This window comes from Lathyrus oleraceus, chromosome 7, assembly GCF_024323335.1.
Source record: "Lathyrus oleraceus cultivar Zhongwan6 chromosome 7, CAAS_Psat_ZW6_1.0, whole genome shotgun sequence".
NCBI lineage: Eukaryota > Viridiplantae > Streptophyta > Magnoliopsida > Fabales > Fabaceae > Lathyrus > Lathyrus oleraceus.
This window is the reverse complement of record NC_066585.1, coordinates 486255771-486327859: the sequence shown is the minus strand read 5'-3', so window position 1 is coordinate 486327859 and position 72089 is coordinate 486255771. Positions and strand designations below refer to the sequence as shown.

The 72089-nt window shown below is 38.4% G+C and overlaps 2 protein-coding genes across 2 annotated transcripts; one reads left to right on the top strand and one right to left on the bottom strand.

Moving 5' to 3' along the window:
- Positions 1 to 35090: 35090 nt before the first annotated feature.
- Positions 35091 to 36058, top strand: LOC127106551 (uncharacterized). Its single transcript, XM_051043834.1, has 3 exons — positions 35091 to 35419; positions 35548 to 35710; positions 35802 to 36058. Exons 1-3 carry the CDS (start codon positions 35292 to 35294, stop codon positions 35937 to 35939), a joined length of 429 nt encoding a protein of 142 aa, XP_050899791.1. The 5' UTR covers positions 35091 to 35291; the 3' UTR covers positions 35940 to 36058.
- A 1026-nt stretch (positions 36059 to 37084) lies between these two features.
- Positions 37085 to 39936, bottom strand: LOC127105259 (ubiquitin-conjugating enzyme E2 7). The gene is made up of 6 exons (XM_051042428.1): positions 39728 to 39936; positions 39534 to 39636; positions 38980 to 39077; positions 38800 to 38900; positions 37903 to 37980; positions 37085 to 37385 (listed from the first exon to the last, which is right to left on the bottom strand). The coding sequence occupies exons 1-6, from the start codon at positions 39768 to 39770 to the stop codon at positions 37308 to 37310; spliced, it is 501 nt and encodes a 166-aa protein (XP_050898385.1). The 5' UTR covers positions 39771 to 39936; the 3' UTR covers positions 37085 to 37307.
- Between the last annotated feature and the right edge of the window lie 32153 nt (positions 39937 to 72089).

Here is a 72089-nt window from a genome sequence, read left to right as displayed (position 1 = left end):
GATTCTCTTCTTGTGGAATATGTTTGAATGTAATCTCTTCAAAGTATGGGATTAATGTCAACACCTGCTCTCGATAAGGGATGAGATTCAGATGTTTAGTGTCCCATTCTCCTTTGATCTGACTGATTATTAAGTCTGAGTCTCCGTACACACTCAAAAACTTGATTCTCAGGTCTATAGCAGCCCTGAGTCCCAAAATACATGCTTCATACTCAGCCATATTATTGGTACAATCAAAACATAGTCTAGCAGTGAAAGGCGTATGGCAACCCTTGGGAGAAATAATTACAACACCAACACCATTGCCCAATGTGTCGCATCCGCAAAAAACAACCGGCGGGCTGAAACAAAAACAACACAGAGCCGCCACCGCGCGTTATTTATCCCAAAAGAGGGAAAGGAAACGCTCAGAGTAAACCTGGGAAAAGCAAGGTCTCGCGACCAAAGAGAAAGGGTACGGGAGTCGGTTACGCAAGGGGAAGGTATTAGCACCCCTCACGTCCGTCGTACTCGACGGGATCCACGCTCTAAAAGAAAGAAAAGGTTGCTAAACAAACATCACACACACACACCGAAGACAACACAGGTGGGGGAAAAGAGGAGAGGGCTCGCTAGGACATCGCGTCCTATGCCTACGTATCTCGTCTGGAACGAGAATCAGAGCTGCCGTAGTTCGGCTCACGCACGCCAAACAAGACACACACAAACACGGGCAAACTTGGAACCCGAACGCCAATCGCTAGACTTACATCGGCTTCCGAACCAAACAAACACAATCAGGATACGGACAGCCAATCGCTGGGCTTACATCCATATCCTGACACACAAAAGGGCTAACAAGCAAACACACACAAAAAGAAAAAAGGGTGCCCGGAGAGACCTCGCACGGTCTCCTGCCTACGTACCTCATCTGGTATGAGGATCAGGGCGACGTAGTTCCCTTGAACGGGAAAGAAATTCTAACCAGATACAAAGGGAGACACACTACTAGGGAGCTGGACTCGAGCCTAGGTGTTATCATGCATCATTGCCCTATGTTATGGTTTCTATCTACTTGCACAACAGCAAGCTAATCCTAACCAGGAAAAAGCACAGCATGCAAGCATAAACCAAACAAAGCAAGCATTCACAGTTAGCACACGCTATATCCAGACAAGGTGGCTCAATCAAGGGTTAAGTTGCAAAAGCAACACAACTGTACAGGGTAGTGTTCGCTCTTAACCCTGACATTGAGAGTCAGGGTGAAGCAGATGAAAGGTGAGTGAAGATGAGACTTCACAGCTCTTATCCCTGGCCAGGGAGAGCTTCAGACAAAGGAGTGTGGGTTCAGAATGGGGGAACCCTTCTACACTCAAGACTCTGACTCGACTGTACAAATGTACAAGATCTTGGGTTAATGTCCCAATGCATCAACACAGTGGTGTGAGCAGAGGGACGACTCAACAGAATAGCGGGGGATGGATTGCACATCCCTTGGGTTCCGCCAATTGCCTTAATCAAGGTCTTTACCTGCTTGGGGACAAAAGTAAACAATCACAAACATCGCCTCTTAAGGAGGACTTCAGACAGTTGCCTGGCTAAATAACAAGCCAGGTCTTCCAGACTACATGGAGACAAGAGAGTCTACCTCAATTGGTTTATACAACCAAGCAGCAGCACAGCAAGTTCTTAAAGAACTAAAGCGACTATGGTACCTGAAATCAATCTAATACAGTCAGTATTCAAGTCACACAGTCAAAATAGACAAGTTAAGAATCAACAGTCAATGTAATCAAACAATGCAATGTGCAAAGCACAATCAACTCAAGTGAGCCAAGCATCCTACAAAACACACAAGTTAGTTTACAACAAGCAACCAAACTCAATTTAATCAAATTGCATTTTTCTCCTTAAAGCATTTGCATCTCAACCTGAAACACAACTCAAAAGTGAGACACAAGACCACTAGGACAAGCCTAGGGTCAAAAGGAGATGAAAAATCCAAAACAGCAAGTGAAAATTAATCAAAATCACAATCAAACAAATTAGAAACAAATCCCATTGGTCCCATGCTCATATCATTCATCATCATCATTTCATGAAAGAAAAGGCACAAAACATACAATTTGCAACCTTAAAGGACCAAACAGAATGATCACCATCAAATCATTATCAAAACATTTCAATAAATTCCACAAAAATTCAAGTCTAAATAGAACACATAACATGTCAAGCATATCAAATTTCATCTCATTTGGACAAGAGGAAGTAGGGAAATTAAATTCATAAAGTCCAGACAAGTTCAAGCAAGCCAACACAAGGCATCAAAACAATCATCAACTTCCATCAATCATAAAACAGTGACAAAACATGATAAATGAATGGGATCAAAACCACAATGACCTATAATGTGTCTAGAATTCACATGTCAAATTTCACACTCATCCAATTAATGACCAGAATTTCACAGAGCAAATACCAACATGTATCACAAAAAATCAACAAATGACCAAACAGAGGGAAAAATTCCAATCAAATAGGAATTGCCATCAATAAATCCAGAAAAATTCACATGTATTCTCAACATCCATATGCTCAATCATGCAAAAATTTAGCTCAATCCAATGTTCACAAGCACATCAAATAAAATCATGAAATTCACAAAGCATGGTGTGACACAAATTGTCACACCTCTAATAAAAAATTCATATCTCATCAACCAGGGATCCAAAAATTGCAAACCATACATCAAAATCACCAGCAAAGAGTCCAGAATGGGCATGCAAAATTTCATCAATTTCTATGGAAGCATCATCATTTTATGAATGATATGGCAAGCATGGTACACAAATGATACATTCAAGCAATCCCTAGGCCATTTATTTTTCCACACGTGCACAAAAATAATAAAAATCACCATAAAAACTACACATCACAAGGAGAATAATGCAAAAAGTCTCATCAAATTTGGACAAGAAATGAATGAGTTATGAATTTTCTAAGATCATGAATCAAAATGAAATAAAAGATGAAAAAGAAAATGAAATGTGAAATGAAATTAAAATGAATAATGGCACGATTGTAAATATCCTTCAGCGAAGCAAAACGACGCCGTTCCTCATTTAAACGTTGGCGCACTCTCATTGGCCTAGGCTGCGTGGTAAACAAGTTTCAAAAACAAGCCAGGCGAGAAACGGATCAAACGCATGTTCAAGCATGTTCTTCATCAAGAACTTCCACAGAATTTCCAGAAAATTGCAGATGAGCATTTCTCAACCAAACGCAACAAATCATACATCAAAATGACCGGTGCTCAACGTACATCATGGAACTAACAAGCATACGACCTAATTCTAACTATACCAACGGGATCGAGCAAAAGAAACTTCCTAGGTCAAAGTTCAAATCACGATATCTCATCCAATTCTCAACTAAAATCAAAACCACAAGCAGCATGCTGTTCTACGATCAAAGACCTATCAAATCCATATCACGATTCAAGCAATGGTTGAGATCGAGATTTTACCTTATGGATGAAGCAGATGAGAATTCGTGAGATTCAAGATCCAAAACACTAAAACAGATGCAGTACAAGGTTATGGAAGTCGATTGAAGCAAGTTTTGTAGCTCAGCAATGCTCCAGGTGGATGATTCTTCAAACTGCCATGGATGAAGGAGTTTTCAACAGCTGCTAATCTTCAATCTTCTTGCCAAGATTTCGTGAAACAGATGCACAATAACAGCTATGGAGAACGATCAAAGCAAAAACCAGTACAATAGGTGATGATTTCAATGGAAATTGTGAAGAAAAGTGTGTGAAAGTGTGAAGAAAATTGGAGAGAATTCTTGTGATTTTCTGTTTGGATCTGAGAATATGAGATGTAATTATGAGAAACAGTTATGATTAAGACTTTATACCTCACACTAATCCAAAATTTAATCAAGATTAAGCAAATGGAAGTGATTAGCATAAAATGCATTTTTAAGCAAAGTGGCCAAAATGCCCTTTTTCTAAACCAGTCAATGTATCAGTCCAAACTTGGTTCAAGCAAGTCTAAAATGCCATTTTGGATGTGTTGCAATTGGTGCCATGTGCAAATTCCATGTAATGCTCAAAATCACTTTTTCATGCCAAAAAATGCAAATGAGTTCACTTAAAAAATGCCATTTTGCTATGATCATTTTTGATGAAATTGGACCATGCATCATGAAAGTACATGTGAAATGGGGTTTGATCAAAGAAAGATCATCCAATTTGGCCATTCCATGTGAAAGTTATGCCACTTTGAATTTAGGCATTTTTGGAAAATGATTGGATCATATCTTGTCAACCATTCATGAGAAATTCAAGTTCTTGGACTTTTTGGAAAGGTGAGAGCAAGATCTACAACTTTCATGTTGAACAAAATTTCATTTGAAGCATATTTGGACATGTAATTTTGAGATGAAAAACTTTCCATTTTTGGAAACTTTCATTACAAGTCACTTTCTTTTTTTGGAAACTTTTCTCCTGACTTTATTATCTTCATTCTTGATGTTTGAAATGCCAAATGAAACTTGTTTCAACATGAATGAAGTATATCCAACCCTCTCCCACCTCCAAATCCATCAGTTCAAGCACAGTTGACCACAGTTGACTTTTCTAACTGATAGATGAATTTGGCTATGCACTGATCAAGTTGAGCCTCAAACTCCTGATGAAATGGCTCAATGATGAACCCCTAGCTTCCATAAGCTCAATATAATCACATGATGATCCCCATATCCATTGTAGACCCCATCTCCTTCACAAACCCTGATTGGCCCAATGCAACTCATTAGGGTTGACCAATGGTCAAAACCCTAATCTCAAGGTATCTGATCAAGCATAAGGAATCTCTTGGTGATGACAAGACCATGATGATGATGATGTACCATTGCTACCAAGATCAAGTTCAATCTCCTTGAGAATCAAGAAACCCTAATTTGAATCACCACCCTCAGATAGTTAGTGATCAGTCCATGAACCCTCAGCTTGCATATTTCAACCTCTTTATCTCCTGATCAAGACTTAGGAGGATGAATTGCACAAAGTTTCCACATGATATGCAATTATGCAATGCCTAATGACCTAAAAAATGCAATGCAATATGTTAGCTAGTCCCAAGAGAGGAGGGCAAATTTTGAGGTGTTACAGCTGCCCCTATTCAATCCACTGTGAACCTGTCGATATGAATAGCCTCGGCTTTCAGATGATCAGGATGAAGAGTGATTGAATACCAAGAACAGACGAACAATTTGCACTCCGATGGGAAAATAATTAACAATGCCTGTCAGGATCGGCAAAGAACAATCTTGAAAGAAAAACCCGTCTGGTGCGGAGAAAGCCGGCCTGAATATCGAAACAGAACCGTCGACCTGTATACCAAAATAAATGGTAACACAGGGATAGACATGGCCTGAACACCACACATCCGCTGGGGATTATTATTACTTCTCTTTATGCTTTTCTTGAACCCCGAAATTTTCTAATCTTTTTCTCTCTTTTCATTTTCTTGGACCCCGCAATTTTTCTCTTTGCGTAAATGATCCCAGATCACTGCATTTGAACCCCGACATCTTGTTTGCCAAATAATGAACCCCATTCTCCATTTGAACCCCAGTCGCCTGACGATAACTTGCGATCGCCATTGTGAACCCCGTTCTCCAGAAAACACCTTGTGTCTCCCTTTCTCCATTTGAACCCCGTTCTTCAGAAAATACCTCATCATTTCCCTTTCTCCATTTGAACCCCGTTCTCCGCTTTCTTGTGATAATTCCGCTGGCAACGTCGGAAATAACACCAAACACCACTCTGAGGGCGACATATCAGAGGGTACACCTTCACAAAAGGAAGGTAACATGTGCATCTCTTCTTCAGAAGACACCTATAACGACCTCCATTGACCTCAGCCAAAGTCTAAGGTGACACATGAACAGAAGATAATCCTGAGGACCTCATCCCGGATATTAATCTTCAACTCCAATCTCCATTTGAACCCCGATCTCCAGAAAATGCCTCAACATTTCCCTTTCTCCATTTGAACCCCGATCTCCGCTTTCTTGTGATAATTCCGCTGGCAAAGTCGGAAATAACACCAAACACCACTCTGAGGGCGACATATCAGAGGGTACACCTTCAACCAGACACTTACTGATGACTAGGAGGAAACTTGACGTTTACTGGACATCGAACAATGATGTTTACCTGACACCAAAGAAAGCTCGACCAGACACTTACTGATGACTGGGAGGAAACCTGACGTTTACTGGACATCAAACAATGATGTTTACTGACACCAAAGAAAACTCGACCAGACACTTACTGATGACTAGGAGGAAACTCGACGTTTACTGGACATCGAACAATGATGTTTACCTGACACCAAAGAAAGCTCGACCAGACACTTACTGATGACTGGGAGGAAACCTGACGTTTACTGGACATCAAACAATGATGTTTACTGACACCAAAGAAAACTCGACCAGACACTTACTGATGACTGGGAGAAAACTCGACGTTTACTGGACATCGAACAATGATGTTTACTGACACCAAAGAAAATTCGACCAGACAGGGATCAACACGACACTTACTGGTGTCACAGGGATGATATCTCCACATGTCCAAAACCAAGCAGACGCTTACCGGGGAATAACTGGGAAATACTGTTGCCCCAACATCACGATGTTGAACTCCTCAGAGAAACATCTTCCAACTTCCATCTCGCACGACATAAATTCTTCCTCCAATATCGCACTACTGGGGAATATTGTTGCTACAAAACCAAACTCCTCGGAGTAACATCTTCTAATTTCCGGGGAAACCAAACCTCAAGTGGTAACCACGGCTTGAATCGCGCTGATCGCTTGACATTTCCATCTCCGTCCGACGGAAAAGAATTCCTCCAGTATCGCACTACTGGAGAACCTTGTTGACCCAACACCACGATGCTGAACTCCTCAGAGTATCATCTTCACTGACTGGCAAAACCCACTCTTGGATGGTAACCACGGCTTGGGTAGCATCTTCATCCACTGGCAAAACCACGTCTCAAACGGTAACCACGGCTTGAGACTAGCCTATGCTTGCAATGATGCATGATTGATTTTTCTGCGTAATGCTCCATAATTATGGAAATGCTACGCGATTTATTATGCAATATGCTATGCTTATTCTACATGATGAATGCATAAAAAGTATCCCCCTCAAGGGACTCTTCCGGGGAGCTCGAGGCACTCTGCTGAGGAACTCGCCAATACTCCGATCTCCACCCGACTGGGGAATAGCACTGCTGCTGGGAAAAAGCAACCCTTGCTGGGGGAAAATCTCCTTTGCACCCAATCCGCTTGGGGAATTGCTGGGGAAAGTAACCACCAATACACTCTGTGGGGATACAACAGTCTTTGACTTGATGGGGATATCAATCCCGACTCCGCTTGAGACACCACCACACACAGATACTTCCGCTGGGAAAACTGCAACCTTCAGGCCTGACGACTGGGGAAGCATCAATCTGAAACCTGCTGGGGATAACCATCCTGACCCTGCTAGGGAATCTACAGACCTTGGATCTGCTGGGGAGTTAGTCCTCACGACTCTGCTTGGAGGGATAAGGAAAATCTGATACCAAACACCCGTCGACTCGTCGACCCATTGGTATTCATATCCAACTCCCATGTCAGCTTTCCAATTTTGAGAACTCCCAGACTCGTCTGGACTTTTCTGCTCCATCATCTTGTATTCAAAATCGCTCCGCGCTCGACGGAGAGCGAACTCCTGGGATTTATACAGACTTTCCAATCTTCCGACTTTGAAGAGTCTTCTTGATTAATTCCAAGGATCGTCGTACGTTCCACCGTCGTCTTTTCACCGTCCTTTCATTCGTTCGTCCCTGATCGGACTCCACGGGGATTGTTTTGTCAAAAAGCCTCCACATCACAACCTGCAAGTGAGTGAAAAAATCTAACAGTACCTGCAAAACAGATCGTTAGATAAAACCATGCCCCAGGCGTGTCAAGATTTCAACACTTGGGTCATTCAACCTTCCGAATAAGATTTCAAGTTTCCAATCTTATAAACATGCATTGGAAGGGACCTGTATGCCTTAAAAATGCAAGATTCTTTATCAAAATAATTGGACGTTTTTGCAATCAAAGCGGTAATGAAAAACAAAAACAAAAATTATTTGACTGAATATGCATTTTATTGATTGAAAAGTGTGGCTCAAATTGAGCAATACAAAGGAAGCAATTCCTGAAAAGAGGTAATTGCGTACAAAAGGAAAAATCTATCCTAATGGCAATGTGAAACCCGTGATCTCATCGAGTTCCAACTCGGTTACACCCCATATGTCCTCAGACTCTCCGTGCTTTCTGCCTTCTGAACAAGACGATTCCGACTGATCCCTACCGGGTATTATCCATGATGCTTTAACTAAAGCAAACGATCATGCTAGACGCAGTTGTTCGTTTCAATCCCTCTTTTGCCTAGACCACCCTTTCGGGTTTTCAGTCCACCGGGATACCCCTTTTTGCCTAAGTCGCCTTTTCAGGTCTTCGACTTGCCGGGTGTACAGTTTTTTTCTTTTATCCCTAATTTTTGCCCGAACCTTTCTTTTCTGTTTTTTGGTTCGTCGGGATGCCCATTTTTGCCTGGACTATTTTATTCTTTTCGTCCAGCGGGTCTCTTTATACGAAGTATTTTTTTAACTGCGTCCGCATTCACAGGGGATGGAAAATCTTCGTCATCCATGGTCGTCAGCAACAAGGCTCCGCCAGAGAAAACCTTCATGACCATGCTGGGGATTCATGATTGGGTGTCCATTTGCCCCTACGATCATTTTGAGGAGGAAGGATCCTTTTCAGCACCATATCACCTACGTGATATACCCGAGGCCGTACCTTTCTGTCAAAAGCACGCTTCATCCGTTGCTGGTATAACTGCCCATGACAGATGGCTGCCAGCCTCTTTTCCTCAATCAGGCTTAACTCTCCATACCGGGTCCTTACCCATTCTGTCTCTTGCAATTCCACGTCCATCAGGACTCTCAAAGAGGGAATCTGAACCTCAACCGGTAGCACCGCTTCCATTCCATATACCAACGAGAAAGACTTTGCCCCAGTAGGCGCACCGAGGTACAATACCCAGGATACAAGCTTCACACTTGCCCATACTGTCGGTGCATTCGAATACTAACCTGGAAACGAAGGGAACATGGGATCCCTTTGGCGTAACCAAAGCACTAACTCGTCCACATTAACCCCATCAGACATCAGAATTCATTCGGATTCAGGGTCAGGCCCCTCCTCCGGGATCGGTTACTCTCAATCTTTAGATTGGAGCACCTCGAGATGTCCTCATCAGGGAATTCAAACTTCCTTGGTTGATAATCCTCCGCGGGTTGTTGGGCGAGGTAATCAGACAATACACTCCCCTTGATTGCTTTCTGAGCGGTGTACTGAATATCGCATTCAATCAAAATCATTTGCCCTCTTACAACCCGTCCGGTCAATGCTGGCTTTTCAGATATGTACTCGATCAGATCCATCTTGAAATCCACAAAGTGGTATGAACCAGCATATACTGTCTCAGTCGGTGAGCAGCCTATGCCAAAGTACAACAAGTTTTCTCGAGCAGTGAATGTATTGTTTCACAGTCGATAAACTTTTTGCTAAAGTAAATTGCATGCTCTTTTCGACCAGACTCGTCATGCTGACACAATACTCACCCCATAGACCCCTCGAGGACTGTCAAGTACCAGATTAACCGTTGTTCCTTCCATGGGAGGCGTCAGAATCAGAGGTTCTTGCAACTTATTCTTTTATTTTTCAATGCCCCTTGGCAATCATTATTTCACCTGACCGTTTGATCTCTTTTTTTTTCAACAGCTTGAGTATAGGTTCATACGTGGCTGTTAGAGGAGACGTGAACCATGACATGTAGTTCAATCTACCTAATAGACCACGAACCTCTTTCTTTGTTCTCGGTTCAGGCATTTCTTTTTGTCTTTTCTTTTTTTTTTTTTTTTTTTTTTTTTTTTTTTTTTTTTTAGCAGGATCAACCTCGATTCCTCTCTTACAATGAACCCCATCAGCTTACCGGCCCGCACTCTGATAGTGCACTTGTCTGAATTCAACCTCCGTTTGAATTGTCTCAACCAGTTCACTCAGCTTGGTCAGATCCACCAGATGCCCCTCTTCTGCTTGGGACTTTGCTATCATGTCATCAACATAGCATTCAATTTCATGAGAAATCACATCACGAAACAAAGTCACTCTGATACGTGGCACCGGCATTCTGCTTCTCTAGAGGACAATCTTCTCTCCATGGTAGCTTGTGCACAACGACATTGGTACTTGACCCTGGCATATCCTGACACGACCAGGCGAAGGTATCCACATGCTCTTTCAACAGTGCTACCATTCGGCTCTCGACTCGCCTCCAAAGCGGCCCCAATTTTTATTTCCTTTCTGACCTCGGCGGTGCCTGGAATAACAATCTCAACTCGCTTCACGTGCGGCTGAATCACCTTCTCCTCTTGTTTCAACAACCTGGTTAATCTTCCAGCAGATCACAATCTTCTTCGCCTTCTTCTTCGGCATGATAGATCGGATTGTCGAAGTCATACAGAGGTGTAACCGAATTGTTATCAATGAGATCCGGAGAATTATTTTTTGAAGTCGGAACGAGACAAATCAAAAAAAGAAAAAAATGAAAACAAACATTGCCATTTTTATTTTTAAAACTGCAAAAATAAAAGAAAAACAGGGAACACCGCTTTTAATTGAAAAACATCCATTTATTAATGATGCAAAATGTTGCAAAATGAAACATGAGGTGGCCCTTACAATGGACCATTATGTTTCGGGCAAAACGTATGGCTTTCATGCAAATAAAACTGAAAAACAGAAATTATTACTCTTCCGGATGAGTGACAGTGATGATCTTTTTAAGTCTTCCAGTTCTGGATTCCCATCCCTGATGCGCACAGCTTTATCCAACCATCAAACTCGCAGTCACTGTCAGTCCTTTCACCTACCGCACAGGCGTGATCCGAATCTTCAGCAATTGCACTCACCATCGCCTGACCATGTGCCGGCATGGGATTAGCATTAACATTCGGTGATGGTGCAAAATTGATGGCCTTGGAGTCTACCAGATCCTGGACGACATGCTTAAAAGCTCTACAACCCTCAATGTTATACCCTGGTGTACCAGAATGGAATTCACACTGGGTGTTCTCATCATAATTGGGAGGCCTTTGATCTGATCTCATCGGAACCATCGTCCTTGGCTGAACCAACCCAAGATCCATCAGCTTCTTGAACAGAACAGCATACGTCACGGGTGGCCTGTCAAAATGGCGATCAATCCCTTTTCCTCTCACTTGATACCCGGCTCTCTGTTGAGGTGGCTGACGTTGCTGTCGTACTGACTGATTACCAGCAGGGGTGGTTACCGCAGCAGTGTGTTGGTAGTAACGATCCCTACCGTGTCCTCTCTGGGCATACACAACACTTGATTCAACCTCATTCTTCCTTTGGCCATTACCGAAGGGCTTCTTCGATCTTAACGACGAGGCATTACCACCTTGGATCTTCCCCATTCTCAGCCAACTTTCAATTCTCTCCCCAGCCACCACAATGTCAGCAAAGCTGGTGACGGGACAACCCACCATTCTTTAAGCAAAAACCCCCTGCAGGGTACCCATGAATAGATCAGACATCTCCCGATCCACCAGCGGAGGTTGCACTCTGGCAGCCAACTCCCTCCACCTTTACGCATACTCTTTAAACCCTTCACTTGACTTCTGAGACATACCCTGCAGCTGGGTACGACTAGGAGCCATGTCAGCATTGAATTGGTACTGTTTAAAGAAGGCATCGCCAAGATCCTGCCAGCTTTTGATATCAGAAGATTTCAGCTTGGTATACCATTCCAAGGATCCTCCAGACAGACTGTCTTGGAAGAAGTACATCCAAAGCTTTTGATCCATAGTGTATGCAGAGATCTTGCGGACAAAGGCTTGAAGGTGAGTCTCTGGGTAGGAACTTCCATTATACCGATCAAATGTGGGCGCTTTGAATTTCTGCGGGATCGCAATCCCCTCTACCAACCCCATGTTTGACATATTGACCACCCCAGGAGTGGCATAGCTCTCCAAAGCTCGGATCTTCTCAGCCAGCAGCTGAATCTCTTTGTTCAGTGGTAGGGCACTGTATTGACCGAAAGGTTCGTTGTGCATGGAGAACTGATCCGCTTCTCTGTCTTCCTCTCTATCATCTTCCACCCCGAAGAAAGGCGGGAACATACTGTCCTTCATATTCTGACCAGGTTGACCACCTGTGGCAGCGCCAAACCCACCAGCATTATTATTTACCATACCCACAGTTGCCCTTTTGCCACCATCTCTAGAACCACCCAGCCCCTGGTCGGAGACACCATCCAGGTTGACACCGCTGTTAGCAGCTGAGGCCCGCTCGAGCTTCTCAACTTTGTCGGCCAAAGCTTTCTGACCAACTGCAAACCCTTGCATGATGTTGATCAGTTCGCTCATCTTATCCTTCAGCTCGAGAATATCGGTATTTGGGAGATCCATCAGTCTGGGAGTATTGCGTCGCGTGAAGTATCTGTGAGGGCGTGTTGAGTGCAAAGGTACAACTCTACGAGCACGAGCAATGATTCCTGCAGCAATCAAGCACGTTAGAACCCGACATCTGCAAAACAGCAAACAGGTTAATATGCATGAATGCAACGTCTATCCATACGAGGCAGATTCTGTCTTTTGATTCTGATTTCATCGAGACAGATAATATTTTGCCAATAACATTTTGACATCCGAATGTCTCTCAACCAGATTCTCAATCAATAATACTCCCCATATGGCTAGACGTAGGTTAGGTGCAGATGAATGCAAACTGAGAATGATGCAGATGTATGAATGCAATGCATTGAGCCATCCTCCATGTCATCTGAACATTTACTGCGCTGAGTTACGGCCTCTGAACTGATCACAACCATCTGAAGGAACACGTAACCACAAATCCGACTTGAGGGTTCCGAAATAAACGGAAGACAGATACATCATCATCATCACCAAACAATCTCTGAGCAGATACCCATAACCATTTCTGAATCGGCCCGGGGAATCCTGAAATAAACGGATCCCCACTGATAAATAACACGGACAGCACTCCGGCGTCTCGGAAATAAACGACCATAAATCCGACTTATAAATAGGACTCTGATCCACGGAACCATTAGTCACCATCAAAGTCACCCTCTGAACATGCATCTGAAAGAATCACCCTCCCCTCACAGGTAAATTCTAATCAGGTTATCCTAAGGCGGATAATAGTCTCGACAATCAGGCAGAGATACTCAATGGGTTTGCCCTTTCGGGTGTGCCATTGTAGCTCTCCTGAGATCATCTAAACCAAAGATCCGGGAAATGATCGGTCACCAGAGTCAATAGTTCAGATGAAGTGACTCAACCAGAGTGGAGTACCCCACAAAGGAAGAGCACTATCAAATGAACCTCGTCCGGCTTGTGGTACAACACATTGCCAAGCACATGTTAACCTAACACGAAGGAGGCAACATGAGACCACACTAATCCTAGGTGTATACTCGGGCCTGGGCTTTAGCCCCACTCAGAACACCCACCCCAAAACAAGAAACCACCTGCACAGAGGACGACAACATGATAGTATGATGCATGCAAATATTTATGCAAATATATACACAGTCAGAATAATAAATGCAATAAAATAAAGCGGCACAAGCAACCTAGACTATCCTAAAACGCTAGGAGAGACTCGCTTAGGGAAGATGGACCAGCAATAGGTCAACTTCTAAATCCCCAGCAGAGTCGCCAGCTGTCGCATCCGCGAAAAACAACCGGCGGGCTGAAACAAAAACAACACAGAGCCGCCACCGCGCGTTATTTATCCCAAAAGAGGGAAAGGAAACGCTCAGAGTAAACCTGGGAAAAGCAAGGTCTCGCGACCAAAGAGAAAGGGTACGGGAGTCGGTTACGCAAGGGGAAGGTATTAGCACCCCTCACGTCCGTCGTACTCGACGGGATCCACGCTCTAAAAGAAAGAAAAGGTTGCTAAACAAACATCACACACACACACACCGAAGACAACACAGGTGGGGGAAAAGAGGAGAGGGCTCGCTAGGACATCGCGTCCTATGCCTACGTATCTCGTCTAGAACGAGAATCAGAGCTGCCGTAGTTCGGCTCACGCACGCCAAACAAGACACACACAAACACGGGCAAACTTGGAACCCGAACGCCAATCGCTGGACTTACATCGGCTTCCGAACCAAACAAACACAATCAGGATACGGACAGCCAATCGCTGGGCTTACATCCATATCCTGACACACAAAAGGGCTAACAAGCAAACACACACAAAAAGAAAAAAGGGTGCCCGGAGAGACCTCGCACGGTCTCCTGCCTACGTACCTCATCTGGTATGAGGATCAGGGCGACGTAGTTCCCTTGAACGGGAAAGAAATTCTAACCAGATACAAAGGGAGACACACTACTAGGGAGCTGGACTCGAGCCTAGGTGTTATCATGCATCATTGCCCTATGTTATGGTTTCTATCTACTTGCACAACAGCAAGCTAATCCTAACCAGGAAAAAGCACAGCATGCAAGCATAAACCAAACAAAGCAAGCATTCACAGTTAGCACACGCTATATCCAGACAAGGTGGCTCAATCAAGGGTTAAGTTGCAAAAGCAACACAACTGTACAGGGTAGTGTTCGCTCTTAACCCTGACATTGAGAGTCAGGGTGAAGCAGATGAAAGGTGAGTGAAGATGAGACTTCACAGCTCTTATCCCTGGCCAGGGAGAGCTTCAGACAAAGGAGTGTGGGTTCAGAATGGGGGAACCCTTCTACACTCAAGACTCTGACTCGACTGTACAAATGTACAAGATCTTGGGTTAATGTCCCAATGCATCAACACAGTGGTGTGAGCAGAGGGACGACTCAACAGAATAGCGGGGGATGGATTGCACATCCCTTGGGTTCCTCCAATTGCCTTAATCAAGGTCTTTACCTGCTTGGGGACAAAAGTAAACAATCACAAACATCGCCTCTTAAGGAGGACTTCAGACAGTTGCCTGGCTAAATAACAAGCCAGGTCTTCCAGACTACATGGAGACAAGAGAGTCTACCTCAATTGGTTTATACAACCAAGCAGCAGCACAGCAAGTTCTTAAAGAACTAAAGCGACTATGGTACCTGAAATCAATCTAATACAGTCAGTATTCAAGTCACACAGTCAAAATAGACAAGTTAAGAATCAACAGTCAATGTAATCAAACAATGCAATGTGCAAAGCACAATCAACTCAAGTGAGCCAAGCATCCTACAAAACACACAAGTTAGTTTACAACAATCAACCAAACTCAATTTAATCAAATTGCATTTTTCTCCTTAAAGCATTTGCATCTCAACCTGAAACACAACTCAAAAGTGAGACACAAGACCACTAGGACAAGCCTAGGGTCAAAAGGAGATGAAAAATCCAAAACAGCAAGTGAAAATTAATCAAAACCACAATAAAACAAATTAGAAACAAATCCCATTGGTCCCATGCTCATATCATTCATCATCATCATTTCATGAAAGAAAAGGCACAAAACATACAATTTGCAACCTCAAAGGACCAAACAGAATGATCACCATCAAATCATTATCAAAACATTTCAATAAATTCCACAAAAATTCAAGTCTAAACAGAACACACAACATGTCAAGCATATCAAATTTCAGCTCATTTGGACAAGAGGAAGTAGGGAAATTAAATTCATAAAGTCCAGACAAGTTCAAGCAAGCCAACACAAGGCATTAAAACAATCATCAACTTCCATCAATCATAAAACAGTGACAAAACATGATAAATGAATGGGATCAAAACCATAATGACCTATAATGTGTCTAGAATTCACATGTCAAATTTCACACTCATCCAATTAATGACCAGAATTTCACAGAGCAAATACCAACATGTATCACAAAAAATCAACAAATGACCAAACAGAGGGAAAAATTCCAATCAAATAGGAATTGCCATCAATAAATCCATAAAAATTCACATGTATTCTCAACATCCATATGCTCAATCATGCAAAAATTTAGCTCAATCCAATGTTCGCAAGCACATCAAATAAAATCATGAAATTCACAAAGCATGGTGTGACACAAATTGTCACACCTCTAATAAAAAATTCATATCTCATCAACCAGGGATCCAAAAATTGCAAACCATACATCAAAATCACCAGCAAAGAGTCCAGAATGGGCATGCAAAATTTCATCAATTTCTATGGAAGCATCATCATTTTATGAATGATATGGCAAGCATGGTACACAAATGATACATTCAAGCAATCCCTAGGCCATTTATTTTTCCACACGTGCACAAAAATAATAAAAATCACCATAAAAAACTACACATAACAAGGAGAATAATGCAAAAAGTCTCATCAAATTTGGACAAGAAATGAATGAGTTATGAATTTTCTAAGATCATGAATCAAAATGAAATAAAAGATGAAAAAGAAAATGAAATGTGAAATGAAATTAAAATGAATAATGGCACGATTGTAAATATCCTTCAGCGAAGCAAAACGACGTTGTTCCTCATTTAAATGTTGGCGCACTCTCATTGGCCTAGGCTGCGCGGTAAACAAGTTTCAAAAACAAGCCAGGCGAGAAACGGATCAAACGCATGTTCAAGCATGTTCTTCATCAAGAACTTCCACAGAATTTCCAGAAAATTGCAGATGAGCATTTCTCAACCAAACGCAACAAATCATACATCAAAATGACCGGTGCTCAACGTACATCATGGAACTAACAAGCATACGACCTAATTCTAACTATATCAACGGGATCGAGCAAAAGAAACTTCCTAGGTCAAAGTTCAAATCACGATATCTCATCCAATTCTCAACTAAAATCAAAACCACAAGCAGCATGCTGTTCTACGATCAAAGACCTATCAAATCCATATCACGATTAAAGCAATGGTTGAGATCGAGATTTTACCTTATGGATGAAGCAGATGAGAATTCGTGAGATTCAAGATCCAAAACACTAAAACAGATGCAGTACAAGGTTATGGAAGTCGATTGAAGCAAGTTTTGTAGCTCAGCAATGCTCCAGGTGGATGATTCTTCAAACTGCCATGGATGAAGGAGTTTTCAACAGCTGCTAATCTTCAATCTTCTTGCCAAGATTTCGTGAAACAGATGCACAATAACAGCTATGGAGAACGATCAAAGCAAAAACCAGTACAATAGGTGATGATTTCAATGGAAATTGTGAAGAAAAGTGTGTGAAAGTGTGAAGAAAATTGGAGAGAATTCTTGTGATTTTCTGTTTGGATCTGAGAATATGAGATGTAATTATGAGAAACAGTTATGATTAAGACTTTATACCTCACACTAATCCAAAATTTAATCAAGATTAAGCAAATGGAAGTGATTAGCATAAAATGCATTTTTAAGCAAAGTGGCCAAAATGCCCTTTTTCTAAACCAGTCAATGTATCAGTCCAAACTTGGTTCAAGCAAGTCTAAAATGCCATTTTGGATGTGTTGCAATTGGTGCCATGTGCAAATTCCATGTAATGCTCAAAATCACTTTTTCATGCCAAAAAATGCAACTGAGTTCACTTAAAAAATGCCATTTTGCTATGATCATTTTTGATGAAATTGGACCATGCATCATGAAAGTACATGTGAAATGGGGTTTGCTCAAAGAAAGATCATTCAATTTGGCCATTCCATGTGAAAGTTATGCCACTTTGAATTTAGGCATTTTTGGAAAATGATTGGATCATATCTTGTCAACCATTCATGAGAAATTCAAGTTCTTAGACTTTTTGGAAAGGTGAGAGGAAGATCTACAACTTTCATGTTGAACAAAATTTCATTTGAAGCATTTTTGGACATGTAATTTTGAGATGAAAAACTTTCCATTTTTGGAAACTTTCATTACAAGTCACTTTCTTTTTTTGGAAACTTTTCTCCTGACTTTATTTTCTTCATTCATGATGTTTGAAATGCCAAATGAAACTTGTTTCAACATGAATGAAGTATATCCAACCCTCTCCCACCTCCAAATCCATCAGTTCAATGATGAACCCCTAGCTTCCATAAGCTCAATATAATCACATGATGATCCCCATATCCATTGTAGACCCCATCTCCTTCACAAACCCTGATTGGCCCAATGCAACTCATTAGGGTTGACCAATGGTCAAAACCCTAATCTCAAGGTATCTGATCAAGCATAAGGAATCTCTTGGTGATGACAAGACCATGATGATGATGATGTACCATTGCTACCAAGATCAAGTTCAATCTCCTTGAGAATCAAGAAACCCTAATTTGAATCACCACCCTTAGATAGTTAGTGATCAGTCCATGAACCCTCAGCTTGCATATTTCAACCTCTTTATCTCCTGATCAAGACTTAGGAGGATGAATTGCACAAAGTTTCCACATGATATGCAATTATGCAATGCCTAATGACCTAAAAAATGCAATGCAATATGTTAGCTAGTCCCAAGAGAGGAGGGCAAATTTTGAGGTGTTACACAATGCATTAGAAGATCCATCAAAAACCATAGTCCATCGGGATCCCAGTTCGGGTCCTTCATCCGGTCCAGGTTCTTCATAATCAGTAACAAGCATAACATCCTTATCGGGGAACTCAAAATTCATAGATTGGTAATCATCAACTGCTTGATGAGCCAAATGATCAGCTAACACGCTTCCTTTGATTGCTTTCTGGGTAATATACTGGATATCATACTCTGTAAAAATCATCTGCCATCTTGCTATTCTTCCAGAGAGAGCAGGTTTCTCAAATATATATTTGATAGGATCCATCTTAGAAATCAATAAAGTGGTATGATTCAACATATACTGTCTTAGTCGGCGAGCAGCCCAAGCCAAAACACAACAAGTTTTCTCAAGCAGTGAGTATCTTGTTTCACAGTCGGTAAACTTTTTGCTAAGGTAGTATATTGCATGCTCTTTTCTACCAGACTCGTCATGTTGCCCCAGCACACACCCCATTGAATTTTCTAACACGGTCAAATACATGATTAGAGGTCTTCTTCCTTCAACTGGTGGCATCAGAATTGGAGGTTCTTGGAGATACTTCTTGATTTTGTCAAAAGCTTCTTGACATTCATCATTCCATATTATCTCTTGATTTTTCCTCAGTAATTTGAAGATGGGTTTGCAAGTAGCAGTCAAATGGGAGATAAATCGGGCAATGTAATTCAAGCGTCCCAAGAAACCTCTTACTTCTTTATCTGTACGGGGAACCGGCATTTCTTGAATAGCTCTCACCTTAGCCGGGTCAACCTCAATTCCTTTACCACTGATAATAAAGCCCAAGAGTTTACCGGATCTTACTCCAAAGGTGCATTTGTTCGGGTTCAATCTCAACTTGTATTTCTTCAACCTCTCAAACAGTTTGTATAAATGATCGAGATGTTCTTCTTCAGTATGAGATCTGGCTATCATGTCATCCACATATATCTCTATTTCATGATGGATCATATCATGGAACAAAACCACCATAGCACGCTGGTATGTTGCCCCTGCATTCTTTAAACCGAATGACATTACTTTGTAACAGAAAGTTCCCCATTGCGTCACAAACGTAGTTTTCTCCATGTCTTCAGGTGCCATCTTAATCTGGTTATAACCTGAGAATCCATCCATGAATGAGAATACCTTGTGTTGAGCGGTGTTATCTACCAGAACATCAATGTGCGGAAGTGGAAAGTCATCTTTGGGACTTGCTTTATTCAAATCTCTGTAATCTACACACATTCGCACCATACCATCCTTCTTTGGAACTGGTACCACATTAGCAACCCATTGAGGATAAGAAGTAACAGCTAGAAAACCTGCATTAAATTGTTTCATAACCTCGGCTTTGATTTTCTCAGACATTTCAGGACGCGTGCGACGAACCTTTTGCTTAACAGGATGACAATCTTCCTTCATCGGCAAGCGATGTACTACTATATCAGTATCCAGTCCTGGCATGTCTTCGTAAGACCAAGCAAAAATCTCTACATAGTCATGTAACATCTGAGTCAATCTTTCTTTGACACTGTTTTCCAAGCCCGCTCCTATTTTGACTTCTTTCTTGTCTACTTCAGTACCCAGATTTACAATTTCAGTTGATTCCTCATGCGGCTGTATAGTCTTTTCTTCTTGCAGTAACAGTCTGGCAAGCTCTCCAGGTACTTCGCAATCTTCCTCACTTCCATCCTCGACTTGGTAGATCGGATTTTCAAAGCCATAATTAACAGTAGCAGAATTATTATCAACAGGATCCAGAGTGGATATGGCTCTGCAATTTGTTACGTGAGTGTGTGTAAGAAAACATAGCTTATTTGAAAGATGACAGGAAAGATAAAGAGCGCAATATTTGAATGCAAAAAGGTCCATTGATTTATTGAATGTGAATATGCTTATGAAAATGACAAAACCCTTAACAAATTAGCTATTGTGCCCCGGGCATAGACACAATGCTTTAAGAAGTTCAATTGTTCATAATAAAAATTACAAAATTTGAAACACTAAAATAAGCAATAACAATTACTCCTGACTAAAGGAAATCGGGATAGTGTCTTCAGCCTTCCAATTATTGAGTCTGTCACCAATTGTTGGGAAAATCCAGCTATCCAAGTTGCAATCGCTATCAGCATCTTCTACAGCATTAATCTGATCTTTGACTATCTTTTCAGAGCTAAACCCCAGGCCAAATTTATCAGACTTGTACGGTACATCGATCAGTTGACCCCAACCAGTACGACCACCATCTTCAACCACGGCTTGAGCATCTTTCAAAGAAATCATAGCAGGAGGAGCACAAATAACTTTGGGCACACGGGAAGTTGGCTTAAGGACAGGACTGGTCGGAGGAACTACTTCAAATGACTGAGAAGGAGTCTCAAAGAATTCACCATCCATCTCGACGTATCTGAAGGCATGCACACTACTGACAATATACTCTTCTTCTCTACACACAGTGACAATCTTGCCCTCTATTGGATACCTCAGCTTTTGATGGAGAGACGAAGCTACAACACTTGCCCCATGGATCCAAAGGCGTCCCAACAAGCAGGAGTAGGCATGACGGATGTTCATTACGTAACAGGTAGTGTTGAAGACTTGAGGTCCTATCTTGATAGGGAGAACCACTTCACCATGGACAACACTCTTCGCACCATCGTAAGCACGCACCACAACGTCACTAGGTTTCAGTTCAATGCTTTTACAGTCAAGCTTATTGAGCACAGCTTTCGGTAGCACATTCAAAGAAGAGCCATTGTCGATCAACACATGAGACAAGGTGATCCTCTTACACTCAATGGAGATATGCAGAGCTTTATTGTGATTCTTTCCTACTGGTGTCAGGTCAGCATCAGAAAAGCCTATGCCATTATCAACAGCCAAGTTAGCAACATAATTTTCTAACTGATCGACAGATGTCTCCTGAGGTACATGAGCGGTCTTCAAGAATTTTATCAACGCATTGGCATGAGATTCAGAAGATAACAACAAGGATAACATCGAAATTTTAGACGGAGTATGCCCCAACTGTTCTACCACATCAAAATCACTCTTACGGATGATTTTCAGCATTTCTTCCATTTCCTGCTTGGCAACATCTTCGGTAGTAACTTCGACTGGTGTTTTTGACTGAGAAGGTTTGATTACTGGTCCCTTTCCTCGAGTTTCAGGGGCGGGAGGTGAGATTTCTGGAGAGAAGATCCTTCCACTTCGAGTAATTTTACTAGTCCCAACAATGTCAACGTCATTAGGATTAGCAGAATTATCATCTTGCTTTATGCCGTGGATGTAAACATCACCTCCATAATTCCACGGAATGGCTTTGCTTGAGAAATACGGTACTGGGCCAGGTGCAGTAATAATTAGGGGAGCTACCTTGGGCTCAACAGTAATCTTCACAGGCACTCTAGTAGTGGTAATCTTCACTGGAACTTTGGACCTAGCAATCACAGATATTTCTTCAATAGGGTTTTCCACCTTAGGAATCTTTTCAAAGAGAATTGTACGATCATCCATCAGCCGTTGAATACCATTCCTCAACTTCAAGCAATCATTGGGTCGGAGTATACAAAGATCGCAATTTTCAGCACAACCTGGAAATAAACCAGCTTGCAATAAATTCTTCTTGATGATCAGGAGAGGAGATGCTAAGTCAGCTACATTAGTAATGTGAGAATTGTCATCCACAACATTAACAGTCTTGTCATGATTAGGCATAGGAGCAGTGATGACATTAGGAGTCTCCGGAGGATCAAATTCAATTTCTCCAACGTCGATCATATCCTGAATCTTATTCTTCAACAACCAACAATCGTTTGTATCATGCCCGGGGCTATCAGAGTGATATGCACACCTGGCATTGGGATTATAACGAGGAGAAGTAGTGTTGGGATTTGCAGGAGGATCTCTGAGGGTAATTAAATTTGCTTTTAGCATACCCTGCAGTGCTTGTGCTAACGTCATATTGATCTTGGTAAACTGTCTTCTTGGCCTGTCTTGTCTGTGTTGGAAGTTTTGAGATGGTGGTGCTGCAATCGTAACTACTCCAACAGTATGGTCACGATTTTTCTTGTTATGACCCCTTTGACCGTACACAACATATGATTCATTCTTCCCCTGATAGGACTTTTTGGTGCTTGCAGAGGTAGCCGCCTGTATCTTTCCACTTCGAATGCCGCTTTTAACATGTTCACCCGTCAATATAAGTTCAGTGAAACCCGATGAGGAACTTCCCAATAGATGGTTGTAGAATGGGCCAGTCAGTGTACCCATGAACATGTCCACTAATTCTCGATCAGTCATAGGGGGTTTGACTCTGCCAGCCAAGTCTCTCCATTTTTGAGCATATTCTTTGAAGCTTTCTTTAGAGCCCATAGTCATATTCTGCAGTTGTAGCCGAGTAGGTGCTAATTCAGAATTATACTGGTAGTGCTTGTAGAAAGTTGTCGCTAAATCAGTCCAGGTGCGGATGTTAGAGCTCTCGAGTTGATAGTACCACTCTAATTGTGTGTCAGACAGACTCTCTTGGAAGAAATGGATCCATAGCTTCCTATCAGTGGTATACGGCTGGATCTTTCTCACATAAGCTCTCAGATGAATCTGAGGACAAGACGCACCATCATACTTAGTGAAAGCAGGGACCTTGAATTTGCGAGGAATGACCACATCAGAGACCAGACCTAAGCTGTCGAAATCCAGACCGGGCGCCTTCTGACCCTCCATAGCTAGCATACGTTCTTCCAGCAACTTATACTTATCATCTTTCGGCGAGTACTGTTCATTCTCATAATTTTCATAGTCGTCCTCGGGGTTGAAGGGATCGGCATTCTCGTCTTCCGAATCACTTTCTGTCTCATCTTCTTTGTCCTTCGAAATTCCAATCTTGACTCTTGGAGCCTGTCCTTTAAACCTTCTTCCCGGGTTAATGCAACTCACAGGCTTCTTGTCCTTCTTCTTCTCGAGCAATAGAGTCTTCAGCTCCTCCTACCCCTTGGATAAGTTCAAGATCATCTCCTGGAATTGAGCATTCTAAGCCTGGAGATCCTTGACAGTTTGTTCGAGGGCCATTTTCCTGATTAGGAGAGGAAGATCGTGAGAACATTGATCTTTTTAGAGCACCTGTTATGCAATGTTATGTTATGCTATGCAATGTATGAAATATTTTCAAGGACTTTTGGAATTTAACTTTGCGTAAACCACCAAAAAGAGGAACTTTTATTAATAATTTCTTTAATCAATGTTCATTACAAGAAAAACAAACAAATGAAAGCTCAAGTCTCCCAGGGGCGGCTTCTTTTTGGGCGGAGGTATGCATTGAGACTTCGTTCCTCCTTAAGCTGGCTGGTGAGCTCTAATACTTTCTTCCTTTCAGCACAGAACTAAGCTTCAAAAGTATCCCTTTCCTCTCTCAACTGGATCCAAGATTTCTTCAATTCTTCAACATTGGTAGGCATATCTGGATAAGGAATGATCTGAGGGGTACCTCCTTCAACTTTTGGTTCAACAATCAGAGGTCCGATTGCAAGATATGGCATGATAAGCTCACGAGCTCTGGTGCGTACCCATCTGAGATAAGGTTCCATAGGAATAGAGTTTTTCTGTCCTAAAGTACTTCTTTTCACCATGCCCCAAGCTCGTACAAACCTTTGACGGAGACCTTGAGAATCGTTGTCATAGTCAAACACAGTGCCTTGGATAATTATTTCATGTGGACCATCTCTTCGAGCATAACCAAACTGACATAGGGTTAAAGCAGGATTATAAGTAATACCTCCTCTTATCCCCAGGAGTGGTACGTTAGAGAATTATCCACAACGGTCAATGATGATAACATTTTCTTTGGGTTGGGGACACCAATGGATGTCTGAATGGGAGAGCGACATTATCCTTTGAGACCATTTCAAATTTTGCTCATTATTCAAGACTGATTGAGGAAGGTGCTAAATAAACCACCTAGATAATAAAGGTACGCAACACATGAGAGTCCCTTGCCTTTTCATAGTACGAGTGTGAAGGGAATGCAAAATGTCTCCAAGCAAGGGGGGCACAGGGTTATGAGTGAGAAATATCTTAACAGCATTCATGTCTACGAATTGATCTGGATTAGGAAATAGCACCAAACCGTAGACTAATAATGCTAGAACATCTTCGAAAGCGTGGACATTCATAGCTTTTAGGAATTCTCGGGCCTTATTTATCAGAAATTTGGCAAGTAAACCCTTAACTCCACTTCTTGTTACCCAATTAGTTTCAATATCGGACTTTGTCATGTGTAAAGCCGCAACAACCTCTTCAGACCTCGGAATCTTTTCTAAACCACTGAAAGGTGTTTGATCAAGGATAGGTATCCCGAGCAACCTGGAAAATTCTTCTAATGTGGGTACCAACTGATAATCTGGGAAGGTGAAGCAATGATGTTTAGGATCGAAGAACTGGAATAGAACTCTCATCATATCTTCCTTGAAACCGGTGGTAACTAAATTAAGGAGATAACCATGTTTCTTGATGAACTGAGCATGATCGGGAAGTTGTGACACTAAATCCTTGAGTTGAGGAGAGGTCGCTACAAAATTGATCCGGATGGTCTTCCTGGAAGCCATAGCCTTACAAAACAGAGCAAAGTTAAATCCCTAAGTCCTCGAAGTGGTTAGTACAATGCCATGATGTCATGATGTCATGATGTCATGATGTTATGATGTCATGATGTTATGATGTCATGATGTTATGATGTTATGATGTTAAGTAAGTAACAAACACAAACAAGTCACACCGCAATTATTCCTAGGTTTTAAGGCTTGCATGAGTTCCATAGGTAAGTACCCTCCCCACTGAAGTTTGGTTGGTTCAACCTGTCCTAGAATAGTAACCGGGTTCTAGAAGGATCTCAAATCATTGACCTTTCCTTAAGTCCACTTCAGTGCAACACCAAGCGGTTGACCAAAATTTCCCTAAGGTCATATCTCAAAGAGTGTAGTATCGAGTATCAACCAACCCCAGTCGGAACCGAAGTCAGTTATCTCACAACTTTCTAATGGCTAGGATGAGTCAATTAGGGTTCTAAAGGTCTGGTTAATGCTTTGATGACACCACGCAGACGCCAAATTTTTCCTCAAGTAAACATGAGGAACATCAGGACATCCAAAGTGTCACATTAACCGTAGCCATCATTTTAACCATTCCAGTATACGCCGGACAGTCGTGATGATATCTTGCTACTTACCTAAGGTACACTAGATCCGGGTGTAGGATCTTTCACTCAAGCATAGAATGCCCAAACAATCCCTTAAAAGTAAATCAGACAAAGAAATAATTCGAAAACATAAGTGATCTTATCTTTAAGGTAACCTTTCTTTTTAAGAGTCCCCAGCAGAGTCGCCAGTTCTATGATACGGTGAGCTGACTTTGTGTTTTTGCCTTGAAAAGTAATGTTGCGGATAGCAAGAGTCGCCACCGGCTTTTCTTTTATCCAATAAGGAAAGGCAGAAAAGAACAGGAAAGACCTTGATTAGATTTTGAGTTCGGGAGGTACATTATACAAAGGGAAGGTGTTAGCACCCTTTGTATCCATGGTTATCCATGGGCTCTTAATTGCTTAACTCACTTATGTTTTCCTTGTTTGAGAAAGTGTTTGAGAAATATGGTGTGTTTAGAAAATATTTTGAAAGGAGAGTTTAACTTTGTAATGATTCTTGTACGAATGTATACAAAGTGTTTATCTCGTTTGATTTTGAAAGATGTTTAGAAAAATATAACTCAGCGATGATTCTGGTGCGAATGTATACCAAGTGGTGATTTTCTAAAAGATGTTTTGAAAAGTGTGAGGTGTGTAAAGTATTTTAAGCTGTGAGCAAGAATTTAAGAGTTATACCTAACCAAGGTCTTTATAGGTATTTCCTATCCTTAGGAGGGTAAAATTGTCCCTACTATTGAGAAGTAAGTAGTCTTATCCTTTGGATGTAAAGGGACATCGTGGGGTCGTCGATTGGTCATTGAAGGCAACATTTGTAAGGATACCTTAGCATTCGAAGGGACGATCATCATTTAATTGTAGGCTACAACGAAGGGTCATCGAGGGACAAAGTCATATATTCGAAGGCAACATTTGAGGGACAAGGTTTATCTCGTAGGGACATTGACCTTTTGATCGAAGGGACTATGACTTATCTGTTTAGGGATGATGATGATTTAATCGAAAGGGTCTTTGCTAAGGGGATCCCCATATTCGCGGGATATGACCGTACTATCGTAAGGCAACAAAGAGAGGGATAAGATCACATATTCGAAGGCAATGTAATTAGCCAAGTAATCAGAATAAATCTCCACAATGGTATCCCACAAATAAAGTGGAATACCGAGCTATCTCTTCAAGAATCATGGGAGCCCTTACAAAAACTCAGCAAGCATGTTAGAATAACGGGATGGGGTGCAATCAAGAGTTGCACCAAACAAAAGAATCATAGCAATAATAATGTCAGGCAAACAGCGTGCAAATGAAATAGAAAGCATGTCAACCAAATACAGAACATATCAGAATGCAAACAGAAAAAATTAACTACTGTCATGTTCGCTACTGCCTCGCCTAGCGAAGGCCTGACGAACCCTCGCTACATGTTCGCTTAGCGAGGTGTTAGCGAACGACTGCGGGTTCTGGGTTCTTCTTTGATACTGGTGCGATTTCGGAAACCCCAAACCCTATGGCATCCATTACAGAAATTACGTGATCGAATATTCAAAGTATTGTTTTACACATTTATGCACATATAAACCCACATGCAAAACCTAACGATATTCGCCTTTCCAAATTCAACCATAATGCCTCATACATTTAGAAATTCCAAATTGGGAGCATAGAGTAGTGGGAATAGGGCAAACCTGATTGGAGGGATCGGATGAAATTGAATTTGCACCGTCGGGTTTGCAGGGCAATCTTAGGGTTTATGCCTGATAGGGTTGGTGGAGGTAACCTTTGTGCCGATGAGTTCTCTGAATTAGCTTCTAGGGTTTTCCCCGTTGTTTTTCTGATCTCCAGGGTTTTCTCCTCCGTCCCCTTTTTCGAATGAAGTTCTGGAATTTATAGCTGATTTTTTGTGTCTTGGTGGGCTCAGACTGAAGGCAATTCAGGCCCAAAATTTTTGTATATCCGCAAGCTTCGCTAGGAGAATGAGCTAGCGAAGGGTTCGCTAGGCGAACACTCAGCGAGTGTTCCAGCAAATACTCCCAGACTTGGATAAAAGCCCAACTAGTACTTACTCGCTAGGCGAGCATCTAGCGAGTAGGTAGCGAGCATTCCAGTAGCTAAACCAACAAGGTTCGCTGGAGCGAAGGATGAAGCGTGGGCTTCGCCTAGCGAAGTGTTTGCTCGCCTAGCGAGCATGCCAGTTCAGGTCATCTCCTGGATTTGGTAACCTGTGCGCTGGATCTTTGTTCCTTTGAGATTAATGCTTTGAAAAATGAATAGACCTCATTGGAACCTGTTGAAAGTATCATAAAATTAACGGGCAAATTTTGGGGTATGACAATAGTTAAGTTTATTCATAAGTTTGATTTAAGAAAATAAGTTTGAAAATGCAATGGCATAAGGCCAAAGTTTCTATCTTTTGCAAAAGTGGTCAAAGTTTAGAACAAAAATAGTTCACACAAAGAAGGTTTTGAAAATGGAGGGAGAGATTTTGAAATAAAAGAAATGGGGAGAAGATGAAGAGACTACCCTATGCACAAAATTTAAAAGTTTAGAGTTGAAAAGATCTGACCAAATGGGTAGCAATCCAATAGAAAAAAATGTCAATAGAAACCCAGAATTCCCTTGGACTTTTTGAATCAAGCAACACACAAATGCACAATTATATTATCTTGAAGAGCAAATGCATCAAATAAAGATGGCCTCATCCAAGCTTCTCCATTCCATGATCTTCTTCAGAAATAGTCCATGTAACAGATGAATTCCCCAAGTCACAGGTTCAAAATAACAACTTCATAATGATCATGTTGCAGATGAACTTAGAGAGATCTTCAAAGATGTGTCAGATGAATTTCAAATTGCCAGCACTTGGTTCTCCACAAATTCGCATTGGACAAGTCCTTTAGCTTAGGGACGTTGCCTAGATTCTAAGTCCATTTGTCCAAGATCAAGCCAACAGTCCACTCAAAGTCTTTTTTTTATGTTTTTTTGTGTGATTATTATGTGCATTAATGGTCAAAGACCACACAAACAAACAAAGTATATACAAACAAAATATATCACACAATATGGTCCAAATGGACAAAGTGAAAATTGCATTAACATAAACAATTATAATGATATGAACAATGGCAAATGAAATAAAGTGCAAAAGATAAATTGCATTAAGATAAAAACTTGAAATTAAAAGTCAATAGTTAGTAGGTTAGAGGTTAGTTTTGTTTTGCTTTTCATTTCAAGATATTCTTTGGAGAACACTCAACTCAGTTATCACAAGCATGGATCCTTGAACCAAAACATCTTCCAAAGGAAGGAAAGAAGGCCAAGTTTCCATACAATACCATGAAAGAGGGGAGACTTACAATCTCACTAACTAGAATGCTTATGCCTTTTGTGTCACAAATTTAGCGCTACGTTAAGCAATCGTAATTGGACTTATGTAGAAGTCACAACTATTTGAGGCCGGGCAATAGACTTTTGGTGTTAATGCATGTTGGAGACATAGTATTATGAACTACGCTCATGAAACATACCACACACACAATATATACAAAAGGTGTGGCCTAATCTCATCCATACTCATGTCAATTTTTCAATCAACTAGTATTAGGACTTTGAGATGTCATAGGCCAAATGGAAATGAATGAATGAAGAAGGGGAATTAGATGAAGAGGGAAGGGGATGAATGAGATCACAAATTGGTCAAAGGAGGACTTTTACCAAATTAATATCATTCATTCATTTTGGGAGATGGAATGTACATTCCATCAATCCCCTAAATCCAATGATTATAACTTGACAAAGTCAAATCAACCTTGACCAAGGCCCAACAACAAACAAGCAAACTCAAATAAGTCAATACAAATGGTCAACAAAATTTAATTGGCATTTATTCAATTAAAAATGATAAAATAGTGCATTTAATTCAAATATGTTTTGTCCAAATTCTAAAATATCATCAAAACACCAAAGAAATGGCCATGAGATTTATCATAGGTCAAACAAGGTCAAAGGACCTTGGAGAAAAAATTTCATAATTTAGGGACATTTAAAAATATTTTTAAGTAATTAAAAACAAATGCAAAATCAATTAATTCATGAAAAATAGTAATAATGATCCAAAAAATGATTTTAATTCATAATATGGAAGAGAAAAATATTCGAAATTGTTTGGTGAAAGTCCCATATTTTTTGGATCAATATTGAATTTAATATGAATTATTGAAGAAAATGCAAATAAAATAAAAATTCAGAAATTCTAAATTACGTGGACCATCAGATCTCCCTCATTAATTGAGGTGGCAGATCTGATGATCCAAAACGCGCGCTCCACATGTACATGAGTCAACCGCGTGGCATAAATGGTAATTAAAAGCAACGCTCAACATTAGAACGTGATACATGGATCTTATGGTTCACAACCTTGCCAAGTCACCACCGGAGCCAGAGCTCCGGTCATCTTCTCTGGTGAACCTCACCAGACTGGTCAAGATGAACCATCACCAAAAAGAAAAACAAGGATATGATCTTGAAGAAAAAATGACACTGAGCTCGAATCTGACCTCCATTCATTCCAATTCCAAATATATTGAGAGATATGTGGAATTGAAAATTGAGGTACATGAACTGAGTTGCTTCGATTTGACCTCAAAACAACTCAATCTTCTTGCCTACATTGGTAGGACTTCAGACAACCAAAGAATCAATAGAATTGAGCAAGAATTTAAGAGAATCGAAGAGTTTAAAATTTCTGCAAATTACCTTCAATGGAGGTCTGAACTTGATGGATCTTGATCTGGCTTGTGCTTGGACTCACTCTACTTGCTTGCAGGAAGAGAATGGAAAGGTTTAGAAGCAATGGATTCCTAGAGAATTGAATTCCAAAACAGTGGAGATTCAAGCTCAAATTCAAACGAATTTATCAGGTTTATCCTTTGTGAATGAAGGGTTTTCAATGGGGGATCAAAGCTGGCACAATGGTGTTGTGAATTCTGAACAATTGAAGCTCTATTTATAGATGAATCAAGTGATATTTTCACACTCACTTCCACTTTCCAAAATTGGAAAATGATGATACAATGGTGCATGGGCGCGCATAGGCCCATGAAATGATAACTTGAGGTCCAAAATTGCATATCATATGGGTTGAAGTTATCTTAGATTGCAAGGAAAATGTACATTGATGCTTGAAGATTGATCCATGCCAAATGATATCAGCCTGTTTAAACCATGCACAACCTATGCATTTCAAGTCCAAAATGAATGAGTTTGAGCTCTTTGGAAAGGTGAGATCAAGAGGAACAAGTTTAATGTTGAAAACTTTTTCATTTGGAGCTTAGAACTTGGAGAAATTTGAGGTGGAAGTTTATAAAAATTTGACATATCAAAAAATTTCTAAGTGTCAAGCCATATGTCTCAATATTCCACCTTGCTTAACTTTTTATAGGAGCTTAAAATGAGAAGAGTGTATTCATAAAAGTTGTATATATATCAAATACCTTCAAAATGGTCACCAATTTCATTTTATTTGGATTTGAAATGATATAGTTATGCATTTTTGAAGTTTGGAAAAATCACTTGATCAATGGTATAGGTCAAAAGTGACCTATAATGTAACCTAATATCACATGCTCAAAAAAGTTGAATTAGAAACATTCAATTTGATTTTTCAATTTGGAAATATTTCATCTCATAAAAATTGAGCAAGTTATGGCCTTGGGAAGTTGACTTTCAAATTAGGGTTTAGACAAAATGACCTATAATGTTTCAACATAGAAAATGATTTTTCAAGCAAAACTAGCTCTAGGTCTCAACATGAAAGTTGTTTATAAATGTCATTCAGAGTAAGTTTTCTCTTGGAATAATTTTCATATGGTGAAAATTGTAGGAGATAGGGTCTAGGGAGACCCAGTTTTGATCAGATGAATTCATCTGGCCAACCACCATCAGCCAACTTGCTAACTTCCAATTCTCTTGACTTTCTTGGATCATGGTAGGTCATATATGCATAAGATTATGACTTTTGAAGTTCCCCTTGAGAAATTTGATCAATTTGTGAGATAGCTTGTTGGAGAAGTTACTCAAGATACCCAGTCAAACTAGGGTTTCCAAGGCAAATCACACTCAAACTCTTGAAGAAAATTTGATCAATATAACATGTAGAGATCATTGGGACTCATATATAATGTTCATAACCATTCTTGAATCAATCCTTGGTTGTGCTCTTTGTTCATGAGGGTCTCAAATCCTAGATGTGATCTTGATGAATCAATGAGATCATGCCCCTACCTACAAAAGAGTTAGATAGATGCAAAGACATATTTTTGGTATTTTAGTTAGTAAAATGATAATATACAAGTATGATATAATCACAAAGTGCTTGGTGATCTCTCTCAAAACAAACCCAATGAAAAAGGGGTAAGGAGGATGCCAAGATAGGATCCTAATGCTAATGCTTATGATGAAATTGCATGAGAGATCTTATGGTCAAAATTGGGGTCTTACAGTGACCATTGAGTATCCAAAGTGCTCGAAAATGCCCCACTAACAACTTTCACGAGTAATAACTCTATTGAACTCCTTACAGACTAGCGGTTTGACTCAAATAATAATAAAATCAACTATAAAATAATAATTTTATCTCAATTTATCAAAAAGGTTATTAACAAGAAAATTGCTAGAATTTCGTCAAACTGGCCCTCAAACTCGAAAATCGCCGAAACCACCGCCTGCCAGCCATAATTCGCTCGTACAGCCCCAACCATACAGCCCGCCGTACAATATCGCCGATGTACAACCCCAGTCGTACAACCCCTACTAAATTTCCGATTTTCCGTTAAAAAAATCTAATTTTATGAAAATTATGTTTTTCTGACATTTGGAAAGTTTTAGGGAAAACACATAGTCAACTTTTTGAAAAAAAATGGGAATGAACATCACATAAGGTTTCTGAAGAAATAAATTTGGGATAACAACACTACCAAATATGGTTGCTCAAATTTACAGACAAAATCTAAAAACTCTGAAATACGATCACAACAACATATACACAAGTTCATAGTAATAAAATTACAATCAACAATAAGAATTGTTAAACCTACAAACAATAACATTTTATAGACCGTAGGAGATTTATCCAAAATCCTCTTGGATTTTCAGAGCAACTCAAGCAAAATCACAAAATTCATCGATCATGGCAATACAGATTTGTCCAAACCCTATTCGGCCAAACAATTATTAGATAGTAAGAAATAAGAAAAAATAAAGCATTACCATGGAGCTGGTGGGAGGGTAAAGAACCCACACCATCCTGCCTGCTTAGTTCATCCATCAATAAGGAAATTCTCCCTCTTACCAAAAAATTGTAGAGTTTCAGATTTTTACTACAACTTCTCCTTCCTAGAGCTCTCGTTGGGGTTTCTAGGCGCTTTCTCTGCTTCCTTTTTTTTTTACATATCAACCTCTATCCCAATTCTCATTTTTTCTATTTAAATAACCTTCTCTTTTTTTGTTAATTCTCAATTTTCCGTCAACACTTGACTATTACTCCTTGACACTCCAATTTTATTAAACTTCTAATTTCACTCCATACTCTTAATTTTTAATTTTTATTATTTTAATTAAATAAATATTTCATTTAAATAAATATTTAATCAAATTTCTCCAAATTTTTATTTTCTCATCTTAGAACAAAATAATTAAATTTATCTAATTATTCATAATATTTCCAATCAATTCTATTTTATTTTACTGCTCTCCAATTCTATAACCCTGATAATTATTAAATTACCAAAATACTCATAAACACCAAATAACAGAAAAATTCAAATATAACGAATAAAATACACTAATAATTGAATAAAGTATTTAATTAAAATTGAGGTGTTACAACATCTCTATCAAAGTACATCAAAGGCAATGAGGTTCATCAAAATATAAAACGGAAAGACCTGATATCCTTTAACCATCATCTCCAATATCCCTGATGTAAAAAAAGAAAAAATAGAAAAGAATGAGGTAGGAATGTTACCTCGAAGGAACAAAGTTGATGCCCCGCGTGTTGTAGATGCTCCCAAAAGGAACGACGCAAATATGTCAAATATAAAGAACAATGTAAAAAGAATGACCGCAAAAGAAGAAGTCGCATGCGAAGAAATTCACAAATGACAAAGAAAGAAAAACTAGTAGTTCCAAAACTCCTTATATATGACCCAATAGGGATGAACCGTGTGATCCATTACATTGTAAAGCACGAACCACGCCATCAACGAACGAGATCTCATCGTGAACTGTTCAAAGTACTTAAGTATCCCAATACATAAGGAATATCATTATTATTAGATAGAGGGACATATGTCAGGACATCCTTGCAAAACATCATCGATCAAGAGAAAAACATTTAATGCATTTGTTTCCAGTGTTGGTGACATCTCGTCAATACTCTTCACTTACTTCGGCTAACAGCCAGCCTAAAGGAGTGCACAGTGAATCCCTCATTCTATAAATAGGAACAAGGGCGAAGAGTAATTGTTATATTTCGTCTGCAATGCTCATGATGAAAGGTCAAAGAGTGAACTCCAAGTACAAATGCCCATGAAATAGATAGATCTTCACACTGACCAGAAGCAAACGATTTCGCCCTCCAACGCACACATCAACCACTATTCAATTTAATCAAATAGTTGTCCATGCAGAATGTCACATCTCCCGCGAACGCATACGTCAACCAATATATATATATATATATATATATATATATATATATATATATATATATATATATATATATATATATATATATATATATATATATATATATATATATATATATATATATTAATGTACATATTGCTCTTCACATTGAATTCATACATGATGTTTATTGTTAGGTTAAGTAAGAAATATAATTTTCTATCAAAAATATAAAAATTAAAAAGATGTGATAATAAAATTTAACAAGCTAAATTAAATAAATTGATCAATTTAATTCATATATCATATTTATTATTTTAGATAAAAGATATACTCTAAAATAAATTAAAATAACTATAAATATAATGTAAGAAAAATTAAAAAATACTCATTCTATATTTATTAACTAATTTAAATATTGATTTTATTATGCTAGCTAGTTTCACTTTAAGAAAAAATAATTTTATTTTATCAAGAAAAATCAAATAAATATTTTTTTTTATCATTTCAAATTTAAGTTAGTCAATGTTTCAAGATTTTTTATTTATTTTTAAAAGGGACCAAAAATCAGGCTTGAATAGAAACTGGAAGTAAAATGAAGAGAAAATTGTAGAACAAGTGACAACGTGCATGAACTCCACGTGTGACTCCTGATGAAGCTCCACGTACACGACCATCCTCGAAAATTGACTCGCTCTATCGATCAGAATATCTAAACTGCAACAACACATGAATCGTATTACAAGACGAAGAACAAAGACAACAATCAAATTACAATCACCAATCAATGGCGTCGTCGACTATCAGCCCAGCATATGCATACACGGTTCTTTACGTAAAAGACGTTGCTCAGTCCGTAGCTTTCTACGCCAAAGCCTTCGGTTATTCCGTTCGCCGCTTAGACGAATCCCACAGGTAGATACTCATTTCTTTCATGATCTTTGAAAAGGTGTGTTATCAGTGTCAAAGTCGTGGTTCAAATACTTGATATTTCATGATTTAATTATTTAATTAATTGATTAATTGTGAAATTTGCATCTCAGATGGGGAGAGTTGGAAAGTGGAAACACGACGATCGCTTTCACTCCAATCCACCAGCACGAGACCGATGATCTCACCGCCGCTGTCCACGCAACTAGATCTAAACATGAACGACCACCGGTGGAAGTTTGTTTCGTTTACCCTGACGTTGATGCTGCTTACAAGGTTAATCACATCTATTGTTAATCAATCTTTAATTCTAGTAATAATTATTTATTGGTTGGTGGATTGATTGATTTTGTATTTAATGAAACAGAGGGCGGTGGAGAATGGGGCGGTGTCGGTGAGCGTACCGGAGGTGAAGGAGTGGGGACAGAAGGTTGGGTACGTCAGAGATATGGATGGTATCGTGATCAGAATGGGAAGTCACGTGAAGCCAGCAAAATTAGATTAATAAAGCTGGACATAGAGCCAAAATATGCTACCATTATGTTTGTTTTTTTCTGTATATGTATCAACAAACTATAACACTATATAAGTCACTGCAATATTATAAATTTTCCAATTCAATGATTTATGTTGCATGGTAATTTTGGGTCTAGAGTTTTTTTGGGATTTAAAAAAGTATCCAAATTCTCTAAACTGAGCAACTCGCTATTAAATTAACATGCATGATAAATTCGTATGTATTGAAATATAAAGCACTGTTTTGTTGATTTTTTAAAGGAAGAAATTGCTTTATTTAATACTCAACAAAGTTATAACGACCAACCCGGGGCAATAAGATGGAGAATCACGTAGAGAGAACAACATAACTCATTCATTTTGATTGAATTTAAATTTGGGTTTTGGTTTAGTATCTATTTCTTAGGTAGTTTATGTATTTTAATTTTAATAATTTTAATATTTAATTTATCTTATGTATTTTATTATTTAATTTTAATAATTTAAAATATTAAATATATAATTAATGTTTTAGTATTCTAATTTATATTTATTATTTAAAATATATGAAATTTTAATTTCTTTTTTGAAAAGGAGTAATTATATTCAAAAAATTTAGTAAATTGTTTATTTAAATTATTGAATGACAGTGTAAAATACCGAAACCGTTTTAATTTTTCAACCTAATTTTTCAATCTATGATGGTTTGGGATTTTATTGAAGACCTTATAAAATTAGTTGGTGTAAGACAGAGTGAGTACTCTATTGAGAAGTGTAACCTGGGTACCAGACAAGCAGTTTAGTAAAAAATTAAAACTAGAAAAAATGCTGATGATAATCGTAAACGCGCATTTTCAAGAAACTTATATGAATTTAAAATTTTAAAAGATTGTCATTTCCAATACAAAACTCTTATTTTTAATTTCTAGTTAATGTACTTGGAACACTTGTTAACAGATCATGATCTGAAAGATTAAAAAGGTTAAACTGTGAAGGGTCATCCTGATTCCAAAAAAAATGAAATCAAGCAATCAGCACAACCTCAATGCAGAATCCAAAAATCACAATATTAAGCAGAAAGACCAAACAATGCACCTATTTTCAAATCATTAAAACTAAACAAAAAAAAAAAGTTTTGCAAATGAACAAAGTAAATTTCCCGTGTCAAACCACCAGGCCAAAGCACTTAGAAAGTTAGAATACAGTTTGTTTTCAATTCCTAACATATGGAACTGAAGAAAATAGAAGTGTAGTGTGACCAACTTCAAAAAAAAAAGCCATTCTAACACGGATCAAAAGCAAAAAGTGAACCAATCCATTACAGGTAAGTTGTATCTTTCTCCAGTTCACAAAAGCACCGTGTTGCGCAGGCGACAAATCACAACATTTCTTGTGACTTCCTTACACATCGGCCAACCTTCTTCCTGAATTCATCTCTGCTATCTCTCCACTCCTTCTGCAAATTAAATCAAATATAGGTCCAATAAGATCAAACTAGTAATTAAGAAAAACTGCCAAGACTAAAGCACGCAAGGAATTTAAATCAGTCATTCGGATGACCAGTGTGAATATTAGAAAGCAATGGTTCCCAGAACAAGCAATATAGTTTTTAGGTATATAAATAAAAGGTTAGAAATAGCTTGAAGCTGATACATCCCAAACAAATAGTCCTTCAGAAACTAATTATTAATGTGGAAGACACTACAACTAAACCATAAAATTATGCCACTGTATTTAGCAACTCATGTAAATCCTCAATACCAAAAAGAAGAACTTCTTGTTCACTTCTAATTACAAATTGTAGAAGTATTATATAAGCACATGGTATTGTTATGCAACATCTCAGTATCAGCCTACTAACACCCTACTGTTAAGATGCCTCTATGTTTTCTAAGATACAAATAAGTAATCTACGAAACGAAAGAATGTAGGTTGCAATAAAACAGTCAAGTAATATTGATTATCAAACTTACTGCAGCTTCAACATTTGCAGGAGATTCGTCATTAGGACCAGAGAGCATTGAGATGATACTCAATACTATACTCTCTACCTGCAAGATAACATACAATTATTTAGCACATATAAGATTTGATTAGTGAATAGTTTTGCGAATAGCAAGTACATGACATCACAAGTGGCATACGATTTCCTAGGACAGACCCAACAATTAATTAATGGAAAGCCAGTGAAACTTTAAACCCAACTTTCAAGATAAAAAAAATTGAAGACATTACGAACATTTTAAAGCTTCTCATTTGATACATTACGCTGGAAAACTGAACACTTGATTCAACTTTGGTCTTTCACTTTGTAGTTCTTCATTGAAAAGTAACCAATGACTAAGCCTTTCACTCTACTTACACTTTGAGAGTAATAGTAAATATAAAAGATATAACTCCAACATGAGAGTTTGGGTTTAGCAAATTGGACTTGTAAGTTGTAATACATAGTAGCTCGACAATATTTGTTTCCTTTGGATAACTTCATAGTCGATAGGTCTCTGTGTATTGTTATTAACGTGTCTTGTTATTAATGTGTAATGATACTAATCTTATACCAAACCAGTCTTCAACATTAGTAGTAAATTAGAATTTTTAATATGCAGTACATCCATTTAAGCAATGAAAAAGGACATAAAATGAGCCGTGGAGTAATTTATCGCAGAATCTGCAATTTCCAAGATGCACTTTATTTGACATTATGGAATTATGAAAAAATAGCATATTCAAACTAAAGGTATTGAAGATAAACTCACAATACTAATAGGTTCAACAACGACGAGTAAAATTCTTATCATACAAAACAACCCCCTACCATCCAAGAAAAGATACAAAAACAAAGTGTATGGTTGTACAGTACTATCACGTACCGTATGAACAGGCGTCCAGCGCTCACTTGCAAGCTCGTAACCATTAGGATCATCACCAGGAGGATGGAGGATAGATATGCAAACCCGGCCATCAGGATATACTGCAAATCAAACAGAAAAACTTCAGTTCCGCATAGTTAATAAAATCAAACCAAAATCACAAATAGACAAAAAACAAACCATTGGGGTGCCATATCTCTGATGTGAATTTCACTGATGGTGGACTATTAGGATAATTGGAAGGAAAGCTCATTATCGCATTGAAAAAACCTCCCTCACTATGAGAAAAAAATCCAACAAATTGACAAACAAAACAACAGAGATAAGTCAGTAAAATTCCAGTGCTACATAGAAAAGAAACAAACAAACAAAAAACTAATAATAAGCTAAACCTATGTGCAAGTACATTTTCAGAAACATAAGAATCAAGTACAATTACAATCTATTAAAATCAAATCAACACAAACAATATCACAAATAGTTGGTGGGCAGTGAGTGTGAGTGTTTGCAACCAAGACATAGACCGATCCAAATAGTTAACAGCATAAACAAAACAAAAACAAGAACCACAACAACCAAATAAGAAGAAACAGCCTTAACGAATTCTCATGATCATCATTAAATAAAAAACAAAAAGAAACCTAAAAGAAAGAAAAAGCCAAAAAAAAAAAAAACCGAAATTGGAAATTGAGAAAAGGAATAAGATAAAATAAAAATTAGTGAGATTGAATTACTAGAGAGTATCAGGGGGTCCAATTATGGTGACACTCCATTCAAAAATATTGCTTTCATCGACCAAACCAGCAGAAAAGCCATCGACGGGATGTTTGCAAAGATCTGCGAAGAAAAAGGGGTTAATAAGAAGATCGCAGAAAGAATCGAAATCCAAAGAAGAGAAAAAAAAGGTTATTATTATTGTTATTATTACCTTTGAGCTGTTTTTGAAGGAGAAGGCTGGCTTGGGACGCCATGAAATCAAGAATGTTTGGAAACCGACAGTTTGATGGATTATTTATACGAATGGAATTAAGAGAAAGATGGTTGGCTTCTCTGTGACTCTTACTTCTTTGTGGGTTTGGGTTCTGCAATGCCAAATCCTATTTATTTATATACAGTTTTTAAATTAGAGTAATAGGTTTGATTTTTATTAGGTTATTCATTATTAGTATTTATCTTGTGGAATAATTTGAATAAAAATTAATTGTGGATTACTATAAATTTGAAGTGTTGATTTTTTATAGCCTAAGGTTGTTGATTTTTTATAGCTTAAGGTTGTGAATTTTTTTTCAAAATAACCAAATTTTTTATAATTTTTTTTGAAATAATCAATTTTTCAAAAAAAAAAACCAAAATAACCAAGTTTGGTAGAGGATGCGTCAGATGAATTGGCGCACCCCATACCAATAAGAGGAGGCGCCAGTAGCATTGGCGCACATGCATTATGCCTCATGAGGAGGCGCCAATGCTTGTGGTGCCTGCATTGACCCTCATGAGGAGGCGCCAATGCTTCTGGCGCCTGAGTGTATTTTTAAAGGTGTATGACGCATACACCCCTCGTATTATTTTTATTTATTTTTTATTTTTTTAGTTATTGAATTTTTTAAAATTTTTTTTATTTTTAATATTTAATATTTATTATTTAATACATAAAAAATGATAATGAAAAAAAATTATTAAATATGTCATAATTGGTTACATTGGACAGACAAAAAACTAATGACCTGTCCGATTATAACGTCTCCCGGTTCCACATCCCGGTGCGTTAGTTTGTCTCCGAGGTGTCCCACGATTTTCTTGAGGTGTTTGTGGTCTTTGGGTGCTGACCTGATCGAGTGATGGTTGGTTGGAAGGTCCGACGGAAGTTCCGGCGGTATTTGACAGCTGTGTCATCATTTGCTCCCAATATCCGGAGGGGCTCTGGCCAACGGCGCTTCCGTAATGGAGTTCGGTGTCCATGTCATCGTAGTTAGGACGCTGGGGTTGGGTGAATTAGGGACGATATAGTTGCCCAAATTGGACCATTGAGTCGTTTTGAAAACGAAACAATGGTTCCTGGGCGTACTATAGTTAAACAGTGGTTGAGTGTTCATTGGTGGGGGGCTACGATGAAGTGACCCATATGAATCATCTGGGCTATAGACTGTTGTGGTTGAGGGGTTTGATTCTTGGTTTTATGTTTGGGTGGGTGGTATGAATGGATTACGACGTTGGATGGTTGGTTGTTGGGTGGTTGGCATGAACGGGTTGCGATGTTGGGTGTGTGGTTGTTGTGTGTATGTGGTCGGTTGATGTTGTGTGGTTGGTTGTTGGGTTTAGGTGGGTTCACATTGGTGTTGGGTGGTGAATTGATGTGGGGCATACGATGACGAAGCAAGTTGGCGCGGATCTGTCAAATACCGCGGCTCAGATACAAATTGCTGAGTTGTTACCGACCTAAACCATGCCATATATTTTTGAGTCGGTCTTGCACCTTGGATGACTGGTTCGTTCAAGATGTGTTGTCGTCGATTCCTCCATTGACGACACATGTCTTTTGCAAAGTCTCTCTAGTCAGAATAATCCCACCGTGCATCGACCCTTTTTGATGTCAATTCCCCAAACACGTGGGAGATTCTGGAATATGTTGTAGTATTCCGAACTGCAGTTTGACCCCGTCACTTTGGTGCATTTCCACTGTAGTGAATCTGATAACCGATGTCTTCGTTGTCCAAACTGCAGCATCGTCATGGTTCACATCATGATTCAAACTCATATGTGGCCTCCAAATAAACTGTAAAACAATACCAAATCGTTAGATGGAAAATAATTTGAGAAGTATTTTTAAATTAAAATATAGTTTGGTAGGAGTATTACATCGTCATGTCCAATGTGGTCCAATAGATTTCGATAAACTACAATAGCGCGTTTCGGACACCTATTGTAGTTCATTCCCCTTATTGACCACCTAAGATAATAAAAAGAAGTGAAAAATATTATTTACTGTTAATTCAAATAATAAATATGATTAACTAAATGGTGAATGGTAAAGTGTTTGACTTACTTGGTTGCAACCTATTTATGTTGTGCAGTTGAACAACTTAGCAATGCATTCAGTTTCAATTCTATTCAAACTATCTACATATTTAATATTTTAACACAATGTCTTACACACAACATTACATGATCAGTGCACATGTCGAAGGTGAAATATTTGACCATCAGTTGTTCGGTTTTTGTTTTCGAAACACAGAGGTGACTCGGTTTACAATAAATCGACGATCAAATTTTTCACATCTGAAACAAAGAATAGAAAAGAAATTGCAGTGCAATAATGTGGGTCAGATCATCTATAAAAATCCGGTTTGGTTTGCAGAAAACCAGGTAAAATTTTATCAGAAGAAGATTCGAGATGATGATGATGTTCAACATATGTTTGGCAGTCATGAACAATCTGGTTACAACGATATAGAGTTGTATATATTACCACATCAACAACAGGAGTCTCAGTACATTGATCAGTCACAAGTGTTTTGTGAGACTGATAACGAACAAGCTGAGGTGAATGTTCCAGACGATGAAGAAGAGGAACCTGAGATCATGGTTAATTCGATGGTGAGCGATGAAGAGGAAGAGGAGCCAATACCAGCAAGTCATGTATATTGCCCACCCCAACACATGACAAGGTTAAATTTGGGTTCAGATGAACCTTCGGCAGATGTATGGTACAATCCTTACATGCAAATGCAAGGATCTCTGAAACAAGGAGACACATTTCGCACAAAAGAGGAATGTGTAAAAGCCATTAAGAAAGTCCACATGCAACTATCACTAGATTTCAGAGTTGACAGAACTGACGCATCGAGGTATAAAGTTTATTGTCCGAATGAGCACTGCCTTTTTAGGTTGTCAGCTTCGTACCGGAAGAGGAGCGAGTCTTGGGAGATTGGATCAATGGGTCCAGATCACACATGCATGCTGACAAACCCAATGCAGGATCATCATAAATTAAGTTCTCAACTAATATGCGATGAAATATTGTCTGTCATTAGCGACAATCTGTCGTTAAAGGTGAGTACAATAATCTCGCATATTAGGGCAGAGTACGAGTACACTCCATCATATAGGAAGGCATGGATAGCTAGAACAAAAGCTGTTGAAAAAATGTTTGGCAATTGGGAGGAGTCTTACAAACAACTTCCAAAATACTTGTTGACTCTAAAACACTATGCTCCCGGGACAATTGTCAAGATGGAAACATTGCCCGCATATACACCAGATGGTACGTGTGCTGTTGGAAATAGAATATTTCACTGTCTATTTTGGACGTATCAACCGTGTATCATAGGTTTTTCTTTCTGTAAACCAATTATACAAATTGATGGTACATGGTTGTATGGAAAATACAAAGGAACGTTACTGATGGCAGTGGCACAAGAAGGGAACAACAATATTTTTCCAATCGCCTTTGCCCTAGTTGAAGGGGAGACTGCTGAGGGATGGAGTTTTTTCCTAAGAAATCTCCGATTGCACGTTGCACCTCAGCCTAACTTGTGTTTGATCTCTGATAGACACCCCTCAATCATCAATGCATATAATAACATTGACAATGGCTGGTAAAATCCTCCTTCGACGCATGTGTTTTGTATTAGACATATTGCTCAGAATTTCATGCGGGAAATCAAAGATAAGACATTGCATAAGAAGGTTGTCAATGCAGGTTATGCATTATCAGAACCTTCTTTCAAACACTACCGCGAGGAAATAAGATTGTCGAACGAAGATGCGGTTCGGTGGATCGATAGTATTTCGTTGGAGAAGTGGACTAGGGCATACGACAACGGTCAGCGTTGGGGCCACATGACAACATATCTTGTGGAATCAATGAACTTTGTCTTCAAAGGCATCTGTAACCTACCAATAACCGCTTTGGTGCAAGCTACATATTTCAGGCTAGGGGCGTTGCTTGAAACCAGACGCTCAAAATGGAGTTCAGTGTTGCAATCTGGACAATTGTTCAGGTATGCTTCAATGAAATTCATCAGACATGAAGCTGCCAAAGCAAACACACACGTGGTTACGGTATTTGACCGAACTAAAGGTTGGTTGAGTGTTGCCGAGTCCATGGATCACAATGAGGGCATGCCGATGGGACAGTACAAAGTCAAACTAGATAAAGGTTGGTGCGACTGCGGAAGGTTCCAAGCCTTTTGTACACCCTGCTTCCATGTCATTGCGGCGTGCTCAAAGGTTCGAAGGGATCCATCCTACTTGCTATCTGAAATTTACAAAGTCGTCAGCCTTTCTAATGTTTATAAAATTAGTTTTTCGGTAGTGGCAAAAGAGGATTATTGGCCAGAATATCAAGGGGACATTGTTTGGCACAACGAAGTTATGCGAAGGAAGAAAAAGGGTCGCTCTAACAGCACCCGGATTCGAACTGAAATGGATACGGCGAACAAAATGGTTAGACTATGTAGTTCATGTCGTCAATCAGGTCACAATCGTAATAACTGTCCTAGTGTTGGAACGAGCACAACCAGATAAATTCAGATGTACCTCTGTTGCTATATATGGAAAACTAAATTTATTTCAAAGTACCTCTGTTGCAATATATGGAAAACTAAATTTACTTCATAGTAGACGTCTGTGACGAAAAGGCAGTTGTTCATAAAAAATAACACAAACAATTAAAACAACTAGAATACAAAAACTATGCGATTACAACCATCAAAACAATTTTGAACATGTAATGCATCATCCTACGAGCGTCTTGGTCGGTCTTAATATCCACCCATTCGCGCACTTCTCCGTGTTGGTTGAACGTGGACACAAGCCATTGTATTCTTCTAATCCGTTCACCCTCTCCAATTTCTCCCTCTAACCAATTGTACAACGTCCGATTAAGACGTTCAAACGTATCTGTGTTCCAAAGTCGAACCTGTATTGGAGCCGCAATGACATAAAATATTACATCAGCATTTCGTTTCTGAATGTATGCAAACATTGTTGAAACAAAGAAAATTGAAATTAATGGTTGAACTAGACTAGGAGATGAATTTGAGTGAAAATAATTGTATGCAAGGCGTGGTATTTATAGAGACGGAACGTCTATTGGACAAAACACGTGGGCGCTAGTTGAATTGGTGCCCACATGACCATTACAAGTAGGCGCCACATGAATTGGCGTCCACCTTTAAAAATACACTCAGGCGCCAGAGGCATTGGCGCCTCCTCATGAGGGTCAATGCAGGCGCCACAAGCATTGGCGCCTCCTCATGAGGTCCAATGCATGTGCGCCAATGCTACTGGCGCCTCCTCTTATTGGTATGGGGGTGCACAAATTCATCTGGCGCATCCTCTACCAAACTCGATTATTTTGGTGTTTTTTTTGAAAAATTGGTTATTTTAGAATTTTTTTTGAAAAATTTGGTTATTTTGAAAAAAAAAATCAAAGGTTGTTTTTTATAAGATTATTTTATAGTATGTGTTATGAGATCAACCAAAATTTAAATATTATAGGATTTTGTTAAATGATTCAAATTTTTTAAAAAAATTGAGAACATATTTGATTTGGTTTTGTAAAATTTATAATCTTGTACAATTTTCATTAATTGACAAATTTATAATTTTGTACAATTAAAAAAAAAATTCTAAAAATAAAATTACTAAACATGTTTTTTGTAAGTATTTTTTAAAATTAAATTATAAAATAGCCTTTAAAAACTAAACCCTAAACTCATTCAACAAATCCTAAGAATTTTAATTTCTAATACATTTTTTTTATATAAATAGTCAAATTAACTTGTGTCTTTAAAACATGTGTATTATTAAGAAATCCTAAAGAAAATTTTATCATTTAAAAATTATATTATATTTATTCTTAAATATAAGAAGCATTAAGATTTTTCTTGTTTCTTTTTATAAAATTTTATTCAAATATTAAATTGTGTTAATAATAATAATAATAATAATAATAATAATTATTATTATTATTATAATAATAATAATAATAATAATTATTATTATTATTATAAATATATTAATTATTATTTTACTCATATATCCATTGTTATTTTATATACTTTTCTGAATCAAACATAACATATATACTATTTTGTATTATATTTATAAAAACATATACTATAGTATTTTGATTTTCAAAAAGAATAAATAATATACTATTTGTGTTAGCTCATGTTTTTTACGCTCATCCAGAATTATCAAAATTGGAAAATATGTATAGTTGGTTTCGACCAAGAAGTAGTATTCGACCAGCTGGAAGTGAGTCGACTTGGCTAGGTGGATAAAGATCAAGCTTATAGGTGAGACTTCAGAGCGGTCCTTTAGAGAAGCGGTTGAAAACGGTTTTCGATCAAACATTCAAAATTCAAATAAAGGAGGGAATTTCGCCTTCATCGAAAACCGTAAGAGCACAAGTGGAGCATGGTGAATGAATGCGTGCATGCAAGGCGTCATGTGTCTCGACGTGATTGAAGAACCATCAAAGTGGTTATTTCAATCGAATATTAATATAGGGCCTTAGTGTTAGAAAAGCGTGTGCCAAATTGTGTACAAAATTTGTAAATTTACTAAGTATTCGTGTGAAGAAGAATTGTAAAACACAGAATGTATGTTGTCTACACCATTGTTGGTTATTTCAAAGCAATATAAATTTGTCTTTACTTTTTTCCAGAAATATACTTCTTCACTTCTTCTTTTCAAACACCTTCCTTTTACTTTATCATTTGCAGTTTTAAGATTTTTTTGTTCTTTCCCTGCATTCAACACTTACTTTACAGTCTTAAGATTCCTGTACTTGCGACATTTACTTTGTCATTTCTAAATCCTTTATGATTTTTGTTGTTTACTTCACTCTTTTTTATTAGTTTCAAACGCTGGTTTAAGATCTTTTTCATTCAACTCACCCTTTGTTCTTAGTTTTCTTTTAAACTCTGATTTGACGCTTAGTCTTGATTATTCGTTACTACCACATTTCTAAAACACTTAGCACATGTCCTAGGATCAATCTGATCGATCTTGCGAGTAACCAAATTTAGAAATTTGGAAGATCAGCGGTTGTGTACCAATTTTCCAGGTAAACAAATTGGCACGCCCAGTGCGACCAATGCTAACATTACGTATGGTGTGTAGTTCTGGTTGTTAAGTTTTTGTTTGGGGAAAGATTCGTTGTATGCTTTTAAGAAGTGGTAAAATAGCCATAAACAACGAACGACGAACAGGGAGAGAATCCCATACGAGGATGGAGAATGTGAATCCACCAGACACTCAAAACTCTCAAAATCCATCTACTAGTAACATAACGCCCCTTCTTCTTTGATAGGGGCGAACACGGCCACAACGCATGCGTCCGAAGTAGTTCCGTCTATGGTGAGTTCGATACCTACGCATTCGATCTCCCATCTTGAACCAATTTTAACCTACATTGGGCCTAGGGGACCTCCTCACACTCCTTCACCAATTAGAGATATTCCAAATAGGTCGTTGGTACCCCCTGGTTTCTCAATACCATTTAGTGGTCTAGAGCAGCCGTATGGAATGCCAACTTCAGTGATGGCTAATCTACAGAACGCGGGCTCTACTTTTTCAGAACTGGTGGTCAACATAAATTCGCCAGTGCAAGGGTCTGGGGTAAACATGGGTCGAACCAACCAATCCTTAGGTTTGAGACACCAAACACAACTACTTACTCTTACTAATAATTCTCCGGTGGCATGGAGGAAACAGATGAACGAAAGCAATCAGACTTTGACCACTGTGTTAAATCCTCTAATTCAGAATACGACTCAGTCGAATCAACAGATGACAGCACACGTGGCTCGAAAGTTTGAGTTTCTTGGTATACCTCAGCACCAACGTCCTCTTCCTAGGGATTGGGTAAGAGAGAATCAAGAGTCCACATTTGAGGAAGACCTCACCATTAACCAGATCCCACAAAACCAATGGGAAGTAGTAGTACCCCCTAGGAAGGAACCACATATACCTAGGGAACCGAGGGTGTTAATGGTGACTAGAAATCAAAATGCCGATGATATCATGCGTTAAGTTCGACATGACGATGTGGCAGCAGAAAATAACCTAGCAGCTATAGTCGAAATAATTATGGTTCGAAATGGGGTAAATTTTGGCCTTAGAAGGCCAAACTATACGTCGCCTTTAGCAGAGTATATCTTACAAGCAGAATCACCCCTCAGGACCAAAATCTCCAAATTCACCAAGTTTGTTGGGGATACTACAGAGTCTACCGTTGAACATGTGGGGAGATATTTAATCGAGGCTGGAGATATGTCAAATAACGAGAGCCTTAGGATGAAATTTTTTCCAAGTCCTCTTACGAAGAATGCTTTCACATGGTTCACAACCTTGCCCCAAAATTCGATCCACACTTGGAACCAACTGGAAATAATGTTCCATGAGCAGTTCTACATGGGGCAAACGAAGATAAGTTTGAAAGAGTTGGCTAATGTCAGACGAAAGTTCACTGAGCCAATTGATGACTATCTGAACAGAGTTCACAGAGTATGAATTGGTCAAAATAGCCGCTGGGGGCCATGACTATTCGATTAGAAAGAAACTAGATACTCAATACCTAAGGGATATGGCCCAATTGGCTGACAGAGTTTGACAGGTAGAACGTTTAAAGGAAGAAAAGCTAGGGCGAACAAAGGTAAAAGGGTAGCCTATGTCGATTTCAGGAATGATGGCGAAGGTTCATGTCATGAAGTTTCAGACTTCGATGACAATGAGATCGACCTTGCTAAATTGACACAGGGGCCACCATATACGTGCAAAGTTTTAGCCCCTTCGAATGGAAAAAATCCTGTCGAACCTGAAAAGAATGACAAATTTCCTAAGAAAACATATACGTTTGACGTTACAAAATGTGACGAAATTTTTGACTTACTAGTCAAAGATGGTCAGATGATAGTACCTCCGGGTGCTAAAGTACCCCCTTTAGAACAAAGAAAGAAAATAGGGTTTTGCAAATACCATAGTTTTTTGGGTCATAAAACGTCTCAATGTTTTCTTTTCATGGACCTGGTGCAGAGTGCCATCCAGGAGGGAAGACTAAAGTTCGGAGACAAAACAAGGAGCCAGATGAAGATCGACTCTGATCCTCTACAGATAGCTAAGGCTCATTATACTAAGCCAGAGGAAGTGAATCTTATTGAAGTCGCTGATGATTTCTACATGACCGAAGTCACTAAAGATTTCGTCAATGGACCTGTTATGGCTAGGGTTCATGAGTACTTAGAGCAATCACCTTTTGATGATTTCTCCCAAAAGGATACAGGGGATGTCAACAAGAAAAATGTTGAAATCTCAGATGTAGAGGATGCTGGAAGTTCAAAGTTAATGATGATTACTAAAGAAACCGCTGATAATTTCATTCAGATGGACAAGGCCACTGACGGCCTTCAAAAACAATTTCATTCTATGGAGGTCGATGATGAATGTCGAAAGGAGGAGTATAACAAGGTATCCTTCCCTCAGGAGGAAGAAACGATGTCGGTCTTCCTCCGAAGGTGTCACAAAAAGAAGTCGAAAGTTATGCTATGCCCTAGGTGTAATGTTGTTTTCGACAAAAAGGCAGCTCAAAATCTTGAAGGGGTTAGGAAAGTAAATCACCAAGATGGCTATAAAGCCATCCACAATCATCAAATGGGTAAGCCAAAAAGGGCTTTTGATCCTAGGAGATACCCTGATCCTAGGCGCCCCATGGTGAAGTTGAGCGAAACCAAGCAAGCAGGGCGAAATTTCAAACCCATGACCTTTAAGCCAAACATCAAGGGATAAAATGGAAAGTGGGTTAAGCAAATTACTGGCAGGAAACGTGGTCATGGAAAGTGGCAGAACTTCGAGGTTGAAAGAGGTTCGTCGCTGGCTTACCACCAGGAATTTCGGTCCGACAAAAGGATTTCACATGTGTCCGAGAACTATAAAGGAAAAAACCATATGACGAGATCTCAGTGGAAAAGAGAACAAAGAAGGAAAAAAGCCAAAAGAGAAGATGGTGAGATGGATCAGGTTGAGTCAAGTACCAACGTGATTGTAAAGAAAAGGGATGACCCAAACTTCACCAAAAGAGATCCCAATATTTCAGGTAAAATGGCTGGAGAGAAATACAATCAGGTGGCCGTCGAAGATGAATTGTTAACTGACAACTTCGACTCTGGTTCAAAGGTTTCCTTAGACATTTTAGTTAGAGTGGTATCTATAATGCCCAGGGAATTCGATTGAATTACTGAAGTCGAAGACAATGACAGTATCACTGAGAAGGAGATGGCCGCTCACAAGCCGGTATGTTACTATGTAATGAACAACAGTTGTGTCGAAGAGAAAAATGTTTTTTTCGAAAGGCCCAGTGAAGCCATGAAGAGCCACCTGAAACCCCTCTCCATCACTGGAAAAGTCGAAGACATCCTGGTTAACAAAATATTGGTGGATTGTGGAGCGACTGTGAACTGGATGCCTCACCGCATGCTGAGGAAAATTGGAAAATATGATACTGATGCCAAACCTCATAATATGGTGTTAACCAACTATGAAGGTAAAGTAGGTTCCATCCTAGGGGCTATCCAATTCGAATTAACTGTGGGGACAGTCATTAGGTCCATAATGTTTATGATTGTGGAAACAAAGGCCAACTACATTTTGTTGCTTGGAAGAGAATGGATCCATGGAGTCGGAGTTGTCGCATCTTTAATGCACCAGAGGATAATAATTTGGCGCCCAGATGGCATCGTTGAAAATATAGAGGCGAATCAGGGGTACTTTAAAACCCCTATCAATCATGTCGATATGCGCCAGTTTGACAAAGACTTAGCCACTATAGCTCCTTATGATTCAACTGAGTTTGCGTTTACCCCTGACGACAACGCCTATTGTTCCTTGTCACTACACCCTCACTATGGTTTTCGGTGGGACAGAGAGATAGTAGGCGAAGACAACTTCAGATATTTGGGAGTATTTGGAATCGACCCCACAGGATGGGGAAGTAAATTCAGTAATGATGACTGAGTTTACAACTTTAAAGAGGATTTCGGCTTACATAGCCGAAAACAAGCAACAATCGGCCTTAGAGGCCGAGGTAAAAAATATGGTTGTTGAAGCCAGTGAAGTTTCTCCATCAATAGGTCCCGGAAAGGACTTTGACCCAATGCCACCTAATAAAGGTCAGGATGAAGAGCAAGACCAGAGGCTCGATGCGATCTACGACGATGAGCCTTTGGGTTTCGAGAAGGATCCGCTAGAAATAAACATTAAGATGATGGCTCAGGACCCCCTTGAAGAAGTAGACTTGGGAGAGGGGGTAATAAAAAGGCCGACTTACATCAGTGCCAACATTCATCCTTAACTCAAGATCGAAGTGGTCCAGTTGCTGAGAGAGTTTAAAGACTGTTTCGCATGGGACTATGATGAAATGCCTGGTTTAAGCAAGGAGTTGGTCGAATTGAAACTGCCGATCAAGCCTGGAAAGAAGCCTGTGAAGCAGAACCCAAGACGATTTGCTCCAGCAATATTGTCGAAGATCAAGGAGGAAGTTGAAAGGCTTCTCCATTGTAATTTAATTCGCACGGCCAAGTATGTCAAATGGTTAGCTAACATTGTGCCAGTTGTAAAGAAGAATGGTACTTTAAGGGTTTGCATAGATTTTAGATATTTAAATACTATAACCCCAAAAGATGAATATTCGATGCCAGTGGCGGAAATGTTAGTCGATTTTGTTGCACGCTATGAATATTTAAGCATGTTTGACGGGTATTCTCGGTATAATCAAATATTTATTGTCGAAGAGGATGTCCCAAAAACATCATTTCGTTGCCCTGGAGCCTTAGGCACCTACGAATGGGTAGTGATGCCTTTCGGTTTGAAAAATGCTAGGGTGACCTACCAAAGAGCGATGAATTCGATCTTCCATGATTTCATAGAAACTTTTATGCAAATCTATATAGACGATATTATTGTTAAGTCTGTTTCAGGGAAGAGTCATGTAGACCACCTTCGAGTATCTTTCGAGAGAATGAGAAAATATGGTCTAAAAATGAATCCTTTAAAATACGCTTTTTGTGTGCAGACTGGGGATTTTCTAGGTTTCGTGGTCCATAAAAAGGGGATCGAAATAAAATATAATAAGACCAAGGCCATCATGGAAGCGAAAGCGCCATCGACGAAGAAAGGTTTGCAGTCGCTGCTGGGCAAGATCAATTTCCTAAGGAGATTCATCTCAAACCTTAGTGGGAAGATGCAAGCATTCTCGCCTTTGCTTCGACTCAACAAGGAAGTGTTTGAATGGGGGCAGGCTTAACAAGAAGTGTTCGATAAGATTAAAGCATACTTGAGCCATCCATCAATCTTAACACCACCTTGCAGAAATAAAAGTATGAGATTGTATATATCTGCATCTGACAAAACCTTAGGGAGCATGTTAGCCCAGGAGGATGATAATGGTGTTGAAAGATCCATTTACTATCTCAGTAGAGTTTTAAACGATGCAGAAACTAGGTATAGCATGATCGAAAAATTATGTTTATGCTTATATTTCTCCTGTACAAAATTGAATCATTATATCAAACTTGCTGACGTGTATGTTTCATCTCATTATGAGGTTATTAAACATATGTTATCCAAACCAATTTTGCATAGTCGAATTGGGAAATGGGCATTAGCATTAACTGAATTCTCTTTAACATACATGCCATTAAGAGCTGTTAAAGGACAAGTGGTAGCGGACTTCATAGTTGATCACTCCATTGACGCCAACACATTGAACTATGTCGAATTGGGGTCGTGGAAGTTGTACTTCGACGGATCTAGTCATAAGGATGGCACAGGCGTCGGGGTCGTAATTGTTTCTCCTAATAAAATTCCAACAAAATTCGAGTACAACTTTCATTAATTGACACATTTATAATTTTGTACAATTTAAAACAATTTCTAAAAATAAAATTACTAAACATGTTTTTTGTAACTATTTTTTAAAAACTAAACCCTAAACTCATTCAACAAATCCTAAGAATTTTAATTTCTAACACATTGAATTTCTTTTATAATAGTCAAATTAACTTGTATCTTTAAAACATGTGTATTATTAAGAAATTCTAAAAGAAAATTTTATCATTTAAAAATTATATTATATTTATTCTTAAATATAAGAAGAATTAAGGTTTTTCTTGTTTCTTTTTATAAAATTTTATTCAAATATTAAATTGTGTTAATAATATTCTTTTCGGTAGCCTAACAGATAAGAACTCCATAATTAAGCGTGTTTGACTTGGAGTAGTATTTGGATGAGTGACCTCCTGGAAAGTTTTTCGGGAAGCGTGTGAGTAAGGACAAAACATTATTTGGATGGGTGACCTCCTGGAAAGTTTCCCGGGAAGCATGTGAGTGAGGACAAAACATGCTGAAAAGACACGTTTTGGTTTGTGAGGTCAGTCGATAATCCTGAAAGCAGTCGGTAATCATGTAACGTCAGAGAGGCCAAAAAATGGTTATATGTTACACCCGAGGGCGATGGAGTGGTTGTCGGTGCACGAGGCATGATAATGAGACACTCCTAGCAGTTTCTAGGGAAAAAAATGAATTCACATCAGAATGAGAGGGATCCTGAGACCGTGTAGGTATATAACTGCATGGTTGAATGAAGGCTTATAGAGATTAATTGATATTACCTATACCAACAAGGTACATCTTCTTTTCGGTAGCCCAATATATAAGAACTCCATAGTTAAGCGTGCTTGACTTGGAGTAGTATTTGGATGGGTGACCTTTTGTAAGTTTCTTGGAAAGCATGCGAGTGAGGACAAAACATGTTGAAAAGGCTTGTGTTGGTATATGGGGTCAGTCGGTAATCCTAAAAGTAGTATGGGGTGTTACAAATGGTATGAGAGTTAGACCTCTCCCAGTACGATGTAGTTCGGGGACGAACCAAGCGAAAGTTGGTGGGCATGTAACACCCGAGGCTAGAGAGGCCAAAGAGTGGTTACATGTTACACCTAAGGGCGAGTGAGTGGTTGTCGATGCACGAGGCATGACAATGAGACACTCCTAGCATCTTTTAGGGAAAAAACCGAATTCACATCCAAATGAGAGGGATCCTGAGGTTGTGCAGGTATGGGACTGCATGGTTGAAGGAAGGCTTATAAGGATTAATTGGTACTACCTATATCAACAAGATGCATCTTCTTTTCGGTAGCCTAACAGATAAGAACTCCATAGTTAAGTGTGTTTGACTTGGAGTAGTATTTGGATGGGTGACCTCCTGGGTAGTTTCCCAGGAAGCATGTGAGTGAGGACAAAACATGCTGAAAATACTCGCGCTGGTTTGTGGGGTCAGTCGGTAATCCTAAAAGCAGTTTGGGGTGTTACAGTGGCCGCCTTCATGAGTTTTAACTTCCGTATCTTTGATGTATATCTCGAAGTTCCGACCAATTGTATTTGAAAAAAAAGGTGTATGTGAGTCTTTGGTAAGTTGCTTCGAAGTTTTTCAAATTGAAGGACATCACATCATAATAAAAGTTATTTTAGCTAGTCATGAACGTCGTTTTTGGGGTGTCATCGGGCTCATCCTGATCTGGTTGTAACCTGAATATGCATCCATAAAAATAAGTGTCTTAAGATCTGAGGAACCATCAATGAGTCGGTCGATACTAGATAAAGGGTAAGAACACTTTGGATATGCTTTGTTGAGGTCGGTAAAATCCATACGCATCCTCCATTTTCCAAAGTTCTTCTTTACCATTACTACATTAGTCAGTCATGTGGGATACTTTATTTCTGGATGATGTTGGCTTATAGGAGCTTTTTGACCTCCTCTTTGATGGTTTGTCTCTTCTCATTGCTTTCCTTTCTTTTTTGTTGACTGACGGGTCTGACCCTCGACCTGATGGATAATTCGTGACACACAACATTGGGATCAATGTCGAGCATATCAACTGGTAGCCAAGCAAAAATATTGATGTTATCCCTTAATATGTGAGTTATCTCTGACTCGTCTCTTAGGGATATGACAATTCTCAGTTGGGTTTTCTTGTGCTTTTTAGGGATAATATGAAGGATCTTTAACTCTTTGATCGGAGTCAAACTATCTTTTGGTGGGCCACCCTATGGGTTAAGATCTACGAAATGAACATCATGAGAATTCACAAATGGTTTGCTTTTATTAGACCTTCGCATTTTCAAACTATCCCGGTAATACTGTTTGGCTTGCTTCTTATTATCCTTGACTATCCCTACTTGAACATCGCCAATGGATACTTCATGGTCAAGTATAATGTTGATAACACCGCCTCTAAAGAGTCAAATGTTGGTCGGCCAATTATTATGATGTAAGGTGAAGGGGAATTGATTACCATGTACCTAAACTTCTTCGATTCCGCATTCCTCCCACTACTAAAAATGGTGCATAAAGTAATCTAGCTCAGCACTTGTACTTGCTCTCCCGAGAATCTGACCAAAGACCCTTTGAAAGGTTGTAACGAGTCTGGCTCCAACCTCAGACCTCAGAAAGCTTCCTAGTAGAGTATATCCTCTGAATTTCCAAGGTCGATTAGAACTCACTTCACACCCCAATTGCCAATCAAAAGGTTGACATCATTGATTCATCTTCATGGGGAATTATGTCATCTGCATCCCGCTTAGAGAAGCCGATTTAATGGTCGGGGGAATGAGACTTGGGAACAGGGTACGGGAGACGTGCATCACCCGTCTTGCGTAATTTTTGTATGACCTGCTAGATTCTCCTCCACCAGTGAATCCCCTGACAATAATATTGAGGGTGTGACGTGGAGCACTTATTTCACGATCATCCGAGTTATTTTGCTTTTGTCGATGATGTTCGTTCCCATGTGCGATTTGGGGAGGATCGTCTGGCTTTGTGTACACATTTTTGTAGGTGTCCCTTCTGTATAAGCTTCTCAATCTCCTATTTTAGGTGGTGGAAATCCTCAATATGATGTCCTCATATCTTGTGGTATTTATACCAACAGTTAACGATCGTGCCCAACACCCCGTTTTTTATTAGATATTTTATTATATTTTTATTGTTTGAATTATGGATTTTGATGATTTATTTTATGGCTGGGTATTTGCGGAGTATGTATCCTTGAGTTAGAGGTATAAAGAAATGATATAAGTAAGTAAAATTATTTAGAAATATTTTGATAATTAAAAATAATGTTTTGTTTATTTTTATTATATTAATTAGTGAAGATAGAATAATTGAGTCAAATATGAGAAATTGAGAAAGTTATTGGGAGGAAGGAATATGAGATAATTAAGTTGGGTCAAGTTGGTGATTTGGAAAAGTTTACCCTAAAAATAAAAAGTTAAGAGGAACCTAGGTTTAGGGGATTTTCACATTATATGACATTCGAGGAAAAGGAGCAAAGAGGCAATAGGAAAGGTGATTAAGGGAAGAGAGTGAAAATTTCAATTTAGAATTTTTGTAAGGAATTCAGGTAAGGGTGAGAATTTGCTCAATAGTAATGGGTATGGTAGAAGAGTAGAATGGAGGAACCTTTAACTTCCTTAGGGTTGGGTGTTTTGATTTATAATTTTGAATTTGGATGCTATGATGGTTGTTATATGATGATTATATGATGAATTTCGTGTCCCTTATGTGCGTATAATTTGGATCCACCATTGTTGCAATTTTGAAGGTTTTAAGCATAATCTTAAAACAATGATTAGATTCTTTAATTGTGTTAAAACTGTAAATTAACTTTAGATAATTAGAGTACTACATGAGTTGTAATTTTCTGAGCGTTTTCCTTTTTACGGAATCGAAATCGGAGGTCCGGAAGGCCTCCAACGATGAAAAACGCAGAAAATTATGCATTCGGTCTGTCACGATCACGCTCAACGCGGGAGCATTTTTTGTGTTTTTCGGTCGAAATCGATTTGGCCATAACGTTTGATCCGTAAGTCCAAATTGAGTGTCGTTTGAAGCGTTGGATATATGAAATAGAGGGATATAACTTAGATTCAGGGATAAAATGATTTTGGTGATTATTCCATGGATGTTTTTGGGCTTGAAGAAGATGAAAACTATGTTGGAAATTTTAGAAAACAATAACTTTTTAGTAACGTCTTCGTGCACGGTTTTGATCATAACTTTCAACTCGTGAATCATTTTGGGTTGGGGTTTAAAGCATTAGAAAGTTGACTCTCAAAGATATAAAGTGACGGTCATAGGTGAATTATTTAAGTATTATTCCTACGCCTACTGTGTTGGTGAAGTTTTGTTCATACGTTCGATTAATGAATTGTTAACATATCCCGACGATTTTGGTCATAACTTTTATTCCGTAAGTCCAATTTTGATGTCGTTTGAAGCGTTAGAATGTTGATGCTCATATCTATAACATGGTAGTGATTATTGATATGTTTTAATAATATTGACATGCATAGTATGTTAATAAATGTATTGGTTTATACGTTTGGTTGATGAATCGTTGCATTTGTTGTAATATTGTGGTGTGATGATTATGTTGTTATGTCGATGATGTTAAGATATTGATGAGTTGTTGCTGTTTGTTGATATTATTCATGTGGCAACATGAGTTGGTTGTTGCATGATGAATGATGTGATGCATAAATGATGAGATGTGTGTGGGGATCCTTTAGGTGGACCTTGTTGTGTTAATGCATGTTATTTGAGAGTCATGCATCTTGGTGTTTGGGTTTCGGTCCAATTTTAGTGAGCCTCGATTCTATGGTGATGGATCGGGTGCGAGTAACTAATTCTTATTATGAGGGATTAGTGAAGCGTTACCTATGTTGATGATAACTAGTTTTGGTTAGCCTTGATCCCATTATGATGGATCGAGTGTGAGTAGCTAATTCCTATTATGGGGTATTAGTGAAGCGTTACCTATGGTGATGGTAGAGATTTTGGTGTGCTCCGGTTCCAAGAGGTAATTGATCCTATGGTGGGGATCATGAAGTGAGATGAACCAGAGTGTCCATATTTGGTACCACATGTATGTCGAGTCAGTGTTGAGTACATTGCATAAGTGTTGCATTTGTATTGGTTGTTATTTATGTGTTATTAGATGAGATGTTGTTGCATATGATGTTAATGATAATTGAGATGTGGTTTTCTATGATGTTGATGATAATTGAGAAGTTGTCATGTATGATGTTGATTATGATTTAGATGTAAGAATGTGATATATCATTGTGCATGATTGTGTAGATGTTGTACTCTATTCGTCATTCTATATCCTTATTATTGAAATGAATTCTCACCCATTTTGTTTGAATGTTGCCTTTACATGGGCATCGTGCAGATACTCAAGAGTAGTATTGTTGAAGTAAGTGGAAGGTAGCTCTTGGATTACTTCTTTATTTTGTCGCTTTTACTAGTGGTACCTTGCTCTGATCATGTAACATCGGGTTGGGTTAAACGTTTATTTTATTCCTTATGTCTGATTATGTTGAAGTCATAAGATTAATTTTGTTGTTGATAGTTCTGTAGATGTTGAGTTTATTGATTACAACTCTCTTATTTTGTTATTACAATTGAAGATGAGACTAGATGTTATTACTTGCTTTATCTTCCATAATTGTGATGATAATTCCGCTGCGATGATACTTTAAAATGGAAGTGAGCATGTAGTGACAAGTTATGAATGCCTTATTATGTGAATATATAATACCGATCAGATGAGATGGATGTCGTGTAAACATCCCAGGTATGATTCAGATAAGTGGGATGTCGTGTAAACATCCTTATTATAAATGTGTGTATTGAAATTTACTGTTGAAACCCGTGTTATGGAGCAGGTCATGTGTGTTATGAATATGTGACACTTTACGTGGTTTTATTTTATATTTTATTTATGTGATAAATTATGTGCGGGATTTAGGGTTTTACATTAGTGGTATCAGAGTAGGTCGGTCTGTCCGACCAGGTTGTTTAATTATGCTTGTTCCCAAGTATATGACATGTGTGTGAGAACACTGTCGATGCTTATTTTGTTTTCCATTTGCATGTTGGGAATGAAACAAGTGGGGGAGAAACGTCTTCTTCTCTTGGATGTTCAAATGGTATTGAGCTTGGACATCATGTTGTTGCATGCAAGAGTGCAGTGTTGGCTAGTTAACCTGTTTTGAGAATGTTGTTCTTTTCCTGAACCTGAAGAGAGGTCGGATTCGTGGAGGGTGTCAGTTAGAAAAATGGTTTGATCCTTGAGGGAATATGATCAGGTGTTCTCGTTGGTCGCTTCCTTGTGAGGGGGAAGGCGATGTTTTGGCCAAAGATGAGCCAGTTGTGTGTTGAGTATCGTGACGTGTTCCCTGAGGATGTGTACGGTTTGTATTTTGTTGGAACAAGTTGACATTACTCTTGGAATTAATTGGTTGGAGTTAAACCAAGTGTTTACCAATTTTTTTGATAAGTTGGTGCAGTGTGCCACTGATTGCAAGAGCTCAGGCGGTGTTAAAGTGTTGTTCCAACACTGAAGATGTTATGGATTCGAGATTCGTGTATGTCGGTCAAGTTGGGAAGTCTTTAGGGAAAATGATCAGGTATTGTTAATGTTGTTTCTCTGAGAGTATATAGCAATGTGATGACTAGTGTTATGTGAGTGGTGTGTGATTCATGATGTTTTCTTGAAGATATCTACGACTTGCCTTTAGAGCCTGAATTTGAATTCGATGGAGGTGAAGAGTTGACATTTGTATCAACTAAGAAAGTGAGAGAGTCCATGAAGGATATGGTACAAGTGTTTGTGATGTTAGCTTCATTGGAAGCTAGAGGAAATGGAATAGTTCATGATATTCCTAGAGTGTGTGAATTTCCTAAAGTGTTTCCTGAAGATATCAGTGATTTACCTCCAGAGCACGGAGTGGATTTTTCTATAGACTTAGTAACTAGTACTAGTCCGGTGTCAATGACTCCTTATAGGGTGTCAACTTCAGAGTTGGGGAAATTGAAGAAGTAACTAGAAGATTTGCTTGAGAAGAAGCCTGTTCAACCAAGTGTTTCTCCGTGGGGTGTGTCAATGTTATTAGTGAAAGAAGAGGCATGATAGTATGAGGCTATGAGTGATCTGAGAATTGTATTGTAGGCATTGAAAGAGAACCATTTGTACGCAAAGTTTTTCCAAATGCGAGTTATGGTTAAAGAAACTGAGTTTCCTTGGTCATGTGATTCTAGTAGTGGTATAGTTGTGGATCTATCAAAGATAGATGCCGTGTTACAATGGGAGACTCTGAAGTCTGTCACTAAGATTAGAATTTTTTTCTTGGATTGACTGGTCACTACAGGAAGTTCATTAAAGGTTTTTCAAATTCAGCATTGTCGTTAACTCAATTGACTCGAAAGGGTCAAGCCTATGTTTGGGATGTGCATTGTGAAAAAAGTTTCCAAGAACTCAAGAAGAAGTTGATGTCTTCTCCAGTTTTGATTTCGACGAATCCAAGTGAGTCCTTTATTGTATATTGTGATGCTTAGAAGATGGGTCTGGAGGTGTGTTGATGCAGAATGGTCAGGTTGTGGCTTATTCTTAGAGAAAGTTGAGATTTCATTAAAGTAATTACCTTACGCATGATCTTGAGTTGACAACAATGGTATTCATGTTGAAGATTTGGCACTACCTATTTGGCTCCAAATTTGAAGTGTTCAGTGATCACAAGTGTTTGAAATATTTATTTGATGAGAAAAGTCAAATATGAGGCAGGGGAGATGGCTTGAACTTTTGAAGGGTTATGATTTTAATTTGAGTTACCATTTGGGTAAAGCTAATGTTGTAGCTGATGCGATGAGTAAGAAGTCTTTACATGGGTCAATGCTTATGGCTCGAGAGTTAGAACTGATTGAACAATTCAAAGATATAAGTTAGAGGGTGGAGAAACTCCTAACGATGTGAAGTTGGGTATGTTGAAGCTAACGAGTGGTATCCTTGAAGAGATCAGAGAAGGTCAGAGATCTGATTTGAGTTTGACAGATCGTCTCATATTAATCGACCAAGGTAATGGATGTGATTTCCAAGTTGATGAAAATGGTGTGATGATGTTCAGAGATAGAATTTTTGTTTCTGATGTACCCGAACTTAAGAGGAGTATTCTTGATGAGGGTCATAGAAGTGGATTGAGTATTCATCCTGGTGTTACGAATATGTATCAAGATTTGAAGAAGATGTTTTGGTGGCCATGAATGAAGAAAGAGGTTTCCAAATTTGTGTATGCTTGTTTGACCTGTCAGAAGTTAAAGATCGAACATCAGAAGTCGTTGGGTTTGATGTAACCATTGAATATTCCATAGTGGAAATGGGATAGTATTTCCATGGATTTTGTAATAGATTTACCGAAGACTTCAAAGGGATGCGATTCAATTTGGGTGATTGTGGGTAGATTGACCAAATTGACTCATTTTGTACTGATGAGGATCAATTATCCTTTGCAGAAGCTGGATGAATTGTATGTTGATGTGATTGTGAAGCTGCATGGTAATCCTTTAAGTATTGTGTCAGATAGAGATCTGAGATTTACATTGAGGTTCTGGGAGAGTCTGCAGGCTACTTTGGATACTAAGCTGAAGTTGAGTTCTTCTTATCATCCGCAAACAGACGGTCAAATAGAGAGGACTATCCAATCTTTGGAGGACTTGTTGAGGGCTTGTGTGCTAGAACAAGGAGGTACTTGGGATAACTATTTGTCATTGATTAAGTTTACCTACAACAACAGTTTCTATTCTAGTATCAGAATGTACCATATGAGGAATTGTATGGTAGGAGGTGTATGACTTATTTGTGTTAGTATGAGTCGGGCGTACATGTTGTGCTTGGACCTGAGATTGCTCACTTGACGATTGAAAAGATCAAGATGATCCAAGAAATGATGAAAAAGTCACAGAGTCGTCAGAAAAGTTACCATGACAAGAGGAGGAAAGCACTTGAGTTCTAGAAGGGAGATCACATATTTTTGAGAGTTACGCCAATAACTGGTATTGGTCAAATTTTGAAGTCTTGAAAGCTCACGTCGTGTTTTGTTGGTCCGTACCAGATTTTACAGAGGATAAGAGAGGTGTCCTATTATATTGTTTAGCCTCCGCCGCTAGATAATCTTAATGATGTGTTTCATGTGTCTCAGTTGAGGATTTACATTTCGGATCCATCTCATGTGATCCAGGTGGATGATATGCAAGTGAGAGATGACCTGACTGTTGAGGTATCACCCATGTGGATAGAGGATCGAGAAGTGAAGCAGATGTATGGTGAATAAATTGCCTTAGTGGAGGTAGTTTGAGGTGGACCAGCTGATGGGAGCATGACTTGAGAACGTGAGAAGTAGATGAAGGAGTCGTATCCAACTCTGTTTTCCTTAGGTAATTTTCGAGGACGAAAATTTCTTAAGTGAGGGAGAGTTGTAAGAATCTATTTTTTTTATTAGATATTTTATTATATTTTAATTATTTGAATTATGGATTTTGATGATTTATTTTATGGTTGGGTGTTGGCGGAGTATGTATCCTTCAGTTAGAGGTATAAAGAGATGTTAGAAGTAAATAGAATAATTTAGAATTGTTTTGATAATTAAAAATAATATTTTATTTATTTTTATTATATTAATTAGTGAAGATAGAATAATTGGGTCAAATATGAGAACTTGAGAAAGTTAGTGGGAGGAAGGAATATGAGATAATTAAGTTTGGGCCAAGTTGGTGATTTGGAAAAGTTTACCCTAAAAATAAAAAGTTAAGAGGAACTTAGGTTTTGGGGATTTTCACAGTATGTGACATTTAAGAAAAAGGAGCAAAGAGGCAATAGGAAAGATGATCAAGGGAAGAGAGTGAAGATTTCAATTCATAATTTTTGTAAGGAATTCAAGTAAGGGTGGGAGTTTGTTCAATAGTAATGGGTATGGTAGAAGGGTAGAATGGAGGAACCTTTAACTTCCTTATGGTTAGGTGTTTTGATTCATAATTTTGAATTTGGATGCTATGATGGTTGTTATCTGATGATTATATGATGAATTTCGTGTCCCTTATTGTGTATATTTTTCTATTTTTATGATTGAACATATATCCACCATTGTTGCAATTTTGAAGGTTTTAGGCATAATCTTAAAAAAATGATTAGATGATTTAATTGTGCTAAAATTGTAAATAAACTTTAGACAATTAGAGTATTGCATGAGTTGTAATTTTCTGAGCGTTTGGATTTTTTACGGAATCGAAATCGGAGATCCGAAAGGCCTTCAACGATGAAAAACACAGAAAATTCTGCATTCGGTCCGTCACGATCGCGCTCAGCGCGGGAGCCTTTTTTTTGTGTTTTTTGGTCGAAGTCGTTTTGGCCATAACTTTTGATCCGTAAGTCCAAATCGAATGTCGTTTGAAGCGTTGGATATCTGAAATAGAGGGATATAACTTTGTGTCAAGGATAAAATAATTTTTGTGATTATTTCATGGACGTTTTTGGGCTTGAAGAAGATGAAAATTATGTTGGAAATTTTAGAAAACAACAACTTTTTAGTAACGTCTTCGTGCATGGTTTTGATCATAACTTTTAACTCGTGAATCATTTTGGGTTGGGATTTGAAGCATTAGAAAGCTGGATCTTAGAGATATAAAGTGATAGTGATAAGTGAATTGTTTAAGTATTATTCTGATGCCTATTTTGTTGGTGAAGTTTTGTTCATACGTTCGATTAATGAATTATTGACATATCCCGACGATTTTGGTCATAACTTTTATTCCGTAAGTCTGATTTTGATGTCATTTGAAGTGTTAGAATGTTAATGCTCATACCTGTAACATGGGAGTGATTATTGATATGTTTTAATAATATTCACATGTATAGTATATTAATAAATGTATTGGTTTATACGTTTGGTTGATGAATCTTTGCATTGTTGTAATATTGCGGTGTGATGATTATGTTGTTATGTCGATGATGTTAAGATGTTGACGAGTTGTTGTTGTTTGTTGACATTATTCATATGGAAACATGAGTTGGTTATTGCATGATGAATGATGTGATTCATAAATGATGAGATATGTGTGGGGATCCTTTAGGTGGACCTTTTTGTGTTAATGCATGTTATTTGAGAGTCATGCATCTTGGTGTAAGGGCTTCAGTCTAATTTTGGTGAGCTTCGATTCTATGGTGATGGATCGGGTGCGAGTAGTTAAATCTTATTATTAGGGATTAATGAAGAGTTACCTATGTTGATGGTAACTAGTTTTGGTGAGCCTCAATCCCATTATTATGGATTGAGTGCGAGTAGTTAATTCCTATTATGGGGGATTAGTGAGGCGTTACCTATGGTGATGGTAGCGATTTTGGTGTGCTCTGGTTCCAAGAGAGAATTGATCCTATGGTGGGGATCATGGAGTGAGATGAACCTGAGTGTTCATATTTGGTACCACAAGCATGTCGAGTCGGTGTTGAGTACATTGCATAAGTGTTGCATTTGTATTGGTTGTTATTGATGTGTTGTTGGATGAGATGTTGTTGCATATGATGTTAATGATAATTAAGATGTGGTTTTCTATGATGTTGATAATAATTGAGAAGTTGTCGTGTATGATGTTGATTATGATTTGGATGTCAGAATGTGATATATCGTTGTGCATGATGTAGCGGTAAATTCATGAATATCAAGCTATGGATAAGCTAGACGTCAATAAAACCAGAGTCGCCACAACGCTTTTATTGTTTCCAAGGGAAAAGTGAAAATTATGAACAAAATCCAAAAGATAAGAAGTTTCCAATTCAAAACTAATAAAATGCCAGAGATTACAAATAAGGGGATTGGTTACACAAAGGGAAGGTGTTAGCACCCAAAGTGTCCTAGGTACTCCTAGGGAGCCCTTTTTTGTGTGCATGTGTATTTTTGTACAAAAGATGTTTGCAATAAATAGAGTGGAGGGATGAGAAAAGAATTCATTAGTTATATTTTTGTGTTTGACAAGACCTTCAGACTTGTGCCTACGTACCAACATAAAAATGAGAGATCAAAACCTCGTAGTTCGTGGTAACAATTTCAAAATGGGTGTGTTGCTTTTAACAAAAATTTAAGTTTAACAGAGGCACAAAAGGCCTAAAAAGATTTGAATGAGTGTTAGTTCTTTTTGTCTATTGAAATTTTAAGTCAAGTATAGTTAGGTTCATTTACAAGTTTGATTAAGAAAAGAGTTTAAAAATGCAACGGCATAAGGCCAAAGTTTCTAATTTGCAATATGGTCTAAGTTAAAAAAACACAAGCAAAGAAGATTTTAAAAGGAGGGAGAGATTTGAAATTAAAGAAGTGGAGAAGAGATGAAGAGACTAATCCTAAGCAAAAATTAAAAGTTAAGAGTTGAAAAGATCTGACCAATGGGCTGCAATCCAATAGACAAGAATGTCATATAGAAACCTAAATTTCCCTTGGAGTTTATAATTGATCAATATCAATACACAAATAGCAAGATGAAGAGAAAGGCATCAAATAAAGATAGCCACATCCAAGCTTAGCAACTCCATGATCTTCTTCAAAATCTCCCATGTATCAGATGACTTCAAAGATGACATAAGACACAAGTTCAAAATAACAGCTTCAATATGATCATGTTGCAGATGAACTCAAGTGGATCTTCAATATTGTATCAGATGAATGTTTACTTCACAAGCACTTGGTTCCATGAAAGTTAGCATTGGTCAAGTCCTTTTGTATAGGGAGTGTTGCCTAATTCTAAGTTCAAAGTCTCATATCAAACCAACAGTCCACACAAAATGTCTTTTATGGGTTTTTATTGTTATTATGTACATTAAGGTCAAAAGACCACAAAACACAGACAACTATATAATATCACAAAATATGGCCCAAGTGGGAAAAGTGAAAATGGCATTAAAGTAAACAAATTGAATGGTATGAATAATGACAAATGAATAAAAGCTTAAAATTTAAAGTGTATAAAAGTAAATGACTTGAAATTAAATGTTAGTTGTTAGTTGATTAGAAGTTAGTATTGCTTTTGCTTTGTTTTATTTAAGTCATTCTTTGGAGAACACTCAACCCACTTATCACAAGCATGGATCCTTGAACCAAGACATCTTTTAAAGGAAGGAAAAAAGGCCAAGTTTCCATACAATACCATGAAAGGGGGGAGACTTACAATCTCACTTACTAGAATGCTATGCCTTTTTGTGTCACAAATTTAGCGTTATGTTAAGCAATCATAATTGGACTTATGTAGAAGTCACAACTATTTGAGGTCGGGCAATAGAATTTTGGTGTTAATGCATGTTAGAGACATAATATAATGGACTATGCTCATGAAACATACCACACACAAAAGAATATGCAAAGTGGTGGACCTAATCTCATCCATACTCATGTTGATTTTGCAATCAACTAGCCTTAGGATATAGAGATATCATAGGTCCATGACATGAATGAATAAAGAAGGGGAATGAGATGAAGAGGGAGGGGGAATGGAATCAACACAAATTGGTCAAAGGAGTACTTTTACCAAATTAAGATCATTCATTCATTTTGGGAGATGAAATGTACATTTCATCAATCCCCTAAATCCAATGATCTTAACCTAAAAAAGTCAAATCAACCTTGACCAAGGGCCAACAACACAAGTCAAACTCAACAAGTCAATTCAAAATGGCTCTACATAATTTATTTGGCATTCAATCAATTAAAAATAATTAAAATATGCATTAAATTAAATTATGATTGATCAATTTCCTAAAACCTCCTCAAAACACCAAAGAAATGGCCATGAGATTTATCATAGGTCAAACAAGGTCAAAGGACCTTGGAGAAAAAATTTCACAATCTTTGGAAACTTAAAACTATGTTGAAACAATTAAAAATATTCATAAAATCAATTAAATCATGAAAAATATTAATAATGATCCAAAAAATAAATTTAATTCAGAAAATAAAAGAGGATTTTATTTAAATTATTTTGGTGAAACTCTCATATTTTTTGGATCAATATTAAAATTAATATGAATTAATGAAAATAACACAATTAAAATGAAATTCAAATAATAAGAAAAAACGTGGACCACTTGATCTCCCTCATTAATTGAGGTGGCAGATCAAGTGGCCACAAGCGTGCGTTCCATGGCGGACTTGAGTCAGCGCACCACAAAACAAGTAATCAAAACCAATGCTCGTGATTAAAACAAATTGAATAGATCATGTGGCTCTGGACCTTGCCAACTCACCGCCTGAGCAAATCTCCGGTCACCTTCTCAGACGAGCCTCGTCGGACTGGTCCAATCATAACCATCACTAAGATAAAAAAGGACATGATTTTAAAGTAAAAATGGCACTGAGCACGAATTTGGCCTCAATTTATCCTAACTCCAAGTATATTGAGAGATACATGGAGTTGAAATTTGAGGTGCATGATCTGAGTTGCTTCGCTTTGACCTCAAAGCAACTCAATCTTCTTGCCTACATTGGTAGGACTTTAGACAACCAAGGAACCAAGAGAATTGTGGAGAATTGAGTGAGAATCGAAGAGATGAAAATTTATGGAAAATACCTTCAATGCAGGTCAAAATTTGCTTGCTCTTACTTTGATTCGTGCTTGATCTCACCCAAGAAGCTTGTAAAAGTAGATTAGAATCAAACAAAGGCTTTGGATCCCTGGAGTTTTGAATCTCAAAACAGTGAGATTCAAACTCAATTTTCAAAAATAAATCTCAGGATTATCCTTTCAAATGGAAGGGTTTGGGGTATTGGAGTAAACCTGGCGCGAAGGGATTCCTAATTCTGAACCTAGAGGCTTCTATTTATAGCTGAATCACATGTTATTTACACCTTCAAATTGAATTTCCAAAATTTGGAAATGGATGATGCATGCTTGCATGTGCGTGTACAGGCCCATGAAGTCACTCCTTTAGGTCCATAATCAAGTGTGAATGAGTCTAAAATCAACTTGGAATGCAAGGTAATTGTACACAGCTGCTTGAAGTTTTGATTTTGCCAAATGATGTTGCCATATTCAAGCCATGCGCAGACCATTCAAATCTTGTCCAAAATGGATAAAAATGGACTTTTTGGAATGGTTAGATCAAGAGGAACAACTCTTATGTTGAAGACTTTTCCATTTCAAGCTTGTATCATGGTGAATTTTGAGGTGGAAGTTTGGAAATTTTAACATATCAAAATTTGTTCTAAGTGCCAAGTCATATGTTCACTTATTCCACCTTGGCTAAATTTTTGTGTGAGCTTCAAATGAGAAACGCGTCTTCATAAAAGTTGTATACCTTTAAAATTCCTTCAAAATGGTCACAAATTTGACCTCATTTGGATTTAATATGAATGAGTTATGCATTTTTGAAGTTGAGGAAAATCACTTGTTCAATGGTATTGGTCCAAAATGACCTATAATGTATCCTCGTATCACATGCTCGTAAAAGTTGAATTAGTTCTTCCTCCAAACACCAACGTTGAAGTAGACAACTTGAATTTGATTATGAAACTTGGAAATCTTTCATCTCATACAAAATGAGAAAGTTATGGCCTTGGGAAGTTGACTTCCAAATTAGGGTTTAGACAAAATGACATATAATCTTTCAACATAAAAAATAACTTTCCAAGCAAAACTAGCTCTAGACCTCAACATGAAAGTTATTTGGAATGTCATTTAGAGTAACTCTTCTCTTGGGATCATTTTCATATGATAAAAATTGTAGGAGATAGGGTCTAAGGGACCCCAGTTTTGATCAGATGAAATCCTCTAGTTAACCACCATCAACCAACTTGCTAGCTTGCAATTCTCTTGACTTTTGGGACTCATGGGAGATGATATATGCATAATATGATGAAATTTTAAGTATCCCCTGAAGTATTTGATCAAATGTTGAAGAATCTTGGTGAAGAAGTTACATAAGATACCCATATGAATTAGGGTTTCCAAGGCAAACCTATTCCAAACTCTTGATGATTTCTTGACCAAAACAACATGTAAAGATCGTAGGGACTCATATATGATGTCTAAAGCCATTTTAGACCAATCTTGATTGTGGTCTTAGCAATGAGGGTCTTAAACCCTATATATAAACTTGATAGATCAAAGGTGATCATGTGCCCCTCCTACAAAAGAGTTAGACAAATGCAAAGACATGTTTTTGGTATTTTGGTTAGTAAATGATAAAGTACAAGGTATGATACAATCACATGGTGCTTGGTGATCTCTCCTAATTCGAAGTCAATGAATTAGGGGTAAGGAGGATGCCAAGGTATGATTCCAATGCTAATGCATATGATGAAGTAGCATGAGGGATCTTAGGGTCAAAATTGGGGTCTTACAGCTGCCCCTATTTAAGGACGTTCTGACTGAGGAGATGAAGGTTAAAATCTTCGTATCGACTCAGTAGAATAGGCTTAAATAGCAATATATAGAAACAAATTTTGGTCCCTAAGAGACCTCATGATGCATATGCTATGAATGTTAAAATAAATCTCTATGGGGAAATGTTGCCACAAAGGAAAAGAATTCAGAGAGACTCAAAGTCCGCAGGAGTGTAATGCATTTCGTAAGGAAAGTTCACTCGGGAGACAGAGACTCTGGGGGGATAAAAGGTTACACGTAGGCCAGACTACGAATTAAAAACTGTTGGCGGACACGAGGGGTTTCCATGAGAAACAATGGAAAGACTCAGCCGGGGAGGTACAAAGGTCATCTGCAAGGGGACACAGCTAGATCAGAGCAAAACTGAAATGCTCGAACCAAGAAGGAACATTGATTTCACTAAGGAAATACGCACTCAAACTCGATTGGGGACGGAGATAACAAAATCTGACAGGGAGGACATCTGTTATCGGTTAGGGTAAACATATCAAGGATGACTCGCTAAGGGCCACCAGGAGGTGTATTCATTATCGGCTATTGGGTAAGAATAGACTTGTTGGGGAAAAGCTGAAAATAGGATTTACAACTACCGGTTACTAGGCAGAAGACCGTAAAGGAAGAGAATATTCGTCAATGATTAAAGTGAACATATCAAGGATAGATTCAAAGGAAAGAAAATCCGTCATCGGTTAAGATGAACATATCAAGGATAGACTTGCCTAGGGATGCTAAGGAGGATATCCGTCACCGATTAGGATGAACATATCAAGGATAAATCATCCGAGCAAAAAAAGTAGGAATTACATCTATCGAATGCTGGATAGAATACCAAAAAGAGAATATTTGTCACCGGTTTAGGATGGACATATCAAGGATAGACTCCGGGGGAATAATAGGGATTACATCTATCAGTTACTAGATAGAAAACCACAAAGAGAATATCCGTCACCGATTAAAGTGAACATATCAAGGATAAACTCTGCGAAGGGGAGAAAAGCAGGATTTACAACTACCGGTTACTGGGCAGAAGACCACAAAGACAAGGAAACCCGTCACCGGTTAGGATGAACATATCAAGGATTAACTCTCTGGGGAATAACAATAGGGATTGCGATTACCTTTTTACTCGGTAGAATACCAAGAAGAGAATATCCGTCATCGGTTGGGATGAACATATCAATGATATACTCAAAAGCAGGGGAAGAAAAATATCCGTCATCGGTTAGGATGAACATATCAAGGATATTTTTCATGGGAAACGTGAAAACGAATCCGATGGGAATAAAAGTGATTACTTTTGTCGGGCATTAGGCAAGAAGTAACAAACTGTAGACTAAGAAGAATACTACTAGTTACTGGGTAATAAACTCTCAAAGGACCAAAAACGTCTATCTAGGTAAGATCTAGAAAGAAACGGTCAATCAAGACACAACCCAATGAGGATATAACTCAAGGGGAGTGGTTCCATCCAGATGATCAATTGGGGAGGAAGCTGAAATAATAATCATCCACGAGGAAATAACTCAAATGGGGAAAGGAGAAAGGTTAAAGTTTTTCTGCTTAGGGGGCTGACACTCTATAATTGTAGGAGGACAGACACACTTGACCTGTATGGGGATAAAGTACCACCATAGCAGGGGATCAATTTTCACAAGAATGAATCACCACGTGCAATGATGTGATAATGAAGTTGTATGAGTGTATATGTATATGTATATGTAATGATTATGCTGACAAAACGATCACAAAGAATACAAAAATGTTGTTGATTTGAATCATCGATACAATTCTCGGCCAATCCATAAAAGAGGGAAACAACTGCTGGAGAAAAGACCAAACATCTCAAAGGCTCAACCCTAGCTGGGGAAGGAAGGAGGACATCTGTTGAGGAAACTGATGCCAACTCGGCGAGGATTTTTAGGTCGATACCATATCAAATGGGAGACAACCCTGCAGGGGATAAACGCAAATAGCTACTCAGAAACCAGGTGGAAACTCTGACTGGGAGCGAATCTGATGGCGCCTAGTGGGGAAATAAAGTTCTGCCAAAACTACGAAAATTGTTGTCATGAAATGCCTACACTCAGGTGGGGAACAAACACAAACTCAATTGGGAATAACGGCGAACTAATCGGCCGGGGAAATCAACAAACACCGGGTGCTAACACTGCTAGGGATGAAAGACAGAAACAATGCCAACTGCTCTGGGGGAACCAATAATGCTCCACATTTAGGGCTTACCGCTTTTCTAATGCTGTTGATATTCCTTTTAATGAAATCGATTGCTTAAAATTAATGCTTTTATATGTTTAAGAAAATATGATTTTGATTAAAATTTAATTTCAAAAGAATGATCATAATAAAATTTAAATCTATTTGGTTGAATTAAACAAGAGTAGAAACAATTGGATAAAAGTTCAACTTTATTTGATAGAATGGTAGTCTGTAAATGACAAGACTCCATAGATCTTTACAAAAGTTGAAAAATGGTAATTTACATGGAAAAGGGCTACATTGAATACAATGATCACTAATCCTTCTACCGCCTCTTGATATCCACTATGCTCTTGACTGCTACTGGGGATCAGAATCTGATAATGTGCTCAAGAAAGTCTTCAAAACTGAAGATCAACAGGATGCAGTTACTTGCCATAATCCCTAATTTTTGCTAAATTTCCCCATGGTGGGGTACTCAATTTATCGGGATAAATTTTTTTGTTTTAAGTCTCTAACTTTTGCCTGGATCGCCCTTTCAGGTTTTCAATCCACTAAGACGCTCATTTTTTCTAAGCCGCCCTTTCGGGTTTTCAACTTAGCGAGGTGTTGTTTTCTTTTTTAGGCGAAGTATTTCTTGACTGCATCTGCGTTCATAAGACGAGTGAACTCTTCACCGTCCATAGTTGTAAGAATCAAAGCACCTCCTAAAAAGGCCCTTTTAACAACATATGGGCCTTCATAATTAGGATTCCATTTG

What these genes read in the sequence shown, in the direction of transcription:
- LOC127106551 (XM_051043834.1), top strand. Translation starts at nt 35,292, where the DNA reads ATGGCGTCGTCGACTATCAGCCCAGCATATGCATACACGGTTCTTTAC. An exon ending in CGCTTAGACGAATCCCACAG is followed by an intron (nt 35,420 to 35,547) that starts GTAGATACTCAT and finishes TTTGCATCTCAG; the next exon opens with ATGGGGAGAGTTGGAAAGTG. An exon ending in ACGTTGATGCTGCTTACAAG is followed by an intron (nt 35,711 to 35,801) that starts GTTAATCACATC and finishes TTAATGAAACAG; the next exon opens with AGGGCGGTGGAGAATGGGGC.
- LOC127105259 (XM_051042428.1), bottom strand. Translation starts at nt 39,770, where the DNA reads ATGGCGTCCCAAGCCAGCCTTCTCCTTCAAAAACAGCTCAAAG. An exon ending in GCTGGACGCCTGTTCATACG is followed by an intron (nt 37,981 to 38,799) that starts GTACGTGATAGT and finishes GTTATCTTGCAG; the next exon opens with GTAGAGAGTATAGTATTGAG. An exon ending in CTGCAAATGTTGAAGCTGCA is followed by an intron (nt 37,386 to 37,902) that starts GTAAGTTTGATA and finishes TTTAATTTGCAG; the next exon opens with AAGGAGTGGAGAGATAGCAG.